Here is a 72,089-nt window from a genome sequence, read left to right on the forward strand (position 1 = left end):
CCCCTCCCTTCCTGGAGGAACCACACTCAAGCTCTGGTCCAGTTTCTCCTCTCAGCCTTTGGCTCCAGACCAGCCCTTGCCCTTTCCTGTGGCTAGTATGGCCTGGCATGGCCCCTTCTTTGGGGGGCCTTTTAATAACAAATGATCTTCATCCTCAAGCAATCTTAAAATCCATGCTTCAAAACAAAACATCCAGCCTGTCTTGAGGAAAAGTGGGGCCTGATCAGAGGGGCACCTGCAATATCATGGATCTCTAGAGGGGAAGATCAAGGAAAACAAGGGAAAACAAGCAGAGGTTAATGACCGGGCTGAAGGCCCATCTCCTGTTACGCCTCACCACACAGACCAGCTCCTTCTGCCAACGCCTCGCCTCTGTAAAGGGCAGAGCCACCCACCCAGCCGCACAAGGCAAAACCTCAAGGAGCTTGTTTCGTTACCTTTCCCCCATCCCACATTTAATCTATCATGAAATGTGGCGCTCCTGCCTCCAAATGCGGCCCGATCGTGTGTCTGCCCCTGGCCTTTTCTGCCACTCTCATGACAAGTTATACTACAGCAGCCTCCTGTCCCCCTGGGAGAAGTCTGTTCTCCCCATGACAGCCATGGTGATCCCTTAAAAGTACAAATCAGAGCACACCATTCCTCTGCCTAAAACTTTCTTTCCAGTAGCTTTCCAGAATAAACATTGGCCCACGAGGCCCTCCACCATCTGGCTCCTTCCTGTCCCTTCTGGGTCAGACTTTACCGAAAACATCCCTTCCCCTGAGATGCTGCTATGGTGAGTCGGGGGGCCCCTGCCATGGTGCCCCCTCATTCTTTCGTGTGCACCCTGTTTTCTGTTCCCTGTGGCCCTGATCATTGTGACTTTCTTGCTTCCTTATTCACTGACCAGCTGTTTCCTCAAATCAGCGTAAAGTCCACACGAGAGTCCCTTCCCTCAACTGATGCTGCTTCTCCAGCGCCTGGTACATTGGTTCCTTATGGATACTCAATAAATGCTTATTGACCGAATCTAAGAAAACACTGATGAACAATCTGCAAAAAAAAATGCATTTGCATTTTGGGGCTGCATTAACAGAAACTGGGACTCGACCAGACTTAGATAATGAGGGGTCCAGGGAAGGGATGGATTCCGGGTGTAGGATGATCAGGGCTCTGGCTCAATTTCTTTGTGGTGATCTCAGCCCTGCCTTCTGTGAGGTATTGGATTTATCCCCAGTCGAGCCACTCTCTAGGGCACAGTGTGGCTTCCAGGAGCAAGCGGGGAGAGAGAGGCTCTGCTCACCCTTCTCATGCAGTGAGAGAGAAGGAGACACCGCCGCCAGCTCATCCGCCCAGTTTAAGATGTTTCCTTCAGTCTGACCGGGCACCCATAGGCCTTGTGCAGTTCGCTGAGGCCTGGACTCCTGATCAATTTCTGGCAACCATGACCACGCTTGGTCAACTAGGATCACCCAGGCCTAGTTCTGGGGATGGGTGGGGACTGCTTCCCATGAATAAGCAGGCTTCATCGGGGAGGGGTGAATACTTTAACAAAACAGGAGCCTCCTTACAGAGGAGGGACCAGGAATGAGTGCAGGGAAGGCGGCCTACAAGATTGTTTCCATTTTACAGATGAGGGAGCCCTGCCCAGAGGGGTTAGATTTTGTGCCAGACTCACAGAGCTCATGTGCAGGGAAACCTAGACTTGAAGCTGGACCTCTGAGACGCCAGGGCTGTCAGTGACCAGGCTCTGAGCCTTCCCAGCCTGCTTAGGTGCCAGGACAAGAATGTGTTCAGTGTTCTCCCCTCCCCAGGACACAGAAGCACCAGGACCACCCTAGTGATACAGCTGCAGGGGGAACCCTGACCCGGCCATCCCCCTGTCCAGCCCCTGCTTCTCCATCATTCCTGCGGGGTTTTTGAGCCCTCCCCTGTCCTGGAGGTTTGGCCTACGTCCCCAGGCTCCAGGGAGCCAGTCCAGACTGGGGAATGGTCCCACCTCCACTTTCCTAGCCTGTAGTCCTCCCAGGTGGGAGTCATCTCTTAGCTCTCCACCCCTTGCCTTCCTTGGACTGTCACTTCTCTAAGGCGGGACCTACTGGGATCATTCCCAGCCTCTCTGCTCACCACCCTGCTCCTCGAACCTTCTGTTGCAGCCCTACTTCTCTCCCCACCACAACCGGGCACGGCTGTTCCCTCTCTCTGGCCGCACCGTTCTTCTTTCTCTTCCCAGGGCTCACTTCTTCTTCCTCATCTCTCTTGTCTGAATTTGTGACCCTGGAAAGATACCTCCCTGGGCTCCAGTTTTCTCACATGAAAAAGCAGAGGTAACCATCGAATTTTTGTGGAAATTAGATGAGAAGAATGCATGTCACATGTTTAGAGCTCTGTTTGGCACAGAGTAAGTGTTCATGAAAAGTTTGCTATTTTGTTTATTATTATCCACGTCATCTTTTAGGTTTAAATCTGCACATCCCTTCCCCTAGGAAGCTCTCTCTGAATATCTCTCCCATGTGAAATCTACTTGCTCTGCTCTGCGCCCCCACCCAGCCCGTGTTATAGGAGCCCATAACTTGTAACACCAAGGTAACCATTTACTCCCCTCATCCCTGGGAGCAGAGATGACAGTGCCTGCCTGGTTTACCCCTGTCTCCTCAGTGCCCAGCACACTGCCTGCCACACTGTTGCAAATCAATAGACACTTGCTAGTAAAGCAAATGAATGAATGAGCAGGGTAGCAATAACTCTCTGCACAACCGAGACATTGGGCCACCAGTAGTTCTTGACTAGTGGTGACAAGACTTTTTATATGCTCTGAGAACGTCTTTCTTTCCCTCCCCGCCCTCCTCTCTTGTTCTTGACCCCTGGTGAACACCCGCCTGGCGTTCAGCATTCAAGGTCTGATTAGCGCTTTCCCTTCTCCCCAGCCTGCCTTTCAGAACACATGCTTCTCCCTCCCAATCAGTCCCCTCTGCTGCCACATCTGGAGCTTCATCAAAGGACTCTGATTTCCCTCCTGCTGCCCAAACCCGTCAGACACACTCTGGCTGCCAACTGGGGCTGACCTTCCCTTGCCCCCCGCCCTGCGTCTAGGCCCTGCCTGGCAGGGAAGCCAGCCCCCCACCCCCAGTCCTTCCCGGGACCACGTGCGCCATTCCCACAAACGTAGATAATCCACACAGGCAGATGGGAATCCATGCAAAGATAATCCACAACCAGTGGAGGATCCAGAAGTCATTTCTATTTGGCTTTGAAGTGCATTGAATAAACTTATTTTTCCCCTACTACAGATTTAACTTCTTAATCCTCTTTTACTTTAGCTAATATTGAAATGAGTGTGCTTGCCCAATGCACACACTGGGAAGAGCAGGGGGTGACCTGAAGATGCTTCTAACAATTAAGAGGAGTAGCTTCCGATTTGAAGTTGGTCAATGCAAGGAGCTGGGCCTTGATCGGATCCGGGGACCTGGGGTGCACCAACCCATATGCAAAGCCTGCAGAGGCCAATGAAGGTCATCGGTCAGGACCCTGCCCTGCTGTCTGCCACCAGAGCCCCTCTGGTCCGTGCAGCCCTGCCTGTGGGAAAACAAGACGCTTCCATCCACCACACACACACACACACACACACACACACACACAGAGCCAGCTTTTCCTGGAGGGAGGGGTAGAAAGTAATGTTTTGCCCAGTAAAAAAAATAAAAAGTTGAAATCATGTCTCATTTACTCAGCAGAAGTTCTTGGATCCCCCCTCCCCTGCATTGCACCCCCTACCCCACCAATCCCCGTCAATGGCAGAATTCCCTGCACTCCTGCAAGGAGAAGAAGCCCCCCCCGCATCCTCCCTCTCCCTGGCCACTGGGCACAGCCCCCCTTGCCGGTTAGGAGTGGATTTGGAGGCCAAGTTCATCCCTGCGTAGCCGCCTCACCCGGAGCATGTCACTCAACCTTGCTGAACCTCCACGTTGTCTGAAAGAAGAATGCTAATGCCTGGTATGTCACAGGTGCCTGCAGGGAAACGCAGATGACTATGGTGCCTCTGGAGTCCCCTGCGTTACTGTCTTAGCTGCCCGGCACCGTGATGGCAGCTGATGTTAGCTGAGCACTTAGTTCATACCGGGCCCCATTCGCAGAGCTTTGCATAAATTAACTCATTGCATCCTTAAACGACCTTATAACCGGAGCGATATTCTCAGCAGGCCTGGGTCCCCTAGAGCCAGGATTGGAACCTGTGTTGGACACTGCACTATACAGCCATTCCCTCAGGCCCAGGGTGTAGGGAGGACACAGGAGAGACAGATAGGAAGCCACCTGCTAGGAAGGAAACCAGCTGTGCCTTTCAGAAATGAAAACAGCCAGGCTGCGTAGGCCAGCCAGGGATGTACGGCATGAACACGGTGACTCTGGAGACCCCAATAATCCCAGGGAACGAGGCAATGTCCCAACTCTAGACAGGCATGGCATCTCAGCCTCCCCTTTATTCTGTCTCCGTCTGCCTTGGACATTCCTTTAGTCATTTGACAAACCGTCATTGGAGTTCTACTGTGTGCCCAGCCCTGTGGAGGCCCTGGGCACTGTTAGGTACCCGTGACTATCACCTATCTCCCTCCCCACCGAAAAAATATCAGAAAGTCCCCACTTAGGCAACCAACACTCCCAGAACGGCCACTTGGACTTCCCTGACTCCAGCCTCTAGCTCTGAGCAAAACCGGGGGTGTTGGAGGGTATAGGCACAAGGCTCCTTGGTGGGAACAGCCCCTCCCTGGCCACACTGCAGTGCCCTTCTGAGAAGGAAGGTGCCGCAGATCAGGGCCGGGACTGTGCTGCAGAGCACAGCTGGGGAGGCCTCCTGGCGTTTGAGAGTTTAGTGCACAGTAAATCCTGTCTCTGCAGGAGCCCTAGATGTCCCTCTTCAAAGTCATTCTTGACAAATAAGGGTCAAAGCCTCTTTTTCCAGCAGATGATTCTTCTCTCCTGATAACTCTGTTCCTCTTCAAATCCCCTGTCAAACAAGATAATGAAGAGGAGAGTTCTTTCAGGACAAGAAAAGCAGAAGACGTGGATTTTAACATTTGAATATGCCACTGGGTAATTTAGTGCATGACCTTGAGCAAAGTCCCGTTGGGGCCTCAGTTTCCTCCTCTGTGAAATCAGTGAGCCGTGCCTTGCTTCTCTCATCGCTGGGCCAGGGTGGACAGTGCTAAAAAGGCCATTCATTCCCTCAACTAGTTTATTTATCAGGGTATAGCCATATAGCAGGTGGTACCCTAGGCACTGGGGAGACAGAAATTTACAAGAGAGAGAAGTTCTCTGGCTCCATAGAACTTGCAGTCCCTTTACCTCGAATCATTGAGTCTAGGTAGGGTCTCAGAGTCCTTTTGAACACATCATTCAAGGTAGCATGAGAGATGAACTCCCTATCAGTCTAGGTTCTCAGGGCTCTCCAGAGAAACAGGATATGTGAGGTTGGCCATTTAAGTTGAAGAACTCATCCTAGGAAAAGCACTACATACCGCATTGCTGAACATCACTATGGTCACCTTCCAAGTACTCTTCTTGGCCATCTGATGACTGGAGTGACATTCCACAATGAAGCATGTAGCACTTTTTCTAGGATGAGTTTGCAAACTTCATTGTCCAACTTTGTATTCATGTATATAAACTAATTAGTTTAAACAGAGAGGGAGAGATGGACTTTTAAGAAATTAGCACATGAAATTGTGGGGGCTGGCAAGTCTGTTTCAGGGCAATGAAATCTCAGGCAGGATTTCTATGTTATGATCTTGAGTCTTGAGCATAAACTTTTAGTTTTGTTCTTAAGATCTTCAACTCATCGGACCAGGCCCATCCACAATTACCCCATTATTGAGGGTAATTTTTACTTAAAGTCAACAGATTGTTGATGCTTATCACATCTATAAAATGTATTCATAACAACACATAGACTAGCGTCTGACCAAACAACTGGGCACCACAGCCCAGCTGAGCTGATGCATACAATTTAACCATCACAAGCCCTATTTCCCATTGCTAGGAATAATAGCTAAGCAAACATTCTGCACTGAAAATCTAGGACTCAAAACTTTCAACCCTTATGGTTCTTGCAGAGAGCACCTTCCCCTGGTCCTCTTCTGTCTCTACAAGAGAAGTTAGGAAAGCATGTTTCTGAGAGGTCAATTTAGACAATCATCTCTACAGAACCCTCCAAGATGCTTTATTAAAATTGTCTGTTATTATCAACCAAGAATACTTTATTCTTGTTTAACCCAGAACTTAGCAATGTACATCCCTGAGGATTCTCACCAGAAATTTTCCAGGTTGGTGAAGTTTCTGGCACTGTTCCTGACCTTTCTGTGTTGGCATGTGACTTATGCCGACCTGAAACACTGAGGACAAGGACATTTAGAAAGCATAAGCTTTTAGCATGGATCAGACCATGTGCTATGAACTTGTATTAGTCAGGAATAGCCTAGTGACAAATCAACCCAGAATCTCAGGGACTGACCACAATAGTTTGTTTATTTTTCTGATGCTATATATCCAGTTCCAATTGACAAATGGCTATGATCCACTCAGTCTCTCAGATAGGTAGAGATGTCATCATTTTGTGACACTGCTCTCCCAACTTCTGGAGTTTTTGTGTATGGGTAAGGGGGAGTGTGAAGAATTCACATAGGCTTTTAAATGCCTTGGCCTGGAAGTGGCACATGTTACATCTGCTCACATCTCATTGGCTAGAATTACTCATCTGACCCCCCCACCTGACTGCAAAGGGAGCTGGGAAATGTAGACACCTGTATGCCCAGGAAGAAGAGAACCAGATTTGCCGAGCATAAACCCTCCCTATCACAGTATGCGTTAATCTGTCAGCATTGCCTGTTATGATGCCTAACCTCGCTGCAACACTGTAGGAGATATTATACCTATTTAATAGATTAGGCATCTGAGGACCTCACTTATGATCCAAATGCAGGAGCTGTGGTGTAGGGAATTTTCAAAGACTATTTTTGACAGCCCCACGATTGTTCATAAATTACTTCTTGGTTATTACCTGCGTGCTGCACCAGTAATTCTCCATGTGGGTACTGTGACACACCAGAAGGGTTCCCCAAGGCATTGGTCATTACCTAAAGGCAGAGTACAAAAAATTGGCAAATTTTTTGCTATGTTAAAAAAAAAAATAGGAATTAGAATGAATTCAAGGTTAACCCAAGAATGGCAACAGTTTCTGAGTGTGTGCAGATGGGAAGGGTATAAGAATAGGAACGAAGACCCACGGGTATATTTACCCTTGGAAATTTGCATCTCCCCAGGCAGAAGGTGGGAAGCACTGCACTTGGCAACTGAGTTTTCCTCTCGTTTTTTCTGTGACCATTTGAGGGGAGACAGCAGCAGTCACCCCACTGGACGACCTGGGGTTTTCTGGCCACACCCAGGACGGAGCAGTGTGGAGCAGAACGAGGAGCAGGAACCCAACGTGCAGGCTGATCTTTGTCGGAACCCACAGATCTGACGCTGTGACCTAGCCACTAACCTCCTGAGCCTTGGTTCCCTCCACCGTCAAATGGGGTGAACAGTGCCTCCCTCCCAGAGAGCTGCGGGAACTAAAAGGGAAAATGCATCGGAAGCTCCCGGCTGACACTGGGCTGTCTCTTTACCCTCCTTTTCTCTGTCTAATGGACATTTGGGACAAGGCCCAGATGTGTTGGTGTGTGTCACAGAGGGAGCTGCTATACCCGCCTGCACCTGTATTGTGGGGGGAGGAGTGGATGTTGAAAATGCTGCATTGAGGGGAGGGGGGAGGTCAGATGGAGGGAGGGTGAATGGCGGGATCACACCTATGGTGCATATTGCAAGGGTACATGTCAGATCTGTTAAGTATAAGGTATAAATGTCTTAACACAAGAACTATGTAAATGAGGTGAGGGATATATTAACCAGTATGATGTAAGCATTCCAAATTGTATATGAAATCAGCACATTGTACCCCATAAATGTATTAATATATACATGATCTATCTCTGTATGATTTAATAAAAAAATAAAATGGTGATCACAATTTTAAAAAATAAAATAAAATGCTGCATTGAAAAAAAATGGAAGTGGCTCGGTACCTATAGCTCAGCGGCTAGGGCGCTAGCCACATACGCTGGAGCTGGAGGGTTCAAATCCAGCCCGGGCCTGCTAAACAACAATGACAACTACAACAACAACAAAATAGCCGGGCATTGTGGTAGGTGCCTGTAGTCCCAGCTACTTGGGAGGCTGAGGCAAGAGAATCACTTAAGCCCAACAGTTTGAGGTTGCTCTGAGCTGTGACGCCACGGCACTCTACCCAGGGCGACATAGTGAGATTCTGTCCAAAAAAAGAAAAAAAAAAAATGGAAGTGAGTTAAATATTCAAGTACAGGAGCTTGCTTAAATAAACTCATTCAGATTGATGAAGATTATGCTGCCAAATGTTTACAGGGAACTTTAAGTAGCAAAGGAAATGTTTATGGTACAATTTTGAGAAGGAAAAAAATAAAACACAATATGGTATATACAAAATGGTATCAACTATGCAAAAACACAGTTCTACGGTGTAGAAAAAAAATCTAGAAAAATATACTCCCAACTGCAGTATGGGCCTTCAGATAAGGCATTATTCTTTTCTTTACAAGTTGCATTTAATTGCGTGTTTAGTTTTTGTTACAATTTCAATTTTTCCTTCACATTTAATATCATATTTAAAATAGAATAAATTATAATGTGAACATGTCTGTTTTAAGTAACATGAATGCAGAATTCCCCAGGTACCAGCCGTACCTGTATGTCAAAGATTGTGTGTGATTGGGACAAGCCGAGTTTGGCATAGAATGAGACACAGCAAGCACTTTGGGGAGGGCACAGCTGAACTTGAATCCTGCCCTACTCCTTTCTAGCTGTGTGACCTTGTGCAAGTCATCTAAATTCTGGGGGCTTTGGGTGCTCACAGGCCAAGTGGGGATGAGAATTCTCACTTCACAGTGGACCTCCATGAGGCACCGGGCAAAATCCTCGGCACAAAGTCAATGGCTATTATAGCAGGGGCTCAACATATGTGAATGCTTTTCCTTCCTTAAGTTCCATGGGCATTTCTGTGGTGCCACCCACTGCAGAGCAGAGATTATATACTCAGGATGCCTAGAGCAGAAGGTGGCCGCCCACCTTCCCCCATCATGACACTGGCAAATGCTGCCGAGGGCCTCTTGCCCCTGATCGAGGGGCAGGATCTCACTCACCAGCTCAGCAGCTCCCATGTGTCTTCACTTCCCCCTAACCTGGGCCCCTGTATCATGTGTGCGTCCCCCAAACCCAAGGCTCCCGAAACTTGTCTGCAACTCTCTGTGCAAGTCACAAACTGTTGCTGTCGACAGCTTCCTCTTCAAAGGGACCCTGAGTTAAGGAGCAGCTCCTTCCTTTGCTGAAAGCCTTTGAAGTCCAGGCCCTGGTACACAGAGTGATTAGGCCAGATGACCTTGACAGGTCCCTTTCAACCCAAGGGTCTGAGATTCTCTTCTGCTCTTTCATCACCTTCTCTGAGAGGTGAAGCGGCTGAGCTGGGCTTCATGCAAGCTGTGGCCGTGGCCTGGGGTGCCCACCTCCCTCCTTTTGGTCTCCTGTGTGTCCTCCAAGCTCCACACAAGCTACAAAGACCTTTTCTGGAAGCCCTCTCTGGCCTCAACACTCTCCTTCCAGACTAGGCTGGAGCTCTCTGCCCCAAATCTATTCCATATTCTTCCCAGCAGTTATAAGTGCTTTGCAAATGATCATGACCTCTCTAGAAGTTGAGTTCCTTGAGGGCGTGGACTGGGTCTTGTTCATCTTCATACTCCTGCACCCAAGGCTGAATTGGGCATAAAGTTCAAGAGATGTTTGCTGAATTAATCAAGCTCACTTTCCCTCCCACCTGGAGCTAATATCTCACTGATGAGGCTTATTTGCGTCTCTCTTAGAAGGGCCAGACTCAGAGCCATCCTGAGCGTATAATCTCTGCTCTAGGCATCCTGCTAAACCTTTCATTTCCCAAAAGTGCCCTCCGAGATAGGTATTGTTACCCTTGTTTTATAGATGAGGAAACTGAGGCTAGGAGGGCTTAAAGGACTTATCAAGCAGCGGCAGAGTGGAGACTCAACCCCAGCTGTGCCCCTAAGACTGGGCTTTTCAACATTCCTCTCTGTCACCTCCCAGTCAGAGGGTTGAAGGCTCTATCCAAGGATTTCTTAATGATTTCCCTTTGAAGCCACACTATGCACTAAAAATGTATCCGTTTTTTAACAACTTTATTGAGGCATAATTGACATAGCATAAAAATTTTCCATTTCAAGTGGGCAATTCAGTGATTTTTAGTAAATTTTACAGAGTTATTGACATTTTTTCGTGGCACACCTAAGATCCTCTCACAGCACACCAGCCTGCTCCTCCCCCCCCCCCCACATTGGTTGAAAATCTCTGATCTAGAGTTTCCAGTGAGTACCTTAAGATTCCTCTGTCTCTGTCATCTCTGCTGCAGAGCAGTGATAATTAATACGCTCTTGCAGGGGGCCTTGGTGGATAGTGATTTCAATAATGCAATGCAGTATCAGGCACATAGTAGGTATTCATCTTCTCTTTGCTCAGCAAATATCTGTTCCACCCAGTGTTAAGCTGAGCACTACCACTGGAGCTGACATAGACCAAGGGGACAAAACGAGCAGCCATGCCCATGCTCTCATGGCACTCACCTCCTAGAGTGGGAAATAGACAATATACAAATAAGAAAATAAATGTATAATACAGCATCCTAGAGTGATGAGTAAAACATACGGCAAGATGAAGGAACAAAGTGTGGCCAGAGGTGGCATGGAACCTTCTAGAATATAATGATTAAAATATATTAGTTAAAATAAAGATATTTTTGAACATAACTAATGTCCAAAACAACAGGGGCTTACACAAGATAAAAATTTCATCTTTCTCAATCATCACCAGGGCTGGATGAATGGCTCCACTCCTTAAAGTCAATCAGGCACCCAGGTTCATTCTATATTGTGGCTCTGCCTCCCCTGGAGCATAGCCCTCCTCCACACCATCTACAGTGATTTATCACCTCATCCATGCTGTACACTGCACACCACAAGAGGTCAGGGGGAGGGACACACATCCTTCTTTAGGGAATGCCTGGAAGTTGCTCACATACCTTCCCCTGACATTCTATTGTCCAGGGCTTGGTCACATGGTCACACCACCTAGCTGCAAGGGAGGCTGAGAAATACATGCTTTATTCCCGTGGCCAGCCAGGCATCCATCTAAAACTAAAGGGTTCATTCACCTGGAGTTAAGGGGGAGAAGATACTGGAGGGTATCAACTGTTTCTGCCATGGATGGTCAGAGAAGATTCCTCAGAGAAGGAAAAAGATGAGCAAAAGTCCAAATGAAATAAAGCAGGGAGCCATGCAAGGTTCCAAGGGAAGAGTATGTTCCATGGCAGAGGCCACTGGTTCTAATGCTCCTGAGTCGGGAACAAGTGTGTAGGCTGTTGGAGGGAAAGCCAGGTTCAGCGGGGTCCCCAGAAGGCTGGGCTAGTGCTGCAGTGCTGGTTGAAACTGTGCTGCTGCCTGCTCTGGTCCAAGCATTGCAATCTCTCTCCCGCCTCTGCCTGGACATACGCGTGCACGCACACACCATCCCCTCTTCATCTCACACTGGGAGCCCGGCAGGGAGTTCAACATGTCAGGCTAAAATAGCTACAACTCTATCGTCTTCAAAGGCACAGTATACTTTTCCATTAGTGGCGTACGGACATCCAGAACTGCTTTTTGCACAGCGGGAGATTCTCTGCAAGCCCTCGGTTTAGCCTGCAGCTCTTGGTCCTGTCAGCAGTCCCACCCAGAGAGAGGAAGCAGATTCCTCAACCCTGCTGATGGGGCCTTGGGCCCACAGGAGCCACTTCCCAGGCTCCATCACACTGCATGGAGCCATGCACACTAGAGATTTACAATAAATGCTCCTGGGGGTTCAGTGAATCCTTCCAGGATACTCTCTTTGCCTGATGGTCTGCTCCCTGGCTGGAGGCCCCTCTTCCTTCAGGGATCATATAGCCTGGTGGTTGAGACCCAGGGCCCCAGAAACAGACTGCCTGTGTTCAAACCTCCCAGCTGACCATGTAGTAATTTTGTGTCACTGCAAAAAGGGTCATTCCATAAGCTTCGAATTTTTCATCTGTATCCTGCTGAGCATAGAGACACTTAGCACAAGGGGTTTGGATAAGAATTAAGTGCTTGATAGAAGGGCACCAGTCCCGTATGCCAGAGGTGGTGGGTTCAAACCCAGCCCCGGCCAAAAACCACAAAAAAAAAAAAGAATTAAGTGCTTGGATTGGGCCTGGCACATACATTGAGTGCTGGATGATAGTATCATCACACGGGAGGACTTTCTTTGAAGGTTGATCCTGACAGCACCTCTCTCCATGGGAACCAGATGGGGTTTGTGTTAATGTCTCCCTTTATCCATCATTCTCCTTTAGAGTTCATCGTGACCTATTTAAAGTTTGGTTTGCCTTCTATCCTCAGCTTTTCCCACACTCCCTCTCTCTTTCTACTCTCCAGCCGCTCTGGCTCTCCTTTCTGCACAAGTTCGACTCCTACCACAGGGCCTTTGCATCACCCTCTAAGAGGGAGAACTCTCTGTCTCAGAATAAGACATCTCACATACTTACGGTGTACACATGTCAAAATCTGCCTTGTATTTGGTGTTTGGTGCTAAATACCCACATCTGACTTGTATCTGCTTGTGCACTCCTCCTGAGAACTCTATGAGACAGACATAGCTATTCCTGGCTGGAGTGAATGCTGTGGTGTGCTGTCCAGGTTAGATCATCCCTACAGGGCCAAGGCCTTCATCTCCCAGCTGTTGGGAATGTCGCTAGCTCACAGCTGAGTCCCCTCCCAGATTCCCCATTAGCGTACATAGGCCCTACCCTAAGGGTTATGCCTCCTCCTCCAGAAAGGCCAGCTCAAATGAGTAGTGTGATCCAGGACACAGGCCTCATTTTGAGACAACCCTGCAGGGCCATCCTGGCTTCACAGCCCCCAGGGACGTGGTCAGAGGCAGAGTCACAGTTCAGCTCTTCCTCCTGGCCTGTCTCCTTCTTTCACTCCCCATGGGGCTTCATCCAAAAAGCATTTTCCAAAAAACTCAGTTGCTTTTCAAAGGAATCCAATCTAACATCTTGATGGCTCGTGAAATTTAAGAATTAGTAATTATGTCTCGTGGCACAAACTGGGATAAAGCGGCAGTGCCAGGATTTGAACCCAGGCCATCTGACCCCCAAGGGTGAACTCCAAGGCACTGCACCAAGGGCCTGCCTCCTTCCTGCCCTCCACTCATACCATCCAAGAAGCCCACCTTCAGGGCACCGCCCCCAGGTATATAAATAGCCAGCGCAGGCTGGGCTCCTCCTAGACTGTGAGCTGCACAAAACCTGGGCTGAGACCCATTTTATTCAGATGTTGCAGGACCAAGGAGTCCATCCACCTGCCGTCCAAGCCAATCAATGAAGAAGCAGATGAAAGATCAACAGTTTCACTTTTATTTACAGAAAAGCCAGCAATTCTGGAGAACAGGGAGGGGATCTTCAAGAACTGCTCTGGCCCGGCCTTTCTCTTTGTTACTTTTTATTCTCACAGTAAAAGTAAACAACAGCAATGTTCTTACTCATCATAGTACAGATTAAACAGATTCCCCCTCATTGGTTAGAAGGCTACACAGTATCTTCCCATCTTAAAGTGATCATATCTTCAAAACATTTTTACTCTAGACTAAATTTATGGTTAATCAACACTTCACTGGATGCACAGAGTGCCCTGGGTCCTTGACCGGTACCGTAGAGTCCAGTTCCCCAACTTATCTCTGACAGTGGCCTTGGAAGTGAACAAATAATCTCTAAAGGTCAGCACGCAGGCTCCTCCTGCCTTGTTATGGCCTGACCAGCAGCACCCTGCAGGAAATGGTCATTTAGGTTAACAGTGGCTGGAGACACAGGCATTATCTCTTGTACCCAGCATGTGTCACTCAATAAATATTTATTGAACAAAAAAATAACTGAATGAGTGTCTCTCCTTCTCTGCTACATATGGGGTCTGCAAAGTGTCCAGCAACAGAAGTCACTGATGCATTCTCACATTGAAACGGACCCCTCTTTCCACCAAGTTCCCCAGCGTGCTTCCTCTTACACCCACTCACACCTGAGTGTGACTCCCCTTCCCCAGCACCCATGTATGTTCACACTTCCACACCTTGTTCATTCTGTTCCCTCTTCCTACAGCACCCTGTGCCTGCACCATCTGCTGAGAAAGTGGGCACATCCTTCAAGGCCTGGGATGAGCTAACTCTCAGCCCTCCCCTACCGGCAGATTTTGGGTTCTCTCCTATGGCTGTGCCTGACGGAATAGTAGCACAACTTCTTCTATTTCTAAGCTTCCCAGGGCGGGAGTGATATCGTGTTCATTTCTCCACCCTCAACCTGGAAGCCTGGTGCCCTGGACTCCCAGAGGATGGCTGAGGGGCAGGAGATGAGCAGGTGATTGAATAATAATGCTGGCTCACCCTCTGAGCAGCACTTTCAATTCTGTATGAACACAGAATTCTCAGGAGGCAAGTTCCATTATTAATCCCACTTTGCAGAAGGCAAAACAGAAACGCAGAGGTGTGCCTCTGTGGCAGGTGCACTTTCAAGGTATGAACACATAGCCTTCTCAGGAGGTGAGTTCTCCTATTAATCCCACTTTACAGAAGGCAAAACAGAGGTGCAGAAGTGTCAAGCCACTTCTCTATGAATGAAAGAAAAATTCCGCAGATCTGAGGGTCTGCTGTGAGAGTGGGTTGCCATCCTGAATGCCCTACAACCTGAAGAAGAGTTGGGGCACATTACTTATTGTTCCTCATCCTCACTGCTCAGAATTGCCAGCCCGAGGGCCTGCCTTTGTTTGCCAATAGGCAAATCCCAAGCGGCTCGTCCTTGGGCAAGGATTTAGAGTGGCTGAAAGGATAGGGGAAGGACTCCCAGCAAACATGGCCCTTTTAGGAAGCCCAGGCAGCAGGTCATGTTCTGACCTAGTAGAGGCACTAAGGCTGACAAAACTCACTGGAGCATCCCCCCACCCCTACCCCCAGGATTATTTATAGGCCCAGGTGGTCAGGGACGTGGCCATGCAGGCCAGGTTTTCAGAATCTAAGCAGCTTCCAGGGAATCTATCTTTTCCACTGAATAACATGGGACAAATAGGGACCAGAGCTTGAGAAGTGAATAAGGACAGAGGATTCAGCAATAGAACCATCAAGTTTCTGCTTCCCTAGGAAAAAGTGAGCCTGGGACAAAGGGCCAGAGTGAGCCAGGAGAAACGCAATGCGGACAGCTTCTTCTGACTCCTCACTGGACCCTCAGGCCCCTTGGGACACCTCCCTCACCCCTTTCGTGCCAGGCCCAGAGGTGGGCTCCTCCCCAGAGTGGGTGCCATGTGACAGGACCAGTCATGGAGAGTCTGGGGTCCCAGCTTGGGCATAAATTCCTCTACAGTCACTTTTTTCCCACACCCTGGATGAGTTTCCCATTGCTATTATTCCAAATTTAGATAATTACCAAATTACCAAAGGTAAGTGGCTTAACACAACTCAGACTTACTTCTTTACAGTTCTGAAGATCAGACATCTGGCATGCATATCCCTAGCCTAGGATCAAGGTGTCAGCAGGGCTGAGTTCCACTCAGGAGGCTCTAGGAGAGAAGGAAGCTATTTCCTTGCATTTTTCTATCTTTGAGGCTGCCAGCATTCCTTGGCTGGTGGCCCCATCCTCTGTCTTCAGAGCCAGCAATAGCCAGCCAAGTCTATCTCACTCAGACACTGACTTTTTTTCCTCCCACTTCCGCTTTTAGGGACCATTAGGACCATGTCGAGCCCACAGGGTGGTCCAGGGTAATATTCCTATTTTAAGGTCAGCTAATCAGCAACCATTAATCCCTGTGCAGTCTTAATTCCCTCTTACCTTGTAGCCTAACATAGCCCAAGGCTCCAGGCATTATGTGGACATCTTGGGGAGGGGGGGCATTACTCTACTACAGCACGCCCCACCCCAGATCCAGTCATTATTTTGGATACAGTTCTGTGTGTCAGGGTCTTTCACACTAGGCTGTCTCATTTCTTCTGCCCAACAGGGTATCAAGCAGGATCACATGTGATTTTCAGGGATCCTGGGCACTTTTGCCTTCATTCATTAAAAAAATGTATTAAAAGTAATATATTGTGACTGCAGTAGGATAGACACAAATATCATGATTTTAAATTTCTGATTTTAAAAAGAAATTAAGACATTTCATAGGTCCCTAAAAGTGTCACAGGCCCTCAGTACTGTGACTGATGTTGGTCCTGGGAAGGGGCAATGTGGCCAGCCTGGAGGCACATGTCCAACAAGAGGCAGAGCCAAGGTCACTTCCGTGGCCCCCGACTCCAGGACAGGGCTCACCTCACCAACCTCCTGCCACTCCTTCAGCAGCCAAACGTGGCAGAAACAGACTCAGAGCAATGAGGACACCAGGGACATTTGGCTCAGAGCTCTTATTTTACAGATGAGGATCTGAGTGCCCAGAGAGAGAGTGTTGCATCTCAGAGACACACAGCATGTCAGTGCTGTAGTCAGGAAGAGGACCTGGTCTCCTGATGTCTACCTAGGACTCTTCCCTGACCCCCTCTTGCTTTCAAGTGCCAACCCCTTTGACCTGGGACAGGTCCTGGCTCCTCCTCCTGCCCTGCACACACACACGTGCACACTCACGCCTCCCTGTCATCATACACACAGCATCAATTTGAGCATGGGTGACTGCTGCGTTGACTGTTTTCCATGTCTGACCTGGTTAGGATCTACCCAGTGTATTCACTCATTTTATAGACAGGGAAACAAAGGCTGGAACAGGAATGTTCTGCCCAAAAGCCACTTGGCAGATTGCAAGGACAGTCAGAGCTCAGCCCAGTTCTTGGGCCCCCTCATCCTGTGCTCTTTGCTCTGCTGGGCCCTCCTCCACCCAGCCGTTCTCTGTGGCTGATCACAGGTATCACACACCAGCCCACAGAGGCCGAAGAAGACCATGTCACTGGAAGGTTCTGAGAGAGCTGTTTCCACGTCCAGACTTGGCCCAGTGTCTTGCCTCCCGCTCAGACCTGGAGCAAGAAAAACCGGTTCCAGGAGGCTGCCCTGGGGCTGCTGCAGCATCTGCAGGTCCAGTCCTGACTTTAACTCTGCCTCAGGGAGGGGCAGTGGTGGGTGCCCAGGCTGGTGGTCACTGGGCCAAGCCTGGGGTTGGCCTCCTGCCCTGCAGAGGGGTGGAGGCCTCCCCAAGACACTTCTGGTTTCACTCCATGCATTCAGCCCATCCGAGCCTCAGCTTCCCCACCCAGGAATGATAATAGTGTCTGTCAGGCCTGTGGTTGTTGTTCAGGACTAAATGAGGTGCTTGGCATGGTACACAGTGAGAGCTAAATAAATGTGGGTTATGACTTTCATTGTCAGAATTAATAATGATGGGTTGCAGCACAGCAGTGCTTTTCAACCTTTTTTTATCTCACAGTACACTTGAACGTATAGTTAAACTTCCACGGCACACTTAGGATCAACAAATGATGTTAGTCAAAAAAAAGAATATACTTACCGTACTACAAACTTCTTGGGAAAATAATTTAATGAACAATCCTAAACATTTTCACGGTACACCTACGACCCTCTCATGACACACCAGTTGAAATCACTGCTGTACAAGAAGTTGCCAACTCCCCAAGATGGGGACAGTGGAGGTTGCAGACCATCATGCGTCCCCTCTTAGTGTCAGCAAGATGGATCTGGAGTGAGACCAGCTTCAAATCCCAGCTCTGCCACCTCTGAGCCGAGGACTTGGACAGTGTCACTTTCCTCTTGGGCCTCAGTTTCCCCTTTATGAGACATCCCTGAGGGCTTCTAACTGTTCAGTTACTGGGAAGGGGGCAGCAGCGGAGGGGAAGGTCGAGTTGACAGGCACATGGGAAGTGAAGCCAGCTCGGTGGGTGCAGGGTCTCGGAGCTGACTGTCCAGTGCCCAGAGCCACAGCACTAACTGATCTGGGGGCCGTGGCCTCTGCTCTCACCAGGAGTAGGAGAGGATTGGGTCAAGGGCTCTCTGAGGTCCCTCTCAGCTTGAGGAGCTCTGACTACTGGAAAGGCCAGCTGGACGTCCAGACACCGCACCTGCTGGGCTCCGCCCTGGAAGTTTTTTTTTATTATTAAATCATAGCTGTGTACATTAATGTGATCATGGGGCACCATACCCTGGTTTCATAGACCGTCTGACACATTTTCATCACACTGGTTAACATAGCCTTCCTGGCATTTTCTTAGTTATTGTGCTAATAACCCTGGAAGTCTTATGCTTCCTCCCCCTTCAGGATCTCAGACCAGGATGGAAATGGAAACATAGTCCCTCCAAAGATGGAGGGTAATCTTCATCCCATTCACCCACCGCCAACTAGACAGATGCGAAATAAAAACCATCTGAGGAACAGCCCCAGCACCTTGCGGCACGGAGCCCGGAATACAGAGCCAGGCCGTGATCTGTGTATGATGCGACTTGGGGGAATTAGAACTCAGAACACGGAACACAGGAAAGAACTGTGCTCCCGCAGCACGGGAGATGAAAAACGGGGGCACAAGGACAAGGAAACTCCCAGCTAAGTCCATCCTCCCACCTCAGCCGCACTCTCCAAACTGGAATCGTCACTTCTCTTGCTTTCTCCCACTTCTTGGCGACTACTGCTGAGGGGACCAGAATGTTCCAATCTAAGGAAGTCCTTCCTGGACTCCTATCTCCCCCCTGCTTGCTTCAAGCCCTATAATTCACTTGGTCTGCAGGCCATTCTGCCCATCTGGAAATTTGTGGCCACTTCGACATCTCATAGCCTTTCAAGTGTTTGGAATCCTCCCTGCAAAGGACAATGCATATGGCTTCAAGTTCAGAGCCTTGGCACCAACAGACTCTATTCTGAAGGTCTTTTCCCCAAAGCTCTAGCTCTTTCCTCTGTGTTTCCTTACCACCCCCAGCATGAGCCATCCTGATTTGCTCTGATGCTGTCCCCCTGTGCTTGAGTTCTGGAGGCCTAGGGTACGTCTAATAGAGCAGAGGGAAGGGCACCTCTGCGGATCGGAGGCTGAGCCTGCTAGCTGAGCCAGTTTGAGCCTCTTTGAACCACAGAGTTCCTGAATGGGAACAATTCCTTCTGCTCAGTGGATTGTATATTAGTTGAGGAAATTGACACGAGGTTCTGCAACCAGCAAACCCTGAAATCTCAATGACTTAACCCTACACCATTTATTTATGGTCACAATTGCTCCTGGGCTAGGGGGCCCTGGTCCATCTGGGGCACGTGACCTCCAAAGTCACCATAACCGGGAAGGAGGGGAGGACGCAACACAATGGTTCTTGACTTCCTGGATGCAGAAGTCACTTTGTCGCTTCTGATTGCCTGTCTTGGGCCATAACTCAACCAACGGTCACCTGCCTCCAACTGCAGGAGACTCTGGGAAATGTGGTTTTACTGGATGCCAAGGAAGAGCAAACGGAGCTGGAATTTGGGGAACATGCAGCCTGTCTGTGCCAAATCCCAGCTGAGTACCCGGCGCACAGCAGATGTCTGATGAAGCTGCTAGTTCTCCATTTGTTTTTCTACACCCAGGACCAGGCCCCTGGGGGATCTGACCCCTCAACAGAGGCCACCAGGAACACCAGGCGCTGCCCTGCGGCTGCAGCCCCAGCCTCCCTCCTTCACTCCAGTCCTGGCTGGGGCTCCTCTCCCCCCCACCTCTTGCACCTGGGCAGCTGTGTCTTTTCAGAGCATTAACTTGCAGTCGGCTGGAGCAGCTCTAATAGGCCTGTGAGGCCCTTGGCTGCACTGTGTTAGCTCCATTTAGCAGCTCAGGGCGGTGGAACACAAACCCGCCCGGCCTCTCTGGAGCTGGCACCAGCTCTCTGGTCTCAGGGAGACAAGAGTTAGACTGGTTCTCAGAGCCGCTGAGGCTCCTCACCCAGCAAAGCACACCCACTGTCTTCCAAGGCCTCCCCGGCTAGCGTGGGAAGTGAGCCGGGAGCCACAGCCAGCGCCATGCCTCTCTGGGGTCCCCTCATCCCTGAGGGTGGACAGCAGAGGATTGCTCCTTTTCTCCCTGTTGGGAGTCTCTTGAAAACAGCACAAGATGTAGGAGCCCAGGGGTAGTGCCTGTGGCTCAACGGAGTAGGGCGCTGGCCCCATATGCCAGAGTTAGCGGGTTCAAACCCAGCCCTGGCCAAAAACTGCAAAATATATATATATATATATATAAGCCCAAAGAAGAGGGTGGTTCTCAACACACCTTACCTCATTCCATCCACACAGCAGCTTGTAGAGAAGTCAATCTTATTGCCCCATTTTTTTTTTTTTTTTTGTAGAGACAGAGTCTCACTTTATGGCCCTCGGTAGAGTGCCGTGGCCTCACACAGCTCACAGCAACCTCCAACTCCTGGGCTTAAGCGATTCTCTTGCCTCAGCCTCCCGAGTAGCTGGGACTACAGGCGCCCGCCACAACGCCCGGCTATTTTTTTGTTGCAGTTTGGCCGGGGCCGGGCTTGAACCCACCACCCTCGGTATATGCGGCCGGCGCCCTACCGACTGAGCCACAGGCGCCGCCCCTTATTGCCCCATTTTAAAGATGAAGTAATTGAGACTCAGAGACATAAATCAGTGCTTTCTAAGCTTATTTGGCCAGACAACCCCTTTTTAGCGTGGAGTAAACCCAAAGCGCACACTACAGAGCAAGCCCCCTTGGCTGGATTGTCTCACCTACAAGCGGATCTGACTCACTCTTCCCAGGAGATCTGTATGTGCCTTCTCTAGCTCAGGGGTTCTTAACAGGCATGCTGAGGGCCTGAGGACTTCTACAATTTGCATGTGAATATTACTTGGATGTGCATTTCCCCAGCAAGGGCCCACACCTGCCAGTAGAGCAGTGGTTCTCAACCTTCCTAATGCCGCGACCCTTTAATACAGTTCTTCATGTTGTGATGACCCCCGACCACAAAATTATTTTCGTTGCTACTTCCTAACTGTAATTGTGCTACTGTTATGAATCGTAATGTAAATATCTGATATGCAGGATGTATTTAGGAGATTCCTGTGAAAGGGTCGTTCGAACCCCAAAGGGGTCACGACCCACAGGTTGAGAACCGCTGCAGTAGAGCCTCAGAAGGGCCTAGGACCCAGCACAAATGAAGAACCTCTATGAACAAGGCCCAGTTTTGATCCAGGGTTTCGCAAAAGCGAGCAGTGTGACAGCTTTGGGAAAGGGCTCCATGAGCTGGAGAAATGGCCTGTGTGGAGGCAGGGACAAGGGGGCAGTAGATGGACAAGCTTGGCTGGAGCAGAACGGCTATTTGGGAACAGTGACAAATGAGGCTGGGGCATCAAGGAGACCTCAGAGAACAGGCCGAAGCATTTAGATTTCATTGGGGAGACCACAGGGAGCCACAGGACATCCTGGAGCCAGCAAGTGTCAGTGTGGGAACCAAGGTTGCAGAAAAGGCAGGCAAGAGTGGAGAGGAGAAACAAGCTCTGAGGTCGAGACTCCCAGGACAACTGGGTCCAGGGGGGCCCTGCCGCTGGAAGGGCACAAACAGGCCTGGCAACCGTGGGGAAGCTGGCAAAGGAGGAGAGAGCAGCGATACCGGGGGAGAAACAGGGTTAGCTCTGCAGGTTCCTTGTTTAAATCCCAGGCTGCAGGTTCCTCACTCTGACTCTGAGCAAGAAACTTAACCTTTCTTCTGTGCCTGGGTTTCTTCCTCATAAAACAGGGATAACCACGCTTGCTTGGTAAGGCTGTGAAAATTCACTTAAATGAGAAAATGCATTGGAAGCCCTTAGCCCAGGGCAAGGTGCACCTGTCACCGCTAAACAATGGTGGGTTCTGTTACGACCCATTAATTCATCCCATAAAACACTTATCCAATCCCTGCTAGACACTCGGTCACAATAGCCCCATGAGAAGGATGTCATCTTATTTGTTTGAGAGGAAACTGAAACCCAAGAAGTTTTCAGTATCAGTAGTGAAGTGACATCTATTAAAGTTAATGTCGGAGCTCACATATCAAGAGGTCAGTGACAAAGGTCTCTCTGACCCAGGTGGAAGAAAACACCTTGATGATATCTGAGATCACACAGTTGATTTATTCTTGGTATTGTGGTGGGCGGGATGCTGGTCTTGCTGTTTCTAGGGCCTCACAAACTGTAACATGCATGAGGATCGCCTTGGGATCAGGTTAACATGAGGAGTCTGATTTTTTGAGGCTGGGGTGGAGCCCAAGACCCTGAATGTGAACCAGTTCCTAGGCAATGTTTTTTTATTTTTTGAATAGCAAGACTTTCTAAAGAATGGCTTTGAGGTAAAACAGAATTAGCAAGAGACTGAGCCTCAGTTTCCTCATCTATGAAATGGATAAATCTTACCAAGCATGGAGGGCTGTAATGCAAATTACAGGAGACAGTTTCTGCAGCCCTGACAGTGCACAGGCTGGGTGCCCAGTAAATACTGGCTCTTATTAATATTATCACTACTACTATCAGCTCTAAGCCCTCTGTGAAAATCTATCTCCGTGCGCAGGCAGGGGTTCATTGCCACATAACCAAACCTCAGGGTGCGTCCTTTGCTTCAACTCCTTCCACCCCAGGAGAAAAAAATCCAGATGCATTCTGCCATCTCAAACGGCACCCATGAATCGTTTCACATTCAATTTCCCCACCCAATGCACAGGCACGTATCACATGCCATTATTCCATTTCCTAATGGTCTGTGTGGTGGCAATTGTAAGTAGGACATTTCTTCATGCCCTTGGCATTCCCAAGTTTTTGAAATTCCCTTTCCAGCCCAGATTCCCTTTCTGGCAGCTACAGTAGGTCTCGCCTCACCCCCTTCAAAATCCTGGCGTCATGTGCCCCTGGTCTCTGCGCACCTAGAACATAAAGGGACAATAGTAACACGTCCCTTTGGAGAATAACACTGGTCCTCCCTTCGATTCTATGAAGGTGAACTTAGGCAGCAGGGAAGGCTGGAAGAGTACAGGGTTCAAGGTCAAAGAGAATACTGTTTTTAGCCCCCTGCTACACTATACAAGCTGTGAGCCCTTAGATGAAGAAGTTGCCTGGCTTCCTGGAAGCCCCAAGGACTGACACCTGGCCGTACGAAGTGGCAGAATCAAAGTTTCTGGCAAAGGGCTGTGCCCTTATTAACCATGAAAGCTATTTGTCGAGGTCCTATAGATGGATGGCCCAGTGGGATGCCCTGGAATGACCTAGCACCTGTGTTTCAGTAGGTGGCATTCCCCATGGAGGGCCCACCACTGCCAGTGTGGCCTCCCTTTTGTAGGCTCAGACTCCTGATGGAGTTGGCCTCAGAAGAGCAGTAACTCCTTTGCCAGCGTCACCCTATATAGGACAAAACAGGGAACAGGGGAGGCAGAGCCGGGGGAGATAGTCAATGTACTCACTGCCTGGTAGTGCCTGGCACTGACCCACTGGAGTAGTGTAGACTTTGGAGGACCTTTGCAAGGCCAAGTATTGACTAGTAGTCCAGGAGTGGTGGGGAGATCTGAGGGAGTCCTAGAGAAATGGCAGCGGGCTGGTGAGGTTAGGGCAATGGCTATTTACCAACCAGAATGGAAATACTTCAGCATTTTAACAGCCAATGTGAACAGGGCAGGATGCAGCCCCAGGGTTCTGAGCATAGCAGAGCCCAACATACATCCCTGGGTTGGAGGAGCAGGAATTCATCCTTGACCATCCCATCCAATCCCCAGACCCTGCCAGACACCGGACACGGTGTTCTATTTTGAGCTGGACTGGATCCCCTCTACAAGCCTCAGTCTCCCCAGTGGTCAAACTGGGATCCATTTATCTCTGCATTTTCTTGTACTTAGTAGATCCACAACCTCATTCCCAACTCTGTGTGTGTACATGTGTGTGTACTTGTACATGCATACGTGGGTACACAGGTGTGTGCACGTGGATGCATGTGGATGCAAAAACACACACATCCCCATGTCCCTCTCTGCACACACCCCTCCCTTCCCGAGGGGCCCACACCCACCTCCTCCCAGCCTCTTGCCTCTACTCAAGGCCTCACCTGCCACACCCACCCCGTGGCATCAGTCCTCACCTTGAAAGCATGGCCCCTATGGGCTGAGCAGACCAAGGCGGAGCCCTGCTGGGATGGAATGCAAAGAGAATCACACGAAGATGGCCCTGTTTGTTTGCATGGCACGCATTTGTCTCTGACTGTTTTATCCACCCCCTGAGCCAAGCGAAGAGTTCTCAATTTATCCTGCCTGCACAGAGAGACCAGATTGGCAGCGTGCACGCACATTCACAGAAGCCCAAGATAGACTTCCAATTATCTTTTAATTTCACTCCTGTCTTTATTTGTTCATTTCACTTCTTCCAAACAGGGACGTAAAAAAAAAAAAAAAAAAGCTGTAATTTATGGAGTTTGAAGTTAACTAGCAGGAGTGTCGTGTTCACCTGCTTGATAAAATGAGACCTTGGGGTAGAGACAAAACTTTACCTCCCAATTGCCCTACAAGGAAGATGGACGCCCCCATTCAGGGGCCCTGAAGTCCCTGCTCCTTTCTGTCCTTCGGCCTCTCTGTTTTAACTATATTTTCTTATTTTCTGTATCCTTGATGAACTACCAGCTGGGGATTCTCTGATGGGAGAGACCGCCCCTCCTGAGGTTAGCTATTTCCTGAGATAGCACATGACTGACCCAGGAGGGACCTCTCTCATGCAAACCCACCCACGCAGAGCCACATCCACCCCCCTGTCCCCATCCAACTCTCAGGGGCTCTTACCCTCTGGGCCAATATTCCCTGCCCTTATTGCTCCGGGCCCCAGGTGTCAAACAACCAAAGGCAGCCCAGAGTCTGCTCAAATTCTTCAAATTTGCCAATCCGAAACCTGCTTACCCTGCTTCTCTCATTCCTTCTTGCAAAAACCTCAGTCAAGACTCTTGCCCTCCTCACCCCCTCAGCAGCCGTCCCACCGCGGCCTTGCCAGATGTGGCCTGTCTCCTCCTTCTGGTAGCTGTGAATAACAAACTGCCTTCCCAACGGTGTCCATCTCCTGGTCAGTTGGGCTCACCATACCTGAATGATGAAACCTACAGTTGAACACCATCTCTTAGGCGGCTGTGTTTGCTGAGAACTGGAACGGAGTGAAGACAGCAGGAAGCCTCAGCAGGAAGGTGTCCTCTGCGCCCAGCTGTTTCACAAGCTTTTACTTCTGCCCGCAGATAAGGAAGGTCTTGGGAAATACCAAGCCAGGGTTCGAATCAGGGGCAGCTGACCCCACACCCTGGCCCTGCACCCAGCCCCAAGTTCCCATCTGCAGGCTCTCCATGCTCTGCTGTGGTTCCCACAGCCCCTGCAGCTCCCAGCCTTACTATCTTCCCCATTCCTGCCACACCAAGAGCTCCCTCCACTCTCTCTCATCCCAGCCTGGTTCAGGAACTTCTGCCTCATCTTCCCATGGAAACCTTCACAAACCAGCATCATCACCGCCCACTACCTCCTTGCCCAACATCTTCCCCCACTAGACCAGCCTCCAGGGGCAGAGGGGCCATGGCTGTCTCCTTAGTCTACCTCCCTATAACCAACATACAGTCTGCCTTTATCAATACCCAATTCTAAACACTTCTTACGAAATCCTCTTTCCTGATCTCGATTCTGATAAACCACCTCATTAAGTTCTTCTTTGGGATACACTGTGGCTTGATCGTATCTTAGGCATATGCCCATCTTCTGGGTAAGGGACACACATTTCCCTGGGGTCAGAACTGTACCTGCTGCTTCCAGTGATCCTGTCACCTCCCACCTCACCCCCCAGGGCTGGTTCAGGCACGTCCAGCACCAGGAGCTTTCCAGATGGAAAGACTGATTGTCTGATTTATAGGGTTTAAGCTGGAGCCACAGGGAGAGGGCTCCAGGGCACAACTGAGCCTTTATTAAAAGGCTCAAGACTGTGTTCACTTGGTGGCATCTGAGAGGACAATGCCAGATCACATCTCACCAAGGGGACATGTCACATGTCCAAGAGTATAGGAGCCACAAAGCTGCCACTACTACTGGAATAGTAGCCTGGCAACTGGGAGACCCCTTGTCACTCCTGATGAAGCATTTTTTAACCCTGGACACGCCATTTTCATCACCCTTAATACCTTGTCCTCTCCTTCCCAGGGGAAGATGATAGGCTATGCAGCTAGAGAGGCAAAAATCAAGACAGGCCATGCTCAGCCCATTGGCATTGTCCCGCTGAGCCTTAATTTGTCACCGGTAGAATATCCACCTGTCCAGATTACTGGAAGAGTAAGTAATGTTACTGATGCAAAGCACTCAGAACTACATTCCCATTCTCTGGGACTCACCTTGATTATTTAGGAAGCAAGTGCTCACCTCCTACCCTAAGGGTGAAGAGGAATTTTCAGGAGATCAGTAGAAAAGCTAACTTATTTTTCATTCCTAGACCCATGGAAATCTCCTGAGGTGAGTTACAAATGGAGGTGTCCCAGGACCCACCCCCAAACCTACAGAATCAGGACATTTGCAACAGGTGGAGCTTAGAAATATGCCTCCCTAATACGCGTCCGTAGTGGTGCTTGTGCCCATTGGACTGACAGTCTTCTGACCGTGATGGGAAGAAAGGGAGCCCAAGAGTTCCCTCTTGCCAGCCACCAGTGGGACTGTGTACGAAGGCAAACCTGTTGGATGAAGTCACGTCTGTAAAACTCCAGTCTGCAAACAAGAATTTGATGTGACCTTGGAAGTCCGATTCCAACTACCATCAAATGGGGATAACAACCGTGTCTCTCCCCAGAGGGGCTGTGCACATTAGATGAGACTTATCCAAAGTGCCCCCCACCTCGATGCACTTAGCATAAAGGCACAGTCCGTGCTGGCTGTTGTCCCAATTTCGCAGGTCCCCAAATAGACAGTAGGGTCCACCGTGGAACCAGCAACAGCCTCCGTCCTCAGGAAGCAGATTCTGGGAATGACGCACTTTGTGATGGGGCAGCTGTGATGAAGGCTGAGAGAAGAGTATTTTTGACCAAGAGACCCAAAAAGGGGAAAGGTGATCTCAGAAGGATGGAGACACTTGGGAAAAAGTATATTTGCTCCTTCCCTTGATCCTCTCACCTCCCACCTCACCCCCCAAGGCTGGTTACTTAATTCTTGGACCCAATTCTCACAGGCTGGCAGGGTGTGGACAAGGACAGATGAGGGAGGCCTTGCCTGCCAGGAAGTCGGCCTGAGCCCAGAAAGCTGGGCAGCAGTCAGGGGACAAACTCGGAAGGGTACACCAAGGCTGGTGTGCGGAGGACTGTGAATGCCAGTGTAGGAGTCAGATTTTCTCCTGTCGTCGAAGAGTTCAGAGCCAAATTCCTGTCATTCATGTGTCTCCTCTGGCCCAGAGTGGTTTTTATGTTCATTTTTCAATTAGATGACAACATTTCAAAGTTAAGAGTGATCCCAACACTCCCCAGACCCTAAACTTCTCTGTGACTGTGGGATGATCAGGACATGCTGGGCCACCCACTCGGCACCTTCAGCTGGGAGGCCCTCGCTTGTTCACTGCACCTGTCCAGACCCCACAGGCAAGCACGAGACCCCTTTGTTGACCTTTGGGGACTCGTGGAGAGCTCTTGATTAGGGAAGGGGTAGAATTAGGTCTGTACCTTGGATGATTAATACTAGTGATGAGGAAGAGGGATTAGGGGAGGAAGAAGAGAGAAAAGAGAAGAACTGATAGCCCCTGAGCTTTCACAGCGGAGGCTCTGCCCAGCACTTCACATCCAGTGGCCCAGTCACCCATTTTGTTGATGGGGTGCGGATGCTGTTGTCCCCAATATTTCAGGTGAGGAAACAGAAGCACAGAGAACTGAAAAAGGTAAAGTCAATTGCCTGAGGTCACACAGTTGGTAAGTGGCAGAACTAGGAAGTCTGGACCCAGGACCCACAGCACTGGGTGACAAGGTGGAGGGACTTGGGAGATGTGGGTCTCCGCTCAGCCTCTCCCCATAGGAGGTTGTCCAAGCTGTAAGGGAGAAGATGTTTCCCACATCTACCCCTGATCTGGGTGCTAATGCAAGATGTTTTCCAAAACTGCTCTCAGGAAGTTCAGTTTCTTTTAGTAAACTTGTCAGGCAGGGAAAGAGGACAGAGGCAGTCAAGACCAGGTCAGATGGCTTGGCTGCGGTCCTTGGCTCCAGCCTGTTATGTTCCTTGCTTGACCAGTTAAATGTAGATCTGACTCTGGGGACCCACAGACCACAGCCCCAGGCTCCACCTGCCCATCACCTGCCACACCCAAGCCTCCCCGTCCAGTGGATTTGCAAGGGAAAATGAAAGCACAGAATAACCAGCCCCATGCGTTTCCTGGCATTGGGTGACTAGCGAAGAGCTTCCTCCCTCTTTGTGTACCCACTGGACACTCCTCCCACATCCCCCAGCTGCTGGCTGCAGAGCTGGCTCCGGTGGCTGGTCACAAGCTCAGCCCCTGGGCAGACCCTCATCTGCACAGCCAGGGAAAAATCAAAGGAGGCCAGTGGCCAAGATCTGTCAGCCCTTGGCCACCCCCAAAGTCACCTTTGCTCAACTCCTCAGCTGGCCAAAGCCAGCCCAGAACACCCTCCCCTCAGCTCAGCAGGATCCAGGAACCAGCCCCTATTGGGCAATCATTAATTGGATTTTTGACATTCCTCAGCCCCAGGCGGGCTGGAGAAGCATGCTCCCCAGAGGAGCAGAAGCTCAGGACTGGCACTTGGACATGCAGCTGACCGGCAAGGTGCTGCTCTCGGCCGCTGCCCTGCTCCTGCTGACCGCAGCCTACAGACTGTACAAGTCGAGGCCTGCCCCAGCCCCGCAGCAGGGTGAGAAGGCGGAAGCTGAAGCCCAAGAGGAAGCAGAGGGCACGGGACAGCCTGCCGTTCAGGGGGCTTCTCCTGGGGCGCTGCAGAGGGTGCCGAGACGCCGCCGGAGGGTGAGCAAAGGGGCTGGAGCACCTCTGGACTGCAGCTGGGATAATCTGGGAGGCCCCTGCATCCTGGAGTGGGGGGAGCACCGTCTGGACTCAGAGCAGCTGTCTCCTCTCTGCTGCAGCCAGGAAGCCGGGACAGCTCTTGGCGGTAAGCCCAGCCCTCCCCACTGCCCCCATTTGGGCCGTGAACCCAAACTCTTCCCCACTGGACCCACAGTGGACGGCAGCTGTGTAGGTGGTGAGCCTGCCCCATGGCAGGGCATTGGACCCCCTGAGCAGCCATGGCCCGGGCGGCTGGGACCTGCCCACCAGCTGTGCACAGCCACTGAGGAGGGGAACAGTAACATGAACGAGAGCTGGGTCTTCACCCGTGTGACGGGGGTCAGCAGGGCAGAGGTGGGGGCTCTCCAGGCTGCCTCAGATGTCGGCCTGTCCTTGCATCAGCAGGAGGGGGCCACCAATGCCGCCTACACCTTCTCGTCCGTGGCTCGAGTCCGGATGGAAGAGAACTTCATCCAGAAGGTGGAGGGGGTCTGGCCCAGGCTGAAGGGCAAGGTGTATGACTACTATGTGGAATCCACCTCGCAGGCCATCTCCAGGGAGAAGCTGGCCCCCAGGACAGCCCTGGCTGAGGCTCCATCCCCTGGACCACTGCCCAGGCCCTTGGGAACAGGGGCAGCTTCCCCAGGTCAACCCAAAGACTCAGAAGGTGGACCTGACGCAGCTGCCTCCCCCCAGCCTGCGCCGTGTCCCTCCAACCGAGGTTTTAGCCGGAAGGACAGCCTCCTGCAGATAGCAGAGAACCCAGAGCTGCAGCTACAGCCCGGTAGCCCTGGTGGCCTCACTCCACCCTGCCCAGACCAGGGCGGGGAGCCCCACGTGCAGCTGGTGGCTGGAACCAATTTCTTTCATGTCCCGCTCACTCCCGCTTCAGACCCAGATGTCCACCTGGATCTGGGCAATTGCCATGAGGTGCTGACCTTGGCTAAGAGGAAGAACCTGGAGGCCCTGAAGGAGGCCGCCTACAAGGTGATGAGCGACAACTATCTTCAGGTGCTGCGCAGCCCCGAGGTCTACGGGGGCCTGAGCGGGGCCGAGAGGGAGCTGATCCTCCAGCGACGCCTCAGGGGCCGCAAGTACCTGGTGGTCGCTGACATGTGCCCTCAGGAGGACTCCGGCTGCCTCTGTTGCTATGACGATGAGAGGGATGCCTGGCACCCGCTGTCCCAGCTGCCCCCCGAGGCTGTGTCCCGGGGCTGTGCCATCTGTAGTCTCTTCAATTACCTCTTCGTGGTGTCCGGCTGCCGCGAGTCCGGGCGCCAGCCCTCCAATCGCGTCTTCTGCTACAACCCGCTGACGGGGATCTGGAGCGAAGTGTGCCCGCTGAACCAGGCCCGGCCGCACTGCCGGCTGGTGGCCCTGGACGGGCACCTGTACGCCATCGGGGGCGAGTGTCTCAACACGGTGGAGCGTTACGACCCTCGCCTGGACCGCTGGGCCTTTGCCCCGCCGCTCCCCAACGACACGTTCGCGCTGGCTCACACGGCCACGGCGTGCGCCGATGAGATCTTTGTCACCGGCGGCACGCTTCGCTATCTGCTGCTGCGCTTCTCCGCCCAGGAGCAGCGCTGGCGGGCCGGCCCCACCGGGGGCAGCAAGGATCGCACGGCGGAGATGGTGGCGGTCAACGGTTTTCTCTACCGCTTTGACCTCAACCGCAGCCTGGGCATCGGCGTGTACCGCTGCAGCGCCAGCACCCGGCTCTGGTACGAGTGCGCCACGTACCGGACGCCCTACCCGGACGCCTTCCAGTGCGCCGCGGTGGACAACCTCATCTACTGCGTAGGGCGCCAGGGCACACTCTGCTTCCTGGCCGACTATATCTCACCCAGGTTTGTGTCCAAGGAGCTGCAGAGCTTCCCCACCCCGCAGGGCACCCTCCTGCCTGCCGTCCTGACCTTGCCCACCCGCGATCTGCCCCACACCAGGGTCTAGCAGCCCCTCATGCAGAGCTGGGAAGTGGCGAGCGCCAGCCTTGCCTGTTGCTCTGTGGGTCATTTCTGGGCAGTCAGGCAGACCCAGAATTTGGCCATCAAGAGGCAAATTCTAATCCTACATCCTCTGCTGGGTAAGTGGCCGCTGGTGTGTGGTTCTTAGATGAGTCTTTATCCTCTGCGGGCTGCAGGGCCCACTGCAGGAAAGAGAGCTGGGGACCATTGTTCCCGGGCCGAAAGCATCCGCGTCTGCAGGGAGGACCCCACCTCACTCCAACTCGGAATTCTTGGGGGAATTTACCAAACACTCAGAGATATGATCTTATTACAGCCACGGTTCCAAGTGCCAGTTGACTGCCAGCAGCCCCTCAAACGGGTCCCTCTGGAGAGAGGCCAGCCTCTAGGCCTCCGGTACCCTTTCACAAACACTAAGCTACTGGGCCCCACCCCTATGGTTCCCAGAAGCACCTGGGCCACACAGGTGGGAAAGACGCAGGGAGGAGACCTGGGCAGGACCAGGAAGGAACCTGGCCGGACGGAGAGGTGAGCAGGACAGGTGAAGCCCCATGGGAATTCTCAGCAGCAGAGTAAATTTACCAAAGTCCACTTTACTTTTCTCATCACGGGAAGGAAGAGAAAATCCAGGATAAGAGGTGTTCTTGTAGAGTCTACTAAGGATGCAGCTGAAATCTCAGGAAAGGCTGTGAACCGAGCTCCTGCTCCTGTTACTGCTCACTGACCACTGTGCCCCTTCCCTGGGTCTCAGAATGCTTCCCGGCATCTCAGCCCTCCTGTCTGGAAGCAGGAGCAGCCACTACCAGCCACCAGGGCAGGTGAGAGATGACAGCCCTCCCTGTGCCATCTGGTCATCTGGTCTGCCTCATCAGACAGGAGAGGACCCGGGAAGGACAGGCCCATGACAGAGCTGAGGAACCAGGAAATTCTAGTGGCACATCCTGAGACTGGACCTCCTATCACATTAGGCTTAGTAAATTCTGGAATGGAGAAGACCCCAAACCTCAGGAAGGTGCCTGTTCTTCTGGGAGGGAAAGGAGAGAGACTGGTCCGGTCTGTCACCGTAGCTCTTGTCCCATCTTTGAGGCAGATGCAGATACAGATAGAAAAGAGTGATGCCAGGGGAGAAGGGAGGTACACGGTGGGAGAGGGGCGGTGCATCGTGGGAGAAGGGAGGTACATCGTGAGAGAAGGGAGGTACACGGTGGGAGAAGGGAGGTGCATCGTGGGAGAAGGGAGGTACATCGTGGGAGAAGGGAGGTGCACCATGGCAGGGCCTGACAAGGGAAAAAATAAGGATGCCTTGGATCTCAGAGTTCCTATCTGGAAAATGGGAAGAACAATTCCTGGCTTTGCCCACCTTGGGGATAAATGACAGCCTGCAGAGGAAGCTCTTCCCAAGTTGCAGGTGGGGCCAGACCGAGCGTGGGGCTCAGGCTTCTGGGCTCAGGCTGTGGGGTTGGTTGGAAGAATCAGGACTAGAACAAAGGATGAGAAGCAGGTTGGTGTGGAGATGTGAGGACAGCATGTTCTGGACCACAAGGCCACCAAGGCCTGGGAAGATGAGGCAGCTAAGCTTAGCCCTAAATTGGAGACTGGGAAGGGAAAGTCAGCTGGGACCATAGCTGGTCCCTGGGGAGAGTGACCCCCTCTCCCCAGCCAAAGCCGCATTCCAGCTCAGTGTCAACACTTAGGCATGAACCTCCAAGGGATCCATGGGGTGAGGAGGCTGACTTTGGTGACAAGACTCACAGGAGGCATCGGCATTGTGAACTCAGACTGGGGGAAGGGTTCACTTGAGAGGAGACTCCCCTATCTGGGAGCTGGGGGCAGGCAGAGCCAGCCCTAGACCCCAAGGGCAGGCCTGTGGTGAGGACCCAGGCAAAAGACAAGATCACACCCAGACTGGGTAAAGTAAAAGAAAGCTTCCAAGCCTAGGAGGGACAAACGATCACTATGGAAAACCTATTCCAAAGCCTACCACATACCTGTGGCAGGGTCAAGGGAAATGATTCCAACAATAAGGCATCAAAGTTTGTTTCTGACCCCAATCGATGGTGGGAGTGGTCTTCATAATGAGAGGGAGAGCTGAGGTCTGGGGCTGGGCTGAGATGAGAAGGACACAGTACATCTAACCTACCTCCCTATAGCCTCAACAGCAACATCACTGATCAATCCCTGCATCTTGTCTGGGTGAGAACCTTACTTCAGCCTCTTGGCTGTCTGAACAGTGTTGTGGGCAGTAACTGCCAATGTATTAGAGCAGGTGTGTGCCTCCTCATGGCCTGGGGCTCTAGAACAGGATTTCAGGAAAGGAATAGTTAAGGCCATTGCAGTGAAGCCAGGTAGTTTGGGGCCTGCAAAGACCCCTGAGGGCATGGTGGTCAAGGTTTGTTCATTCACTTGTGAAATAAACATGTACAGAATGTTTGGGTGGGAGCAGGCATGTTCTAAGTGCTAAAGATACAGCAGACCCCTGCCTTAGTGGAGCTCACCTTCTAGGGGAGGCAAATGGACAATTTTTTAAAAGCAAACACATAATAAAATAAATCGAAGCTATGCTGATACATTCTAAGGAGCCAGTGGGTCTGGAAATGCGGAGAAAGGGTTGTTCTTTTAAATCATGTGATCAGGCCTCCTCCATGAGATGACATTGAACTAGGGGCCTGAATGCAAAGCTGGGAGGTGCACAGACCAGGACAGGCTCAGAGAATGGGCAGGTGAGCCCCAATTCTGGGAGGGCTTTGCCAGGCATCCTCCCAGGAGCATCATCTCAGCACAGGAAGAAAGTCAGGGCCCAGCTATTCTGGTTTAGCCTTTGGCATGAGGGAAAGAATTCAGTCACACCAACATTTATGAAAAGAGACTCCTTGGAAGGGAACAAGTAACATTCCCCAGGAGAGAAGCAGAGTCTGCACACATAGGGATGAGAGCCATCATTGTTACCAATGTGTCAGACACCAACACAGGTGTGCAGCAGGGTACCAGCCTGCTGGCATGGCTTCATGGGGGCAGAGTCTAGGACTCTCTCGCTAACTTGTTCAGTAGCCTGGGGTCTGCTGACCTCCTGCCCTTCACCTCAAAGTGGCTTCAGTGTCACTTGGCTTCCCATGAGTCATCTGTGCTACGTTTCCAAGACAAGTTCTTTCTTCTTTAGAAATAATAATAACAACAATAATTAAATTGGGGTTGCTTTCCACTTTAAGCCAACCAGGCCACTCCAGAAAGAAAATGAAAAATAGAGAAAAGTATAAAAAAAACTCCCCCACTCCGCCTCCTGAAGACACCACCTACTGTGGCACACCTCCCTCTGGTCTTTTCCTTCTGTGTGTAGTTTTTGTTTGGCTTGATTTTTGCCTAGGTGTGATTATGCTAAATGTGCCTTTCACTTCTTTTTTTCTTACTTAGCATGTTCTAATAAGCTTTTTCCCGTGTTATTACAAACCCTCGGTAAACATCCTTCCGATTGTTGCACAATATTCCATCGAGGGAATGTACCGAGGTTTATTTAAACATTTCCCTCCTCCTGTTGGGCCTGTAGATTTTTTTTTTCCTGTTCATTTCTTTTTCTATGATAAATAAAACATCCTTTGTTTTCTCGCTCCTCTCTGTCTGGGGCCTCCATCAATATTTACAAGAAAAGTCCAGTCTAGGTTTTGTCTGGAGTAGCAGCATTGTTGAGACAAGCATGGAAACCACAGCATTTGCCTAGGGCTGGGTCGTGGACTGGAGGACACAGATGGACCTTGGAAACACCCATTGAGAGAGGCAAGGCTGCTGGAAGGAACATCCCAGGGGCCCTTCCCCATGGAATACCTGGCCAGGTGAGACAGAGAGCTCCTTTCACTGGGTCCCTACTCTTCTGGTGCCAGGTACCAAACTATATGCTTTTATACGCTTCTCCTTGCCCATCCTATTTTACAGGTGATTTACGCATCTCCTTTACAATACTATTTGAAACTGAGGCTCAGAGAGTTTAAGGAAATTGGCCTTCATAGAAAAATCCAAAGACCTCCAGTTTCTTTACAAGTGTGCTTGAGGCTGGGCGTGGTGGCTCACACCTGTAATCCTAGCACTCTGGGAGGCTGAGGCAGGTAGATTGCTTGAGCTCAGGAGTTCGAGACCAGCCTGAGCAAGAGTAAGACCTTGTCTCCACTAAAACTAGAAAAATAAGCCAAGCGTTGTGGCAGGCACCTGTTGTCCCAACTACTCAGGGGGTTAAGACAAGAGGATCACTGGAACCGAAAAATGTGAGATTGCTATGAGTTACAATGATGCCGTGGCACTCTACCCAGGCTGATAGAGTGAGACTTGGTCTCAAAACAAAACAAAAATCAGTGTCTTGAACCAGATTCCAGAGCAATACTTTCTCCACTCTCCTAATGTGAGCTGGAGGAGCCAAAGACTCAGCATCAGACCATCTCCTGGGCTGCCCCCAGTCCCATCTTCCCCCAGGCCCATCAGTGATGCTCCATGTTTGAATTCTGAGCTCAAAGCACATTTTCTTAAATTCTCCGACCCTCGCTATCTCTATCTGTATAATGGGTTTGCCACTGCCAGCTTCAAGAGGATGTTGTGAGACCAACAAGACAACACAGATGAAGCACCCAGTCCAGGAACTGCTTCCAAGTGGGGCTCAGAGGAGCAGCCGTCTTCTGCAGGGGGCTTCTCTGAGCCAGTTGGAGGAGGAGAGTCTTCTCAGACCCCCTGCTCCCTTTTCTCAGTATCCTGGTCCTAGAGGAGCAAAGTGGTCTGAGATTTAACCTTCAGCAACCCCTTCTTGTCTCAGAAGGTCTGGAGTCAGGGATGTTCAAGATAGAGCTACTCATATGAGAGTATCCAGCTTTGGAGACTGTGAGCCTCTGCTCTTCTCCAGGGTGGGGAGTTCAGAATTAAAAGGCTGATTTGAGATTCACCAGTCTCAAAACATCAAGCATTTTCCTGGGACATCAGTATTAAGGAACTTCAGAAGCTACTCAGAGACCCCTGGAAACCATAAGGCGCAAGACAGAGGGGGCTTCTTTCTTTTATAGATTGAGAGTAACCTCCACTCAGTAACTGGGAATAAGCTGGTCTATGTCTGGCTGCAAATATTTAGAACCACAGACAGAGGCAGTCAGCACTTCTCACCTTTGTAATCCTTACCTGGAAGGACCCTGTGGTCCCAGAGTTCCCCCTCAGACCCCCTGAAGCTGCGTCTCCAGCCAGGAGCAGCCCCAGGGCAGGTGGGAGGCTGTGGCAGAAGGATGGAGATAAAACAGGAAGGGAGGAGGTATATTGGAGGAGCTGGAGAGCCAGAAGAAAGGAAAGCCTGGAGGAAAGTCTTTACAAACAGCTGGCCTGCAGGTTTTTTGCAAAGTGGGATGTAGGTCAAAAGAAAACAAAAATAAAAAAGTGATCAAGTCTGGGTTGACTCTTGGTGTGCTCAGACGAGGTGAAGGTATTAATTTTATACCAATAATAATAACAGCATTCCCTGAACCAGGCTCTGCAAATCTTTACCATCAATGCCTCACTGAATCCTTACTAGGACATCATTGTCTGACAGATCTTCATGATACAGAGGAGGAAACAGGACACTGCGTGACAACTTACTATTTAATACATATTCTTTTAAATGATTATTAGTATTTATAATATTTACCTTTTATTAATAAAAAACTGAAAAAGAGAACTGTAAGCATTGTTAATACATTTATTGAGCACTCACGAGGCTAATAGGTGTTTTGTTTGTATTGTCTCATGTCCTCAAAACAATCATGGTAAATTGTAAAATTGGCCAAATTCTTTCCTTCTCATCGGTTTCTCCACCCCTTAAATCTGGCCATGTGACTTGCTTTGCCCACTGTGAAGCGGTAAAATTTGGTGTGAGCAGAGGCTTGAAAATTGCTTGGGCTTTGGATTTACTCTCTTGTGGTTCTCAGAAACCCTAAGATAGCTACCATGGGAACAAGCTCTGTCTAGCCTATGGGAGGGTGAAAGAAACAGTACCCAGTAACCCCAGGGACCCCAGGCAATAGCCAGCCAAACCTCCAACTGACCACCAGCTGGCCACCTACAGATTCCTAAAGGAACCCAACCAAGAGCCGCAGAAGAACCACCCAGCTGAACCCAGCCCAAATCACCAAGCTATGCATTCTCTTAGATGCATAAGAGAAAGAGATGGGTGTAGTTTTAAACCACTAAACATTGGGGTGGTTTGCCACACAATAATAGATAAGTGAGAAAACAATCCTGTGAGGTCTTATAGTTAACTAGAGTTTAAGGAAGCAAAGTAGTGTAGGCCAAAGCAGGTGGATAGCTTGTGCTCAGAGCTCAATACCACCCTGAGTAAGAGTGAGAACCCATCTCTACTGAAAATAGAAAAACTACCCAGACATTGTGGCAGGTACCTGTAGTCCCAGATACTCAGGAGGCTGAGGCAAGAGAATCACTTGAGCCCAAGAGTTTGAGGTTCCTGTGAGCTACAATGACACCATGGCACTGTACCCAGGGCTATGGGCACCACACCAGCAAAAAGAGAGACTCTGTCTCAAAAAAAAAAAAAAAAAAAAAAAGTGAAGTAGCTTTCCCAGGGTCACACAACTGTAAGGTAGAGAAGCTGGGACCAGCCTCCCATCTCTACCTGACTCCAAATCCTGGGTTCTTTATCATTCAGCCATATGGGCCTGGCTCTGTTCTAGCCAAATTCAGGCCTTAGGGACTTAACGCTCAGCCTTCTACCATTCCCAGAAGAGCTGGGTCTCGCCCAGGACCCAGGAACCACTGTTTATACAGGGGCAGCTCTGAGCCAGCTCAGAGAAGGAGCTTCACAGAAAGATCAAGAGATCAGCTCCTTGAACAGTAACCACTAGCGCCCATGAAGCACAACCATTCTGCTCCAATATCAGCATTTGCATTCTGTCCAAGAGCCTCCAGGGCTGCTGAGAGGCCCTCTGCCCACGTAGGGGACGGGCTGGCACTGCCTGGACATTTATCGCCCCCTAGAGGAGCCCCCAGCCAATGACTAGCAGGAGTGGGGGTATAAATGCACCAGTTCCCTCAGCCCTGGGGGGATATGACTCTGACGCTCTTGTTCTGCACTGGCTCCCAGGTTTCCCAGAAGGACTGAGTCCCACTTTCCCTGGCAATATCTATTCATCCTGATAATATCCCTTTCATAAAGTCACTTCAGTCCTCCCTACCAGGGCTCCCACTCACTCTTCCTTCCCTTTGTGAGAAGAGGAACACCCTTTTTTCTCCTTGAACCTGTTCCATCTAACTTCTCTAGGACCTCACACTGCAGAGAGCCCTCTCTGACACCAACAATCTCCCTCTGTCTCCTAGATGGTTCTGAGTGCATTCAAATGGGCTCCAGCATCTTCCATCTTAAAGAAAAACCACTTTCACAAGACTTGGTCAGTAGTACAATAAATAAAAACTGTGAATTTGCTTTAGAAGGTTAAAAACCCAGGGCAGATATAATGAATCTTTGTTTGCAATGAGTGTCAGAGTTGATGTTGTTGTTTCGTAGTCTTGAAAACAGTTTATCCTCTAAAGATTTTGATTGTTTCTCCTGCAATCATGTTTATACAATCACATTCAGTGATTTTTACTTTGTAGATTATATGAGGGTCAGTTTGAATGGGGCCTCAATTTGAATCAAAATAAATTCTGAGTGACTTCTTTTAGAAAACAAAAACAAAGCATAAATACCTCCTATTACAGAATCTGATCTGAGGGAACCAAAATCAACTAGCAACCACACCTGGGGGTCAAGTGTTTAACTTCTTGGATTGGAAAGCCCATATGTAATATCTTTTGACCATTTTCTTTCATTTCCTAAACCTGCTATCTCTTCCCTGGACAGCACAATGGGTTGGATAGTCGGGGCAGGAGGCGGGTGACAAATTAGGCAATACCAACCTCTAGGAAACCCAGGCAGGTCAAGTCTGTAATAAGGTTATCTTTTTTTTTTTTTTTTTGCAAAAAGTCTCACCCTGTCATCCTAAGTCAGGTGCTATGGCATCACAGTTCACAGCAACCTCAAACTCCTGGGTTCAAGGGATCCTCCTGCCTCAGCCTCCTGAGGGACTATAGATGCCCTCCAATTAGTTTTTCTATTTTTAGTAGAAATGGGGCCTCACTCTTGCTCAGGCTGGTCTCAAACTCTTTCATTCAGGCAATCCACCTGCCTTAACCTTCCAGAGTCCTGGATCACAGGCACAAGCCACCACACCAGCCCTCTTTTTAAAAACACATTTTTTTATTGTGGTAATACACATAACACAAAGTGTACAATTCAGTGGCAGAAAATAGACTCACAATGTTGTGCATCTAATTGTTTTATCTGCTTACCAAAGATATGCAAATATTTATTATAGACTATGTAATTAGAAAAATACAGAGAAGCCCCAGAAGACAGTAGAAATCACTCCCACCCAGAGATAACCGGTCACTGCTTTGACTTCTTTATTTCCAATCTCTTATGACCAATTTTTAAAAACAAAAATGGGACCTTACTCTATACATATTTTGTTGTAACTGACCTTTCCCCCATCAAAATACCATGACTACCTTTGTGTGCTGAGTTTAAAAAATAGATCACTGGGTTTCTTCTTTATTGTGGTAAAATATACATGTCACAAAATTTACCATTCTATTTTAAGGTCTACATTTCAGTGGCATTAGGGTCATTCTCATTGTCATGTAACCATCATCACCATCCATCTCCAAAACTTTCTCATCATCCCAAACTAAAACTCTGCACCTATCTTTTTTTAAATATTGGAGTGTCATTTTGTTAACTAGGCTACAGTGCCATGGCATCAGCCTAGCTCCTGCAACCTCAAACTCCTGAGCTTAAGAGATCCTCCTGCCTCAGCCTCCTGAGTAGCTGGGTACCACCACCCGCTACAACACCTGGCTAGTTTTTCTATTTTTAGTAGGAGTAGGGATGGGGGTCTCACTTTACTCAGGCTGGTCTTGAACTCCTGAGCTCAAGATCCTCCTGCCTTGGCTTCCCAGACGGCTAGGATTACAGGCGTTGAGACACCACCCTCTGTCTGAGACTCTGCACCTATTAAACAATAGTCGCTGTTCCTCTCTCTTTTCTTCCCCTCCCCATAAGGGAACATTGTCTTTAACTTTGGAAAACATCCTTTACAATGATGGAGAAGTTCTCTGCTCAATGAGCGCAGAAAACTGGAAATAGGCCTTAAGCACAGACATATTGGTTTCCATTCATTCTGGAAAGTTCCGCAAACAACGCAGCACCGAGCTTAGTGGGATGCTTTGGGGCAATAAAACACTCCTTCTCTGGAGATGAATAGCTTCTTTCTCAAAAACCCTGACTTCCCTCCTCATGGCCACGAGGAAAGAAAAAGGGAAAATCATAGTCTCTGTTCTCTCTGCACTTCCTCCAGCCTCACGCTAGATTAATTACTTTTGGTGCTTTCACCAAAAAAAATATAGTTTGGAAACAGCAGAGGTATAAAACATGTTAATGATGGTGTTACATTGTGGGTCCTAATTATGCAATTACGAGCACTTACGGGTGCGTGGAACTGAGCGACTGTAATTACATAGTAATAATCGCTTCAACGTTATTCCGCATTCAAGATAGGGACTGTATTTAAGGAGCATCAAGTTGCAGCTACTGTGGGGAGGAGCCGGAGTGGGGAGGGTTGGAAGACCAGGGCTTGGGGTGTGAAGTGGGCACCAAGGAAAGTTGTCTCTTCAGGAGCAGTGTGAGCCAGACAGGCAGTAACAATGATATTGAGTCAGCACAATTTGACAGTCATGAATTCTGCCCTTCGATCATCAGATGTTCCTTAGACTGCTACTCCCTACAAGGTGCCGGGGTCAAGGTCGTGAATGACTGGGTCAATCATACTAGGGAAGCTAGTTTGTGGATTTTAGGAGGAAGACCGCAGGAGTAAAGTGGCATTGTCATCAGATGATGCTACGAGAGTCAGAGTAACTTGACTCTGACTTGACTTATCCCACTTAATCACCTTGCCAAAGTGGTGTTCGCCATTGTGAATTTATTCCCCCCACCTCTTTCTGTACTCTACCCTTTAGAAGGAAGTTACCACATGCAACCCCCCATTATGGGTAGGGAGTTCTGTTCTTCGTGGGGGGAGGAGGTAATACCTCGATAAACTAGTTGATAATACCTCCATAAACTTCTGTAGAGGAGATTTATCTATTCTTTCCCCATTTATTTACTTACTCAGTCACCTATTTCTATCAGGACAGACTCACAGATATTCACTTCATGCTTTGGATTATATTTTGACATGATTTAGTGCTCAAATTATTCCAGTTTTTCCATTTGATTACTGTGTTCTATTGACATGCAGCATTGTTCGGAGTTTTTTGCGTGCTTCCTTTCTCCCCAGCACTTCAAGATGTTCCAGGCCCATCTTGCATATGCCTTGCCCAGTCCTAAAATCTGTCATTTCTCCAAGGAGCCCTACAGGAGAGAAAGATTTTGGAAACCAAAATCTAGGCAACTTGGTTTTCAGAGGTTTTTGTGCACAAAGGCAGCAGTGTTTGATTTCAGTTTTAAATGTGTCCTTCCGGCTATTGTGAAGAGAATGTACTGGTGAGTGGGCAGAGAGGAAGCCGGGACGCCAACATGGAGAACATGGGGTTTGTCCAGCCAAGGAGAGGCAGTGGCCTAGATTGGGCAGGTTGAGATGAGTCTTTGTAGTGCCCCGCCCGCCTGTGCCCTCAGCCCTTCCAAGACATCTGTCTTTGCCTTAATGATCCTGAATGGATTTCTGTTGCTTACAACCAAGAATCCTACCCAATAGATTAGCAACTCTCACCTTTGACCTCTACACTGGGCTCCCAGAAGTCAGGGTATGAGTGTTTAATTTCACCCTCCCAAGCTGTTGCACGGAGTCTGGCACTTGGGCCATCCTCAGGAAGCACTTATTGAGCTGGATTTGTGCTATTCAATCCATGAACAGTTGGCTGCACAATGGTGCACCCTCAACAGGGCTACGGGGGGCACCAGGGTGACCCATTTAAGAAAATAAACTGTTTTCAAGATCTTCCCTCGCATTTATTTGTATGGAAACAATTAGCGTGCTAATTAAAATTGAGTCTTATTTTCTCATTAAAGTGGGCCCAGCAGGACCTCCAGTTGGCAAGATTTTGTTGGCAAAAAGTTTGAGGCTCTCTAATAGTAGAAAAGAAGGCCGTTTTCATGTCTCATCAAATGCTGATCATTCAGGTGACTGCTAGATCCGGCTGGCCCTCCACAAGACGGGGTGGCATTTGCAAGGTCAGCAAGCACATGTCAACACCTCCATGTCCTGTCTCAAATGAGTGACAATGTAACTCATCTCCCAGCTTGGCCCGGCTGGAGTTTGCCTTGCTCCATAAAGGAAGAGTTTGGTACTCAAATTAATAGTATAAACAAGATTTCAGGAGGGAATGTTTAACCTACTTAAGAGAACACACTGTTTTCAAGCAATTAGTACCATTTGCACACAATGAATGAGCTAATTGCAGATAAGCCTTATTTCTACCGTCAGGAAGGATCCAGCAGACCACGCTTGCCAACACTTTGCCAACGGTTAGTTTATATCCCCACATGTTCTTCAAAGGAATGATATAGCCATTCACTGAAAGCAATCCCCTACATTCAGATTTCTAAGTAATTTTCATTAATTCTCACTAGGCCTTAATTTCAGCATCTATAAAATGGGGGTAATACCTATCTCACAGGGCTGTTGTGAGGACTTAATGAGTAAGTTTATGTCCATAAACGGAAGCCAGATTCACGCTGGCCTTCCCCCAAATTGGCCAAATGAGGAGATAGACTCTGAGCTCAAGCCGCTGCTGGGGACGTGCAGCCGCCATATTCTCAGAATGAGGACAACATGGCCTTGAGTCTGGGCTCTGTTACCAGCGAGCCGGGCAAGTTGGTTCCAAACTTCTCTAAATTTCAAATGTCTTCCTTTGTCAAACGAACTGGATGAATGAGCTTCGCAATTTTAAGCTTAAAAAAAAAACAAAAGAATTCTTTGCTGGCTCATATTCTATTGGGAAGGAAGAACTTCCACCCTCTTAGCTTCAGCGATTGGGAGCTTGAAAACTAAACAAACAAAAGAAAGGTTAATGGGGAAAATGGCACTTTTTTTTTAAATATGTACATGCCTGGCCCCCAACTGTCTATAGAGGGATTCCAGGGATCCCACCTGGAACGCCTCTCTGAAGACCCTTTCAGTCACCGTTTACCTGGGGCCACTTCCCTGACTTTGGTAACCTTGGCACCTCTGATGATTTCAAGCCGGGTATTTTGCAGGATGTCCCTCAATTTGGGTTTGCCTAATTTTCCCTCAAAATCAGATGCAAAGAGTTCACGGGCAAGGGGTGAACCTTGAGGAAGCAGTCAGACACAGAGGCTTGTCCATCTTTTTATGGAAAGGAAGAGGGTAGGAACTGGGGGATGATAAATAGCGGGGAAGTCACTAGAACATACGTGGGGGCGCCTATTGAAGGTAAGGGCCACTGTGGGAAGGTCTGTTTATGCAGCCCCATCCTAGTGTTACTTGAGGTGTCCGTGGTAAGAGTCACTCTTCTCTCCCTGGCAGAGAGATTGGGGGAGGGAAATGTATGCCCTGCTTTTAGGCAAATGAGGAGAGGCCAGAGAGGTCTTCCTGTCTCTGTTGGTTCTCAATTACCTTCAGCTCAAAATAATTCTTATGCCAAAGTGGCACATTCTGAGATGGCATATTCTTACCCCTTCACTTCCAAGTGGACCCACTGTTCTACTGAGTCAAAGGGATCCCACCCAGGGAGTCCTGCAGCCAAGCTTTTTCCATGACTATGGGGTGAGGCCTTGAAGCAATGCCTCAGACCTCTGGGACCACAGATGGAAAAACATCTCTCTCTCCTTCATTCATTCCACCAATGCTCACTGAGCGCCCAGTGCATGCCAGATATTGTTTTAGGACACACCCACCCACACACACAGAGTGAAGCTGGGCATGGTGGTTCCCGCCTCCTAACACTCTTGGGGGCTTGAGTAGGAGGGTTGCTTGAGGCCAGGAGCTCAAGACCAGCCTGAGCAAGAGAAAGACCCTGTCTCTCTAAAAAAACAACAACCAGTGGTCAGGAGAGGCAGGGGAATGCCCTTTGTTCCTTGTGCCACAGAAGATGGGATGAATCTGGGTGGACCTCATAAGATCGGTCAAGATGGGATGAATCAGAACCTTTAAGCTCAGAAGTGGGATACTGGCACTTTGAGTCAGGAGTCTGCCAGCCTCTTCATTTGCCAGCAAATTAATAAACTTAAGGAGAGAGGGGAAGGAAGGAAGGAAGAAAAGAAAGAAAAGAAAAGAAAAGAAAAGAAAAGAAAGAAAGAAAGAAAGAAAGAAAGAAAGAAAGAAAGAAAGAAAGAAAGAAAGAAAGAAAGAAAGAAAGAAAAAAGAATCAGCCAAGCACGATGGTGCAGGAGGCTGAGGCAGAAGACTCATTCAGGGCAGGAGAATCATTTGAGGTTTCAGTAAACTATGATGATGCCACTTCCATCTAGCCTAGGCAACAGAGCAAGAGCAAGACTTTTGGGATACCCCCCAAACAAGAAACCAATGAGCAAATGAAGAAGATGATTTTGCATGCTGAGAAATGCTAGAAAACCAATGACACAGGGTGATATGATAGAGAAATCTGTCTTCACAGGGGTCCCAAGAAGCAGACCCTGAGAAAAGGATTTGAGTGCAAAATAGTTCATGAAGGAGGTGACCCCAAGAAACAGGGATAGGGGAGTATGAAATGAGAAGAGGAAGGGAAGAAACTCAATAGAGGGTATGTTTGGGACTCAGTCCTGATGGGGGACTTGCCGGTGGGGTGCAATGCCGGTGGGGTGAGAGGGTTGGAGTATTCACTCGCCAGCTCCCATCAATCATTGTGTGAGGGATGCTCTTGGACAAGAAGGCAGGAGGCAGTGATTCCCTGGTACTTCTGCCTGCTGCACACAGGCAGTGCCACTCTGACACACAGAGGAGGCTCCCCGGCAGAGTGAATGGAGTACTGCCCGGGGGGTGTATGCAAAGGCTTCAGGTGTCCCTGCACAAAGTGTGGGGCTGGAAGGCACCAGCCTCAGTAGTTTCCTGAATTCTCCACTGGAGTTCTTTCTCCTTGGGGATGAGGTGGAAGGGAGGGAATAACCCCTTGAGGTTATGGCTACTTTCTTTTCTCTTTTTCTTTCTAAGTAATTTCAAGTTCACAGAGAGTTGCAAGAATAACATAAAAGCCTTTTTTTCCCTCGAGTAGATTGGTGACAGCATGCTTCAACACTCCCAAATTCTTTAGTATTTTTTTATTCCCTGAAAATAAGAACATTCTCTCGCATAATACCACCATCCAAATCTGCAAAATAACATCATGCATTACAACCACGACAACTTGCAGACCCCCAACTGTCTCAACATTGTCCTATATGGCAAACTAATCCCATTAGGATCCCACCGGACACTCACCTCTGAAGGTCTTTTTCGTCTTCCTCAACCTGGAGAAGTTTTTGGACTTGGATGGCCTTGACACGTTTGATGACTGTAAGCCAGGTATTATAGAGAACGCCCCTCAATTTAAGTTTGCCTAATGTTTCCCCGCAATTAGATTCAAGTTATGCATTTTGGCAGGAATTATCACAAAAGTACTGCTGTGTTTTTCTCCCTATACCCTATCAGGTGGCATGTGATGTTGAACCTGTCCCATTAATGGTGATGCTGATGGCTTGACTAAGGTGGCATTTGCCAGGTGTCTCCATCTAAAGTTACTCTTTTTCCCTTTGTAATTAACAAGTATTTTGTGGGGAGGTACTCTGGGATGATGTAAGTATCCTACGCTTCATTAAACTTTCACCCACTAGTTTTAACATCCGTGGATATTTCTTGGCAGAATTACTTCTTACTATGATGGTTGCCAAATGGTGATTTTCCTAATTCTGTCATTCCCTCTCCACGTATCAGCCAGCCTTCTTCTGTAATGCCTTTTCTCTTCTCCCTAGTCATTTACTTACTCATTTATATCCAAATGGAGTAGTGGTTAGCATGATTTATGTTGATGCCCCACAGTGGGAGCATGATTTATGTTGATGCCCCACAGTGGGAGCCCCTGTAAGTCAACTTCTATGTAGCTTTTGTGTGTGTGAGTGTGTGTGTGTGTAAAAAGGGAGTCACACAAAAATGCACACAATTCCTTAAAATAAATCTTTTTTTTTTTTTATTGTTTCTGTTTCTCTAGAGAACTCTGGCTGATTCAGACACCATCCAAAGAGTGAAAAGACTGGGTGTCACCTGTCGCTCAAGGAGTAGAGTGCCGGCTCCATATACCGGGGGTGGTGGGTTCAAGCCCAGCCCCTGACCAAAACTGCAAAAGAAAAAAAAAAAAAAAAAAAGAGTGAAAAAACCATCCACAAAGGAAGAGGACGTATTTACAAATCATATATCAGATAAGGGCATACTATCCAGAATACATAAAGAATTCATACAATTCCATAGTATAAAAGAACGAACACCCAACTGAAAAACAGGCAAAGAATTTGAATAGACATTTCACCAAAGGAGGCATCCAGTAGGCACACACACACAAAAGAAGTGCTCACCATGGTGCGTCATTAGTGAAACGCAAATCACAACCACGAGATTCCAACACACACCCACTAGCACGGCTGTGGGTAATCGAGAAGCAGAAAATGACACGCAGAGGCAAGGAGGTAGAAAAACTAGATCTCTCATAAATTGCCGGTGGGAATGTAAAACATGTAGTTGCTACTCTGGGAAATAGTTTGAAAGTTCCCCCAAAAGCTAAATATAGAGTTGCCATATGATCTAGCAATTCCACTTCTAGGTATATTCCTGGGAGGAGCGAAAACATATGCTCACTCAAAAACTTGCGCACGGATGTTCGTAGCAACATTATTCATAATAGCCCAAAAGTGGAAGCAACCCAGATGTCTATCAACTGATAAATGGATAAACAAAATGTGGTGTAGCCATAAAAAGGAATGGAGTACTGATATATGGTACAACATGGATAAACCTTGAAAACATTATGCTAAAAGCTACGCGTACAAGACCACATATTATACGATTCCATTTATATGAAATGTCCAAAGCCGGCAAATCCATACATAGAGAAAGCAGATCAGTGGTTGCCAGGGGAGAAATAGAAGCAGGAAATGAGGAGGGACTGCTAATGTGTGTACAGTTTCTTTCTGGGGCAATGAAAATGTTCTGGAATTAAATAGGGGTGATAGTTAACACATCTCGGCAAAGGTACCCAAAAAACTCACTGAATTGTACATTTAAAAATAGTAAATGTTATGATATGTGACTATCTTAGTTTTTTAAAAGGGCATGATGGAGGCTTATTTTAGCAGGTGGTCATTATTAGTTGCCCATCCCAGGACCCAGTAGTATACCCAGTGATAAGAGAGCCCTCAATTTTTGTCTGAATCCAAGGCCACCTGGAATAGAGCACAATTCTCGTAACTTGTAGCTGGATGAGGCCATGTGGCTAAATTTGGGCCTACAAGAGCCCAACAAGAAGAAATCAGGCCTTTTTTCTGCTCTTCCCCTTTCGTATTTTCTGGAAACTGCTGTGATGTTTGGAATTCAAGCAACTGTCCTAGACTATAAATTGATAACCAGCCGTCAGCAAGACAGAAGGAGGGTTGGTCCCATTGACTGATGAACTGCCATAGACTGCCCACTAGCTACTTTAGACTTACAAGAGAGTGAAATAAACATTGTTCATTATTAAAGAAAAAAAACAAGAAATGACAAGGCTTATTTTGCTCATGCACCTGTAATGTGATCACACAACAGCTCAGACCTGCTCCGGTCAGCGTAAGCTGGGGGTGGCTTGAAGGTTGGAGGCTAGAAACATCCAAAAACTCTGAGTGAACAAGTCTGCCAGATAAAGCTGACTGTTGCCTGGGATCTTAGCTGGGGATGTCAGATGAAACATGTAAGTGTAGCCTAGCCATGTCACCTGGACTTCCTCATAATGTGGGGACTGAGCTTTTACATAGACAGAAGAATCCTTAGGCATAAGTTGTATCACATTTTATGACCCAGCTTCACAAGTTGCACATTTTTAGCCAGACGTGGTGGCTCACACCTGTAGTCTCATTATTCTGGGAGGGTGAGTTGGGAGGATTGCTTGAGACCAGGAGTTACCTGCCTGTGTAACATAGAGAAACCTTATCTTGAGAGAGAGAGTGAGAGAGAGAGGGGGAGAAAAGGAAGAAAGAAAGAAAGAGAGAGAGAGAGAAAACTCATTTTCACTGCATTCTATTCTTATATACAAATCACCTAAGTCTTGGATGTTAGTGTTGCTCAAATCTTGTATATCTGTACTGATTTTTCCATATATTTGTTTTATTGGTTATTGACATAGGAGTTGTATTATCTATTGCTGCAATATAAAAATGATAACAAACTTTGTATCTTAAAACAACATAATTTATTATCTTACAATTCCATGAGTCAGAACAGTTTGACATGGGTCTCGGTGGGCTAACATCAAGGTGTGGCAGGGATTCTTTCTTTTCCCAGAAAGTATCCATTTCCTTGCCCTTCCCAGCCTCTGGAGGCTGCCAGCATTCCTTGGTTTGCAGCCCCTTCCTCCATCATCCCAGTCAACAATGGCAGTTTGAGTTCACTCCCCGTTGTATCACTCTGACCGCCTCTTCCTCCCTCTTCCACTTTTAAGGACCTCTGTGATTATATTAGGCCAACTCAACCCAGACTAATTTCCCCATTTTAACATCAGTTAATTATCAACCTTAATTCCAGCTTCAACCTTAATGCTTTTTTGCTGTGTAAGATAATATATTCACAGATTCTAGGGATTCAGACATGGAAATCTTTGGGGGATCATTATTCTGCCTCCCACAGGAATGTTGAAATCTTCAGGAATGTTGAATATAATCACGTATTCATGTTTCTTCTTGTAGTTCTATCAGTCTGTTCCATGCATTCCAAGTCACATTAGCTATCGCCTAAACATTTAAGATTATAATCTCTGGAGGAATTGACTCCTTTTTCTTTATGAAATATTCCTCTCATATTTCTTCTGAAATCTTTGACTGATATCAACAGTCAAACTCTGGCTTTCTTTTCATTAGTGTTAGTATGACGTTTCTTTTTCATCCTTCAGCTTTTACTCAGGTCTTTATATTTAACATAGTTTTCCTGCATACAGCATTTGATTGGGTCTCACACTTTTATTTTTTATTTTGGATTAATATGAAGGTACAAATGATTAGGTTATATTGCTGGCATTTGTAAAGTCTGAGTTGCAACTGAGTCCTTCACCCAGGAAGTGTGCCATACACCCCTCCATTGTACCCATCAGGTGGGAACTTGCCAAACCCCCTGCCCCTTCTTGAATTGAATTGTGTTTTTCTCCCGTGTGGGCCTGGAGTTGTTGATCTATTGGTTTCAACTTAATAGTGAGTACATGGAATGCTGCTTTTTCATTCTTGAGATACTTCACTAAGGAGAAAGTTCTTCAAATCCATCCAGGTAAATACAAAAGATTCAAAGTCTCCATCTTTTTATGGCTGAATAGTATTCCATGGTATACACATAGCACAGTTTATGAATCCATTCATGGGTTGATGGGGACTTGGGTTGTTTCCACCTCTTTGTGATTGTAAATCGAGCTGCTAAAAATTCGAGTCTTACACTCTTTTTCATTCAAGTTGATAATCTCTGGCTTTTGATAGGTGTCATGAGACCACTACATTCAAAGTAACTAGCAATATGCATATGCCATCTAGCTATTTTTTCCCATTAATTTCATCTGTTATTTATTCCTTCTTTCCTCTTTCCCTGCCTTCTTTTGCACTGATTATTTTTTATGATTTTCTTTTATCTCTACCATTAGCTTATTAACTATACTTTTTATTTAGCTTTTTTTTTTTCAGAGGTTGATCTAGAGTTTACAATATGCATCTTTAACTTGCTGCCATCAAAAAATAATGATACCACTTTCACTTATGGAGCAAAAATCATAAACAGTGTTCTTTTAACCCACTGTCCCATCTTTTGTACAAGTGTAATCACACATTTTACTTCTGCAGATGTTACAAACCCCACCACACATTGCTATTCTTTTTGCTTTAAACAATCAATCATCTTTTATCAACATTGTTAAAATGTCTATACTTCCCAGAGCAATCTACCAATTCAATGCCATCCCTATTAAAATACCAATATCCTATTTTCAAGACTTAAAAGACGTACAAAATGATTCTGTGTTTTGTATGGAACCAGAAAAAAAACCGTATAGCTAAGGCAATTTAATAAAAACAAAGCCGGGGGCATCACCATACCAGATTTTAGGCTGTACTGTAAGGCCATAGTGGTCAAGACAGCATGGTCCTGGCACAAAAATAGAGACATAGACATTTGGAATTGAATAGAAAACCAGGAAAGGAAACCTACAACTCACAACCACCTAATCTTCAATAAACCAAACAAGAATGTACACTGGGGGAAAGATTCCCTATTCAATAAATGGTGCTGGGAGAACTGGATAGCCACATGTAAAAGATTGAAACTAGACCCACACCTTTCCCCACTCACAAAAATTGATTCAAGATGGATAAAGGACTTAAATTTAAGGCATGAAACAATAAAAATCCTCAAAGAAAGCATAGGAAAAAACACTGGATGATATCGGCCTGGGGAAAGACTTCATGAAGAAGACTGCCATGGCAATTGCAACAACAACAAAAATAAACAAATGGGATTTAATTAAACTGAAAAGCTTCTGTACAGCTAAGGAGACAACAACCAAAGCAAACGGACAACCTACCCAATGGGAAAGTATATTTGCATATTTTGAATCAGACAAAAGTTTAATAACTAGGATCTATAGAGAACTTAAATTAATCCACATGAAAAAAGCCAACAATTCCATACATCAATGGGGAAGAGAGATGAATAGAACCTTCTCTAAAGACGACAGATGAATGGCTAGCAAACACATGAGAAAATGCTCATCATGCCTAATTATTAGAGAAATGCAATTTAAAACCACCCTGAGATACCATCTAACCCCAGCAAGAATGGCCCATATCACAAAATCTCAAAACTGCAGATGCTGGCGCAGATGTGGAGAGAAAGGAACACTTCTACACTGCTGGTGGGACTGCAAACTAATACAACCTTTTGGAAAGAAGTATGGAGAAACCCCAAAAATCTCAACCTAGACCTCCCATTTGATCCTGCAATCCCATTACTGGGCATCTATGCAGAAGGAATAAAAGCCTTTTATTATAAAGACACTTGGACTAGACTGTTTACCGCAGCTCAATTTACAATGGCTAAAATGTGGAAACAGTCTAAATGCCCCTCAACCCAGGAATGGATTGGCAAGCTGTGGTCTATGTATGTCATGGAATACTATTCAGCCATTAAAAAATGGATATTTTGCAGCATTTCTATTAACCTGGATGGAGGTGGAACACATTATTCTTAATGAAGCATCACAGGAATGGGACACATGAATCCTATGTATTCAACTTTAATATGAGGACAATTAATGACATGGTGGGGTTTGGGGGAAGGAGAGAGCAGACAGAGAGAGAAGGAGGGAGGGGGTGAGGGAAAGGAAAAGAAAAAAAAGAAAAGAAAATAGCGACTAATTCTCACATAAATTGGATTTACTTTTGATCAAAGTACATTATTTGAACAATAATTTTTAATTCAACTTGTTAATAGGTTGTTTAGGATATTGCATCCTCATTTATAAGTGAAATATGTTTGTAATTTCCCTTTATAATAATATTTTTTTTTCCAATTTTAATATCAGGTATATCCGGATGAAGTAGAATGATTTTGAAGTATTTCTTCTTTTTCTATTGTCTACAAGATTTGGCATGATCTGTTTTTTGAAATTATCTTCTATTTTTATTTATAAATATTAGTTGTCTATTTTTTGAGACTTTGGGGAAAAAAAGAAGTTAACTGATGACCCCATTCCTTTCTCTCCAGGCACTTTTTTTTTTTGCATCATTATTATTATTATTATTGCTCAAAATTTCATTGCCGCAATCATCTGATTTCTTTCCAAATGTATTTATCTTTGTTTGTTATTTATGAAGTTTTTGTTTCTAGTCTTTATCTTAAACATTGCGATTGTTATTAAATTTTTAAGCCTTTTTAATTTTGTGAAGGCAAAAAGTGGAAACTAAATAAACACATGTATATGTATAGAGAAAAAAATACAATAAATACAAAGGTGGCCTAAAAAAAAAAATCAATCATCTTTTAAAGAGATTTTAAAATTATACAAAGATATTATTTTATACTTGTCCACATATTTACTATTTCTGGCACTTTATTCCTTCATGTAGATCTAAATTTGTATCTGGTATTATTTCCCTTCTGCTTGAAAGACTTACTTTTATACTACGTCTGTCTTGTAATTCAAGTCCACTGGTTGATTGATTCTTTTTCTGTCTGAAAAAGTCTTTATTTTGCCTTACTTAAAAAAAAATGTAGGCCAGGTACAGTAGCTCCTGCTTGTAATCCTAGCCCTTTGGAAGGCCAAGGGAGGAAGATAGCTTAAAGTCAGAAGTTTGAGACCAGCCTGAATATAAGTGAGACCTCTTCTCTACAAAAAGAGAGAGAGAGAGAATGGAAGAAAAGAAAGAAAAAGAAAAATCAGCCAGGTGTGATGGCACGTGCCCATAGTCCCAGCTACTTGGGAGGCTGAGGTAGGAGGATCATTGCAGCCCAGGATTTGGAGGTTGCCGTGAGCTACGCTGACACCCCTGCACTCTGTCCCAGGCAATAGAGCAAGACCCTGTTTCCATTAAAACACACACACACATAATTAGCAGGTAGGGTTATAAATGCACAGATTTTTTTTCTTAAATACATTATTTTCTTCAAGATTATGTATTTCTGATGAGCAGTCTACTTTCATGCTGATCTTTCTGCTTTGACTTGTAATGTATCCCTTTTCTCTGGCTGCACTTAATATTTTCTCTTGATCACTGATTTTTTAATGATTGTATCATGATATGACATGTTTATTCTTTGATGGTAAGGGCATTGAGCTTCTTGGATCTGCGGTTTTATAATTTTCATCAAATTTGCAAATGTTCTGGACCTTCTGATTTCTTCGAATTTTTCCCATCTCCTTCCCCACCTTCTGAGACTCCAATCACTCCTATGCTAGATCACTTGATACTGATAACTATCGCCTAGGTCACTGATTCCTTGTATATTATTTTATGTTATTGTTTTGTCTTTTCCTCTATGTACTTTCTTTTAGATGGTTTCTATTGCGATGTTTTCAAATTCACTGATATTTTCTTCTGACGGGTCTAATCCGCTTTTAATCTCATCCTTAGTGTTTTTCATTTCATGTATTATAAGGCTCACCTGTCTTATTTCCCTTCCCCCAGGGAACAATCCTGAGCTGCCCGTTTGCAATGTCTGAAAACCGTTGTTCACGTGTTTTGTCTGACTTTCTAGTTGTCTACAGGTAACTCTTGTCCCTATTTCTCCATTATGGCCACAAGGGGAAACCATATAAGTTTTTAAAATACCAAAGAAATCGACTTCAAGTTGGTAGATGAGGACCCAAGACATGTATTCTGTAAAATCAGTTGACCATTAAACAGACTTCCCTTCACTGCAAGACTTTTGCTTCGTTGAATGGAGTTTCCAAATTTGAGGCCAGAACAGACTGCTCAGACAAAGGCTGACTGCCACCACCCCCGGAAACTCCTGCCTAACCTGAAATTCAACTTCACTTGAACAATACCAAAAAGGTTAAACAAACACTGAAATAATTGCATTTAAAGGGCCACCAAACTAATAATAGCCTTCCTAAGACATGCTCATGGCTCCATTTGCCCTGTTGGGAACAGAGGATCAGGGAAGCCTGGTTTCTACAGAGCAAGGAGAGTTCTACTCGGAAGTCAGCCTGCTTGGTTGTCCATCCAGTTGTGCCACCATAACTGGCCCCTTTGCTCCTCTCTGTGGGGGAATAGTCCAGGCCTCTGCGTGGCCTTGTTGGATGCCACCAGTCTTACCCCGGCAGTATCTATTTATATGACTTCTCCATTTGATGTCAATTTCCTTCTCCTTTTTCAAAGCTCCCCCAAATAAAAGGCATTGATTTCCATCCAGGTTGTTACAAAGGATGCAAAATCTCCATCTTTTTACGGCTGAATAGTATTCCATGGTGTACATATACCACGGTTTATTAATCCATTCATGGGTGGATGGGCATTTGGGGTGTTTTCAGATCTTTGCCATTGTGAACTGGGTGGCCATAAACATTCACGTGCAAATGTCCCCGTGGTAAAATGCCTTTTTTTCATTGGGGCAAATGCCAGGGGGTGGGGGATTGCAGGGTCAAATGGGGGGCCTAATTTCCATTCTTTGCGGAATCTCCACACTGCTTTCCATAGAGGCTGTGCTGGTTTGCAGTCCCACCCACTGGGCATCCGTGTGCCTTTCTTCTCCTAAGTATCATAAGACTGGAAAAACCAGCATCACATGTACTCGATACCAATTTGAAACTGGAAGATTAACAATCACAGAACTGCATGAAAGAAAAGTCTCAATTAAATTCAAGAAGCGCAGAGGGGTTCAGTAGCTTCCCATCCAATAGATACAATGGGTGGGTACACAGCACACTCCCTGGGTGACTCAGCTACAACCCTGACTTTAACCTCTCATGTGTAAATTATATAAACTAACGGTTTGTACCCTCCTATTAGTCTGAAATTTAACAAAGAAAAAAAAGAAAGCCATTTACTTCCTTGTCATTAAAACAGGAGGCAGTGGGAGGAAGGGAAGGAGGTCACACTTAGTCTCAGGGCTGCGGCACTCGGACCAGCTGACCTGGCCCTGCAAGGCCCGTACCTCTGCCGCTGCCTGGACTCAGGCAGGGCCCTAAAACTCTAACGGGAAATAGATCAGCAATGAAATTTCAGCAAGATGAGAATGGCATAGGCCTTAGTCTTTCAAACACTTAACTCCCAGGCTAATCCATAGAGTAGAGGCTTGGGAGTCAGGGAGAATCTGGGATTCAAAGATTCCCAGAGAATCTTGACTTCCCCACTCTCCAGCTCTGTGATATCAGGCGAGTTACCTGTTTCTGAGCCTTAGAGCTTAGCCTTGGACTTATCAGCCCTCCTGATTAAGGCTGCTGTGAGATTAAAAGAGATAGTGCAATTGAAGCTCTTAGCGCAGTGCCTGGGCAGGGGACTAACTTAATGGACACCAGCTGTTAGGGGAGTGGGACCAGCCAGGTCCACACTGGCCAGGAGGCTGCAAGCCTTGTTACTGATGTGCAGGACAGAGTCTGTCACCGAGTTAGGTCCCGGTGGCCTTCTACTTTCAGCCTGTCTCAGCACAGTTCACATAATCAGACAAGTAAATTCAGGTTTCTCATTGGCACCCAGCCCATGAATTTGTTTCTATATGCACTCCCGACATACAACACTTCCTCTGACTGAATAAAAGAGGGAAAGAAAGCGCATCGGGCTGTTTTTCCGCAAGTAACTCTTGCGAGCAAGGAGGGGGAATCTATATCTGAACTGACTTCTATATAGCACAGCCAGCCAGATTTTCCAGACTCAAAATGAAAAAGGAATATTTTTTCTCTTACCTGTTGGAACCAGCCGGCCTGAAGCCTGTATATTTCATAAGGGTCACTACTACACTATACGTTTTATTGGCTTGGGGGATCTGAGTCATAACATTTAATCTTTTGTATCAATATTATTCGCATTACTGTCTGTGTAAATGAAAAATTGTTTTATGGTTCCTGCAGAGATGAGCATTTCAGGTGACCACTGCCCTTCACCATGAGCCGCTGTGGGTTTGTGATACGTCCTCTCACTCCCCAAGAGGCTGATAGGCAAGAAGAAAGTAGACCATGCTGGGTATTGATGGGTTCACAATTCCTGGCCAGAAAAAAAAAAAAAAAGAATGTTTGCACTCAATCTCCCCTTGCAGCCTTGGTCACACTCAGAATAAGAAAGATTTTTGACCATTGGGGACAGAAGAGTGAAAAGTGTTGTCCACCTTCCCCTGAGCTGGGCCACATTATGGGCAATCAAAGGACGATTTGCATGTCATAAGACATCCCCCCCCCTCTCTTGGTCAGCTTCTCACCTGACTGCTTTGGGCCTGGGATTAGAACCATCTGTGACCTAGATATGTTTGCTTGGCAAAAGCAAAAGGGCTCACCTGCTCTATGGAGGTAGTATCAGGTAGTCTAGGAAATGAAATCACGCCCACTTCTATATAGGCTGTAAAATGCTTTTTTCTCTTGAAAGACCACACACTTCCCTGGTTTGTAGAGAATTAGCAAGCAAGACCACCTCCAATTCACAGCACCTGATCCCATTTGGAATTGACCCCTGGGCTCAGACGTCAGCACTAGGGTTGGGTTAAAGACTTAGAAATAATTTGTTATCTTAAAAAGATTCCATGCCACTGGTGCATAAATGATGCTAATTCAATTCCACATACATCGCCTTAAGACCCTTAAACTGCTAGGTATGGTTGGGCAGAGAAAGAGTGTGTGTGTGTTAGGAGGTGAGATACAGGGATAATAAATAAAACACAGTGACTGTCTCCCTGCCCTCAAAAGCTCAACCCTAGAGACTATCGGTGAGCTCCCTTTAAGATGCTCAGCACTGAGCCAATAACTGACCCCAGATTCCTCTCTTTCCCCCAGAGATTCACAAGGCTGGCATCCCCAGAGGGCTTGGTTCCACCTTGTGGGAGTGCAGGAAGCATGAAGGGAAAAGGACACATAATTTGGGGGCATTTGGGGGTGTCATCCACATGCTCTGCCTCCCCCTCCACCGCATCCCTGTGTCACCAGGGCAACCAACACATCACCCACCGCAACCCCCACAGGTACTGCAGCCAGGCAGCCGAAAGGTCAACGCTAATGAAAGATGCTATCTGGAAAACTCATGCCAAGCCAAGCTGACATAATTAGCTGTATTTGTGGTCCCTGAGATTGGCAAGCGAGGATGGAGTGGGAGGGGAATGCGGAGTGGGGTATCCTCTTCCAAAGCCTCAGAACAAAGAGAGCAATGTGGACGGCTTCCAGTTAGCTACAGCAGCTTTCCGAGTGGCTATCTAATTAGTGCCTGCCCAGCCTCTGGAAGACGGCTGCTCATGGCAACTAGAATAGGGACGCTTGGCTTCCCCTGAGCTCCAGCTTGTGGACTTTCAGGATGTCGATGGCTTCAGAATCAGCCTTATTGCCACTATCCCAATACCAGCGGGCATCCTCCCCCCAAAATTGTGTCATTCCCATCATTGGCATTTACAGTGCAACTTAATAAAGATGTTGACGTCCAAATACCCCAGAGCTGCTTAAGAAGATGTGTTAGTTCTCTAAGGTTGACGGAGAGAGGAGAAACATGGATGTGCCGACAAACATCCTCTTTATCTGATTTTCAATTTTCTGATGAGCCATGGTTTGGATGATATAAATCGATTAACCTGGACTAGCCTGGATTCCCTCACCTGTGAAAGAGGGGGACCCATCACACGCTGCCTGGAAGAGAAGCTGACACAGGGTGCACCTTGGTAAACACTGAAGAAATGGTATGTGGCGATGATGACAATTATAACAATGGATGGTGTGAATGGAGACGTGGGTGGGGATAATGACCTCTCCTTAGTGATCTGGTTTCCCAGAGCGGGGAAGGCTCAGCGTCACAGTATAAAGAGGGTCTGTGGGTAGATGAGTCTGTATACTACCCTCACTGCACCATGAGGCACAATAATGATAATTACCATATGGAGAGAGCACTCGGCTGTTTTCAAAGCAGTTGAACACGCGCTGTCTCATTTGTGCCATTCCACTGCTCTGGGAGGAAGTTACTAGCATTACTCCCAGTTTACAGATGAAAAAAGCATGAGCCTCGGAATGTTAAGACCCTTCTCCAAGGCCCCAGCAGTGATGAAATAGCCAAGTCTTGAACTTACCCCCTTGAGACTCCAAATCTGACATTCTTCCTGCAACATGAGTATTGGCCTCCAAGCAGTTCAGGGAAGATGGAGAGAAGCTTAGGCCATAGTTCGTGGTTCCAGCATGGACCTCAGGAGACAGAGAACTGAGACAGAAAGGGAGTGGACCTCTACAGCCAATGACATCTAACACTCACTGCCTCAGCCTACAAGGGAGCTGGGAAGTGGACAGGAGCACAGTAAAAAGTCAGAATTCCAAGCAAAATATGTTGAAAGAAGTTATTTGTGTTGTCTACTGCTGCATAACAAACTTCCCCAAAACTCAGTGGCTCAAAACAAAGGTGGGTTTATTTTCTGCCGTGTTTCTGGAAGCTGACAGATCACAAGTGGGCTGCAGCCACCAGGGTGGGAGAAAAGGGCTCTTCTGAGCAGACATGTCCAAGATGGCTCCCTCAAGGTCGACAAGGCTGTGGGCTGTGATCTCTGCTGGCCAGCCCTGCCCCTCTCCCTCACAGCCTGGGCTTCTCACAGCTGGGTGGCTGGGTTCTGAAAGGGCATATACAAAAATGCACATTGCAAAAAGGAGTGTCTCAGTCTGTTTAGCGTTGCTATAAACAAATACCTAAGGTTGAGTAGTTTCTAAAGAAAAGAGGTTTATTTGGTTCATGATTCTGCTAGCCAGAAGTTTCAAGATTGGGCATGCGGTGAGGGATTTAGGCTGCCTCCATTCATGGCAGAAGAGGAAAGGGGAGCTAGTGCAGAGATCACTTGAAGAGAGAGGAAGCGCGTGCGTGCACGTGTGTGTGTGTGTGTGTGTGTGTGTGTGTGTGTGTGTGTGTGTGTGTGTGTGTGTGTGTAGCCGGGTGGGCAGGTGTCAGGCTCTTTTAAAAACCAGCTTTCTTGGGAATTATTAGGGTGAGAACTCACCCTCTCCCCTGCCCCAGGAATAGAGTGATCTGCCCCCTACCACTTCCCCATTAAGCCCCACTTCCAACACTGGGGGATCAAATTTCAACATGAAATTTGGTGAGGACAAATAAACCACATCCAAACTTCAGCAAGGAGGAAAGAGAAACTGCCAGTTCTCTCTAGGCCTGGCCTCAGATATCCCAGAACATCACATCTTACTACATCCTCTAAATCAAAGCAGTCTGGGACCTGCTCACATTCAAAGAGAAGGCAAATACGTCCCACGTCTTGACATGAGAGGAGGTGCTTGTGCACAGGGATGGGGAAAGTGATCGTGGCCATCTTTGGAAATGAGGTGCCTCAGCAGCTGAGTGTCATCATTTTCAAGCAGGAATTACACTTGGACTTGGGTTTATGGTATTGTCTAGTTAGGGTAATAAAAATAATAATAATTGCAACTTTTGGAGTGGATGCTATGAATCAGATCATTTGCAAGTGTCACCTCTACTGTGACCACAGGTGGGGATTATGGAGAGTAGGTGACTTGGCCAATGTGTCACACCCAGACCCAACAGTCAGAGGAAGAAAAGTGCATCCTTCCTATAAGAGAGATTTTTCCTGGCAATTTTCTCCTCCCTTTCCACAAGAGGTTTCCTCTCACTCCTCCTTGGCTGAAGATTGAATAGCACTTCTATTCTTAAGTGAGTTGCCTTCCTAAGCAAGGTTTTCTTGTGTGGGGTAAGCAGGTTTTTTTCCCATACAAGAGTTGATATTTTTGCACCTGTCTGAGGGAGACCATCTTGGAGGTTCTGACGGACCACCTCACACCCAGCTGTCTTAAGGGATAAAGGTGTTGATCTCTCAGCTCAGACAATCCCTTGGTGGTGGAAGGGTACGTGGAGTAGAGAAATGGCTGCTGAGGAATCAGCCAGAATGACACTGTAGCCAAAAAGCAAGAAAATCAGAACAGAACCTCATCACTTTCCATTTCAGAGCCTATGCCTTTTCTATTACTCTCTTAAACCCTGAGAACAGAAATGTGATGAGAATGGAAGCTCTGGGCTCCTCCCCTTGCTGGTGATGTGGCAACGCCCACCTGGCACTGACATGGAGGTGTTCCCCGTGCCTTTGTCTCCAAAGCTCCCCTCCACCAGGATGGGTGACTGAGAGCAATGCTCACAGCACGTCCACCCAGGAGATAGAAGAAATTGTTCTCCTGCAGGCCAGGAGTTGGAGGGGGCATAGAGTGCACAGAGGTGGGTAGAGGTGGGTGGTCTCTAATGGGCACATAGAACTCTGAATTCCCCTGCTCAGCCCCCAGAACTTGGCCATTCACGGCTTTTCTCTGAAGTATCTGAGTGATGGTTTGTACATAAATGTCGTGCAAGAACCTACCGTCTCCTTTCATCACACCAAATGCATAGTCCCAGCTACTCGGGAGGCTGAGGCAAGAGAATCGCCTAAGCCCAGGAGTTGGAGGTTTCTGTGAGCTGTGATGCCACAGCACTCTACCAAGGGTGATAAAGTGAGACTCTGTCTATAAATAAATAAATAAACCAAATGCAGACCTACCAATCTGAACTCTTGGGAGAGAGACCTCAATTCCAGGCAAGGGCAGTGGATAACCAACAGCCCAACTCTGTGAGTTGGAATAGCCAAGCTGGCCTCTTCACTTAGACAGCTGGTGCCCCTGCACTCCTCTATGTGACTTCTCTCTGTAGAAGGATAGCAGATTTCCTACATGGCTGCTCAGGGCTCACAAAAACAGAAGCTTCCTGGCCTTCACTATTGGCTAAAGTGAGTCAGTGGGCCAGCCCTCATCCAACTTCAGGATGAAATTACACAAGGGCATGAGCACGTGAAGGTGTGGTTCACGGTGACCACCCAAGCAAATGCTAAAAGTTTTGAGCAGATTGAGTTAGCACATTGAATCCAGATTCTCCAGTAGATTCCCCCTGTGGATGGATCCAGGATAAGTCATAAATGTGATATACAATGTTTTTCCTCCCCTGGTCTAACACCTTCCAAGTCTACGCTAACTCATCTTCCCATTTTCTGCTAATGTGAATTAGCAAAAAGTTGTCACTCTTTGGGTGCATAAGATGCTTGTATCTGACTTAAGTGACAGCCGCGGAGGTAGACTGGATCGTGGGAAACATGGCTCCCCTTGCAAGGTGCTCATTCCAGGATTTCCAAACAGGGTAAGGTTCACTGAGTCTGCAGTCACTGAGAATTAAGGATTGCTTACCTCATTAAAAGCCACTAAGAAAGTCTCAATTCCAGGACTGAGTCCCACTATTTTAATGCATGCCCTAGTTCTCACTTAAGAGGCCTACTGAGGCTATGAATTCAACTTGTATTATAGTTCAACAACCTACAGATTCAAGCCGTGCAACTGACTTTCTGCTATGCTAGACCCGTGGGTGACAGAGGTAGGAAATTAGGTTTAAGGCAGCCATGTAACTTCCCTGTTTCTCTATATGACTAGAGTCATGAGTGCAGAACCCTGAACTTATTATTTTCTTTCTTTGAACTCCACAGCACAGGTAGAAGTAGTGAAAATATCGCAGTGTTAACATTCGTCTTTCTTGTTCTAATAGATTGTCATACTTGTTGGCTTGTCCAGACTTGCCTTTAATAGACAGCTGACTCTAAGTCTTACCCTGTCCGCCAATAGGATCCTTGCTGCCTTCAAATCCAACCAGATCAGGAACGAAACACAGATTTCCATTTCCTTGAAAATCTGTAGTCTATAACAAACCAGGATTCAGTTGCAGGTAACACGAAGCACTCTTAATGATCTAGGCAGAAGGGGATCTATCACCAAGTGTTAGAACAGATCCTCAGAGCACAAGAAAAGCAGGGTCTGAGCTAAGTTCAGACTGAAAACCTCCAGTCTCCAGACGCCTCTGTTGTCATCAGAAAAGCTTCCTCTACCATTACCATGGAAACCAACTCATCGGGAAGCTGCCTAACCACACTGTCTCTTGAGAACAGGGATGCCTCCTGCCCTGCTTCCGTCCTCCTTTAATGTGGTTCCAAATCCAGGTCTTGCACAGGAGATTCTGACTGGTGGAAACTAAATCACACCTGAGAGCCTGCCAGTGAGAGTATGGGATATTAATTTTCATCTTTCCACTAAGCATAGAAAAGGTACAGCAAAGGTGTCGTAGAAAAGATAAAAGAGGCGGCACTTGTATAGGGCACTTGCTATGAATGGAATTTGCAAAATGGGTGAGTTCTGGGTGAGTCAGTGAATGCGTGGTGAATGAATGAAAAAGTTAAGAACATTACAGCATATTTCTACAGACTTTACAAATACTGTAAGCACTGTATACTTTGGGTAAATTATTTCAAATTTTTCTTTTAAATTTTAAAATTTTTAAATTTTCTTTCCTCAATAATAAATGAATCTCAGCTTCCTATAACTTTTCTCCTTTACAAACTATTTAATTTTTTAAGCTTTTTGATTCATCAAAACACTTGGCTTACATTGTCAAATGAGAGTATGTCTATTATAGAATGCTTTGACTCTGAGGTTCAGTATGGAGTCATCAGTTAACTTCTTATTTTTTTAAGTCTCAAAAATTGCATTATTATTATTATTGCTTAATATTTCAAGGTAGCAATTGTCTGATTCCTTTTCTGAATGTATTTATGTTCGTTTGTTCTTTACCAGGTTTTTGTTTCTAGTCCTTATTTTAAACATTGTTATTGTTATTAAAAAAAAGAAAATAGTGACTAATTCTCACATAAATTGGATTTAATTTTGACCAAAGTACATTACTTAAACATTAATTTTTAATTCAACTTGTTAATATGTTGTTTGGGATATTGCATCCTCATTTATAAGTGAAATACGTTTGTAATTTCCCCTTTATAATAATATATTCTCTCCAATTTTAATATCAGGTGTACCCAGATCAAGTAGAATGATTTTGAAGTATTTCTTCTTTTTCTATTGTCTGTAAGATTTGGCATGATCTGTTTTTTGAAATTATCTTTTACTTTTATTTATAAATATTAGTTGTCTATTTTTTGAGACTTAAAAAAAAATAAGAAAAAGAAGTTAACTGATGAACTCCATACTGAATCTCAGAGTCAAAGCATTCTATAAAAGACATACTCTTATTTAACAATATGAATGTTACTTTCTTTGCATTATTATTATTATTGTTTAATATTTCTTTTTTTTTTTCTTTCTTTTTTTTTTTTTTTTTTTTTGATCTTTTTTTTTTTTTATTGTTGGGGATTCATTGAGGGTACAATAAGCCAGGTTACACTGATTGCAATTGTTAGGTAAAGTCCCTCTTGCAATCATGTCTTGCCCCCATAAAGTGTGACACACACCAAGGCCCCACCCACCTCCCTCCTTCCCTCTTTCTGTTTCCCCCCCCATAACCATAATTGTCATTAATTGTCCTCATATCAAAATTGAGTACATAGGATTCATGCTTCTCCATTCTTGTGATGCTTTACTAAGAATAATATCTTCCACGTCCATCCAGGTTAATACGAAGGATGTAAAGTCTCCATTTTTTTTAATGGCTGAATAGTATTCCATGGTATACATATACCACAGCTTGTTAATCCATTCCTGGGTTGGTGGGCATTTAGGCTGTTTCCACATTTTGGCGACTGTAAATTGAGCTGCAATAAACAGTCTAGTACAAGTGTCCTTATGATAAAAGGATTTCTTTCCTTCTGGGTAGATGCCCAGTAATGGGATTGCAGGATCAAATGGGAGGTCTAGCTTGAGTGCTTTGAGGATTCTCCATACTTCCTTCCAGAAAGGTTGTACTAGTTTGCAGTCCCACCAGCAGTGTAAAAGTGTTCCCTTCTCTCCACATCCACGCCAGCATCTGCAGTTTTGAGATTTTGTGATGTGGGCCATTCTCACTGGGGTTAGATGATATCTCAGGGTTGTTTTGATTTGCATTTCTCTAATATATAGAGATGATGAACATTTTTTCATGTGTTTGTTAGCCATTCGTCTGTCCTCTTTAGAGAAAGTTCTATTCATGTCTCTTGCCCATTGATATAAGGGATTGTTGGCTTTTTTCATGTGGATTAATTTGAGTTCTCTATAGATCCTAGTTATCAAGCTTTTGTCTGATTGAAAATATGCAAATATCCTTTCCCATTGTGTAGGTTGTCTCTTTGCTTTGGTTATTGTCTCCTTAGCTGTACAGAAGCTTTTCAGTTTAATGAAGTCCCATTTGTTTATTTTTGTTGTTGTTGCAATTGCCATGGCAGTCTTCTTCATGAAGTCTTTCCCCAGGCCAATATCTTCCAGTGTTTTTCCTATGCTTTCTTGGAGGGTTTTTATTGTTTCATGCCTTAAGTTTAAGTCCTTTATCCACCTTGAATCAATTTTTGTGAGTGGGGAAAGGTGTGGGTCCAGTTTCAGTCTTTTACATGTAAACATCCAGTTCTCCCAACACCATTTATTGAATAGGGAGTCTTTCCCCCAGGGTATGTTCTTGTTTGGTTTATCAAAGATTAGGTGGTTGTAAGATGTTAGTTTCATTTCTTGGTTTTCCATTCGATTCCAAGTGTCTATGTCTCTGTTTTTGTGCCAGTACCATGCTGTCTTGAGCACTATGGCTTTGTAGTACAGACTAAAATCTGGTATGCTGATGCCCCCAGCTTTATTTTTATTACAGAGAACTGCCTTAGCTATACGGGGTTTTTTCCAGTTCCATACAAAACGCAGAATCATTTTTTCCAAATCTTGAAAGTATGATGTTGGTATTTTGATAGGAATGGCATTGAATAGGTAGATTGCTTTGGGAAGTATGGACATTTTAACAATGTTGATTCTTCCCATCCATGAGCATGGTATGTTCTTCCATTTGTTAATATCCTCTGCTATTTCCTTTCTGAGGATTTCATAGTTTTCTTTATACAGGTCCTTCACCTCCTTCGTTAGGTATATTCCTAGGTATTTGATTTTCTTTGAGACTATGGTGAAGGGAGTTGTGTCCTTAATTAGCTTCTCATCTTGACTGTTATTGGTGTACACAAAGGCTACTGACTTGTGGACATTGATTTTATATCCTGAAACATTACTGTATTTTTTGATGACTTCTAGGAGTCTTGTGGTTGAGTCTTTGGGGTTCTCTAAGTATAAGATCATGTCGTCAGCAAAGAGGGAGAGTTTGACCTCCTCTGCTCCCATTTGGATTCCCTTTATTTCCTTGTCTTGCCTAATTGTATTGGCTAGAACTTCCAGCACTATGTTGAATAGTAAAGGTGACAGAGGACAACCTTGTCTGGTTCCAGTTCTAAGAGGAAAAGCTTTCAGTTTTACTCCATTCAGTAAAATATTGGCTGTGGGTTTGTCATAGATAGCTTCAATCAGTTTTAGAAATGTGCCACCTATGCCTATACTCTTCAGAGTTCTAATTAGAAAAGGATGCTGGATTTTATCAAATGCTTTTTCTGCATCTATTGAGAGGATCATGTGATCTTTATTTTTGCCTCTGTTAATATGGTGGATAACGTTTATAGACTTGCGTATGTTAAACCAGCCTTGCATCCCTGGGATGAAGCCTACTTGATCATGATGAATGACTTTTTTGATGATAAGCTGTAATCTATTGGCTAGGATTTTGTTGAGAATTTTTGCGTCTATGTTCATGAGTGAGATTGGTCTGAAATTCTCCTTTTTGTTTGGGTCTTTTCCTGGTTTTGGTATCAGGGTGATGTTTGCTTCATAGAATGTGTTGGGGAAGATTCCTTCTTCCTCAATTTTTTGGAATAATTTCTGCAGTACAGGAATAAGCTCTTCCTTGAAGGTTTGATAGAATTCTGGAGTGAAGCCATCTGGACCAGGGCATTTTTTGGTTGGAAGATTTTTTATTGTTTCTTTGATCTCAGTGCTTGAAATTGGTCTGTTCAGGAGCTCTATTTCTTCCTGGCTGAGTCTAGGGAGAGGGTGTGATTCCAAATATTGATCCATTTCTTTCACATTGTCAAATTTCTGGGCATAGAGTTTCTGGTAGTATTCAGAGATGATCTCTTGTATCTCTGTGGGATCAGTTGTTATTTCCCCTTTATCATTTCTGATTGAGGTTACTAGAGATTTTACTTTTCTATTCCTTGTTAGTCTGGCCAATGGTTTATCTATTTTATTTATTTTTTCAAAAAACCAACTCCTTGTTTCATTAATTTTCTGAATGATTCTTTTGTTTTCAATTTCATTGATCTCTGATTTGATTTTGGATATTTCTTTTCTTCTACTGAGTTTAGGCTTAGATTGTTCTTCTTTTTCCAATTCCATAAGATCTCTTGTGAGATTGTTGATGTGCTCTCTTTCAGTTTTTCGAATGTAGGCATCTAAAGCGATGAATTTTCCTCTCAAAACTGCTTTTGCAGTATCCCACAGGTTTTGGTAGCTTGTGTCTTCATTGTTGTTATGCTCAAGGAAGTTAATGATTTCCTGTTTTATTTCTTCCTTCACCCATCTGTTATTCAACAGAAGATTGTTTAATTTCCATGCCTTTGGGTGGGGTCGAGCATTTTTGTTAGAGTTGAGTTCCACCTTTAGTGCCTTATGGTCTGAGAAGATACAAGGTAAAATTTCAATTCTTTTGATTCTGTTGATATTTGTTTTGTGTCCCAGGATATGATCAATTTTGGAGAATGTTCCATGGGGTGATGAGAAGAATGTATATTCTTTATCTTTGGGGTGGAGTGTTCTATATGCGTCTATCAAGCACAGTTGTTCTAGAGTCTCATTTAAGTCTTTTATATCCTTGTTTAATTTCTGTTTAGAGGATCTGTCCAGCTCTGTAAGAGGAGTGTTAAAGTCCCCTGTTATGATGGTATTATCAGATATCATATTGCTCAGACTGAGTAAGGTCTGCTTCAAGAATCTGGGAGCATTTAAATTGGGTGCATAAATATTTAGAATGGAAATGTCTTCTTGTTGTATTTTTCCCTTGACTGATATAAAGTGACCATCTTTGTCTTTTTTGACTTTAGTTGCTTTAAATCCACATGTGTCTGAAAATAAGATTGCAACTCCTCTTTTCTTCTGAATTCCATTTGCCTGAAAAATTGTCTTCCAACCCTTGACTCGGAGCTTTAATTTGTCTTTTGAAGCCAGGTGTGTTTCTTGCAGACAGCAAATGGATGGCTTGTGTTTTTTAATCCAGTCAACCAATCTATGTCTCTTCAGTGGGGAATTCAAGCCATTAACATTTATTGAGATAATTGACAAGTGTGGTAGTATTCTATTCATCTTATTTTGTGAGAGTCCATTGCTTAGTTTTATCTTTTGCATCAGTGTGGAGGTTTGGTTCTGTCCTTTAATTTCTGAGTTCTTACTTTGCTGCTGATCCATTGTGGTGGTCAGTGTGCAGAACAGGTTGAAGTATTTCCTGTAGAGCTGGTCTTGTTGTGGCGAATTTCCTCAATGTTTGTATATCCGTAAATGATTTGATTTCTCCGTCAATTTTGAAGCTTAGCTTAGCAGGGTACAGAATTCTGGGCTGAAAATTGTTCTGTTTAAGTAGATTAAAGGTAGATGACCATTGTCTTCTTGCTTGGAAAGTTTCATTAGAGAAGTCTGCGGTCACTCTGATGGATTTGCCCCTGTAGGTCAACTGGCGCTTACTCCTGGCAGCTTGCAGAATCTTTTCTTTTGTCTTGACTTTGGACAGGTTCATCACAATGTGTCTTGGAGAAGCTCGGTTAGAGTTGAGGCGACCTGGGGTCCGATATCCCTCTGAAAGCAGTGTGTCAGAATCTTTGGTGATATTTGGGAAATTTTCTTTTATAATATTCTCTAGTATGGCTTCCATTCCTCTGGGGCATTCTTCTTCCCCTTCTGGAATTCCTATAACTCGTATGTTGGAACGCTTCATAAAGTCCCATAATTCTGACAGTGAACGTTCTGCTTTCTCTCTCTTCTTTTCTGCCTCTTTTACTATCTGAGTTATCTCAAAAACTTTGTCTTCTACCTCTGAAATTCTTTCTTCTGCATGGTCTAACCTGTTGCTGATACTTTCCATTGCATCTTTAAGTTCCCTGATTGACTGTTTCATTTCCTTCAGCTCTGCTATATCCTTTTTATATTCTTCATATCGTTCATCTCTTATTTGATTCTGTTTTTGAATTTCCTTTTGGTTATTTTCCACTTTATTAACAGTTTCCTTCATTGTTTCCATCATTTCCTTCATTGTTTTCAACATGTGTATTCTAAATTCCCTTTCTGTCATTCCTAACATTTCTGTATAGGTGGAATCCTCTGCAGTAGCTACCTCATGGTCCCTTGGCGGGGTAGTTCTGGACTGGTTCTTCATGTTGCCTGGAGTTTTCTGCTGATTCTTCCTCATGGGTGATTTCTTTTATCTGTTTACTTGCCCTAATTTTCCTTTCAATTCCTCTTGCTCTTTAAGTTCTTGTGCCTGTGGACTAAGGGTTACAGGACCAGAAGGGTGAGAAGGTTTAAGAGCAAAAAAGCGATGAAAGAAATGAGGACCGAGTGATAAGAAAAAAAAAAAATGAAAAAAAAGAAAAATAGAGAAAGGAGAGTGGTTGGGTGAAAGGAATATTGACAAAAAGAAGAGAGGCACAGAAAGAGGAAGACAGAGCAATATAGGTGTACAGTAGGGTACTTTGATACAACCTTAAAAAAAAAAAAAAACACCTTCTGGGGGTGCCAAGTGGGGTGGTTCCCTTGAGGTCAGCAGCTCTTTGCTAACCTGATCAGACACAGTACCCCACCTCCACCAAGTAGAGAGGAAAGACAAAAATGCTATAAATCAAACCAAAACAAGCAAACAGAAAACTTTACGGGATAAAATTGGCTGGAAAAACCAAATAATAGTGGTAGAAACACTAACAAAAATGAAGTTCTGATTATTGAAATAGGCAGCAATGGGAAATTATAATTAAACTAGAAAAATTGAGAAAGAAAAAGGATCTGTATGGAAAAGGTTGAACTTAAAAAACAAAACAACAATCTAGAACGTCAAAATAAACAAAAAAAACAACCAAACCAAAAAAAAAACCAAACAAACAAACAAAAAAAAACACACACGCAACCAAAAACAAAGCAGTATGTATATGGAATTGAATATTGTCTGGGCAACACGTGGTCTTCTGGGGTATGAGATGTTAATCACAGTTCTGATACGACTGGAGGCTGCTAGTTTCTCGAACCCCAGCAGGTAGACACCCTAAATCTCTCTTCAGCCCACTTAAAAGGCACTTTGAACTTGTTCACTTACTGAGCAGAAGCTTTCTCAGGGAAGTGCTTGTTGCTGGAGTCACTGCTGAAGTGGCTATCCACTTACCCTGTGTGTCAAAACTGGTCTCCCTCTGCCCCCGAGGGTTAGGGCTGCAAGGCGGCTCAGACCCCGCCCTTAGGCTACTTGGTCGCTGGGTTACCAGCTCCCACCCAATTCCAGCTCTGCGACCCTGAGGGCGGAGCTTGCCAGGGCAGATCGCTCACAATGTCTGCCTGTGACCCAGAGCCAAACTCTATTAGCTCCGTCTGGCTCAGCGGCTCAGACTGGGGCCCTAGACAAAGGCCAAAGTTCTCCGCACTCCCGCTCAGGCTCTCCCCAAGGCAGTTCAGCTGAGTGCCAAGTCCAAAGACACCAAAACAGTTCACAGGTAAGGCCTTTCTGGTTTGCAGTCTCGCTGCTACTGAACTTACAGTTGCGGGCGGGTTTAGGCGGATTGAACACACGCGACCACTTGCCGTTTTCCACTGTTTTAGTCCTCCTCTTGGGGTCCAGAAGTCTCTCGCTGACTCCCTGTATCCTCTCAGGGGTGATGATAGGCAGATCCCACCAGCCAGAGATGCCTGGAGTCCTATATCCCCAGACTCACGGTGCCCAGATGCAAGGAAGCTGTTACTCGGCTGCCATCTTGCTCCTCCTCTTCCTCTATTGTTTAATATTTCAATGCAGCAATTCTCTGATTTCTTTCTGAATGTATTTATGTTCGTTCACTCTTTACAAGGATTTTGTTTCTAGTCCTTATCTTAAACATTTATATCATTCTTAAATTTTAAGCCTCTTTAATAAAAAAATAATAATAATAAAAGGAATTTTGGTAGTTTAAAAAAACACTTGGCTTAAAACACAAACACATTGTACACATATTTTTCTTTGTTATTTCTTATTCTATAAGTTTTCTTAATTTTTTCTATTTTTAATCTGTTTGGTTTTTTTTTTATTTTTATTTTTTTACTTTTTAAACTTGTTGTTGTGAAAAACTAAGACAAACACACACATTAGCCGAGGCCTCCACAGGATCAGGAGCATCGACATCGTGGTCTTCAGTCTCCACCTCTTGTCCCACTGAAAGGTCTTCAGGGACAGTAATACGCGTGGAACTGTCCTCTCTTATGATGACAACGCCTTGTTTTAGAATGCTGCCCAAATGGCCTGCCTGAGGCTGTGTTCAGTGAACTTTTCTTTTTATATAAGAAAGAATACATTCACGTGTATACTTCCTTACCCTTCCCCCGCTAGACTATATTTGTGTTCTGTCATTCGTATGAGTGTGTAAGTGCTTATATATTGGTTTCACAGTAGTATTAAGTACATTGGATATTTTTTTCCATTCTTGAGGTACTTTACTAAGCAGAATGTGTTCCAACTCCATTTAGGTAAACATAAACGATATAAATTCTCCATCTTTTCTATAGCTGAATAGTATCCCATGGTATACATATACCACAGTTTGTTAATCCACTCATAGGTTGATGGCCATCTGGGTTGCTTCCACGACTTGGCAATTACGAATCCGGCTGCAATAAACATTCTGGTGCAAATGTCTTTGTGGTAAAATGATTTTTGTTCTTCTGGGTAGTAATGGGATTGCAGGATCAAATGGAATGTCAACTTTTAGTTCTCTGAGGATTCTCCATACTTCTTTCCATAAAGGTTGTATTAGTTTGCAGTCCCACCAATAGTGTAGAGAAATGTTCCCTTCTCTCCACATCTATGCCAGCATTTGCAGTTTTGGGACTTTATAATGGGGGCTCATTTTATTGGGGTTAGGTGATATCTTAAAGTACATTGTAAAGTAACAATAAAAGGTATAGTATAGTAAATACATAAACCAGTAAGATAATCGTTTATTATCATTACCAAATACTAGGTACTGTACATCACTGAATATGCCATATTTTAGTATAACTGAGTGTAGGTGGTTGTTTATACCAGCATCACCATGAACACAGGAGGAATGCCTTGTGTTATAATCTTACAATGGCTACACTTGGCAACAGAAAATTTTCAGCTCTGTTATAATTTTCTGGGGGCATCATTGCAGCTGTAGTCCATTGACTAAAATATTATTACATGGTGCATGACTATACTATCTAAATTAAGTTGGTATTAACCTGAACAACGAGACTGTTTGAATTTAAGATTCAATTGCTAATTGTAACACCCAGGGCACTATTGAGAAAATTACTAAAAATATATACAATGAAAGAAACAACAAAGGAATTAAAATGGCATGCTAGAAAATATCTCCTTACTGAAGAAAGATGGCGGCCAAGTAACAGCTTCCTTGCAACTGGCACAGTGAGTCTAGAGAGAGAAGACTCCAGGTATCTCCAGCTGGTGGGCTCTGCCCAGAAACATCCCTTTGCGGACACGGGGAGTCAGCATGAGACTTCTGGACCCCATGAGGAGGACAAAAGCAGTGGAGATCTGGCAAGTGTTTGTGTGTGTTCATTCAGTCTAATCCCGCTGACAGCTGTAAATACAGCAGCAGTGAGATTGCAAACTGGCAAGGCCTTACCTGTGAGCCGTTTTGGGTATTTTTGGGAATTGGCACTCAGTTGAACTACCTTGGGAGAACTTGGGCAAGAGTGTAGAGGACTTTAAGTGTTGTCTAGGGCCCCAGACTGAGCCACTGAGCCAGATGGAGCTAATAGTATTTGGCTGTGGGCCGTGCAGAGCCATTGTGGGAGAACCGCCCAGCAAGCTCGACCCTCAGGGTCACAGAGCAAGAATTGGGTGGAGGAAGTAATCTAGTGTCTGAGCAGTCTAAGGATGGGGACTGAGATGCCTTACAGTCTTAGCCCTCAGGGGCATAGAGTGAGACCA

At 46.3% G+C, this 72,089-nt stretch overlaps 1 protein-coding gene across 1 annotated transcript; it reads left to right on the forward strand.

Annotated features, from left to right (window-relative positions):
* The first annotated feature begins 28,813 nt into the window (after positions 1 to 28,813).
* Positions 28,814 to 31,599, forward strand: KLHDC7A (kelch domain containing 7A). The gene has a single exon (XM_053577170.1). The coding sequence runs from the start codon at positions 28,851 to 28,853 to the stop codon at positions 31,095 to 31,097; it is 2,247 nt and encodes a 748-aa protein (XP_053433145.1). The 5' UTR covers positions 28,814 to 28,850; the 3' UTR covers positions 31,098 to 31,599.
* The last annotated feature ends 40,490 nt before the right edge of the window (positions 31,600 to 72,089 follow it).

Source organism: Nycticebus coucang, chromosome 22 (assembly GCF_027406575.1).
Source record: "Nycticebus coucang isolate mNycCou1 chromosome 22, mNycCou1.pri, whole genome shotgun sequence".
NCBI lineage: Eukaryota > Metazoa > Chordata > Mammalia > Primates > Lorisidae > Nycticebus > Nycticebus coucang.

Bases quoted from the DNA above. Each gene is read 5' to 3' on its own strand.
- KLHDC7A (XM_053577170.1), top strand. From the start codon at position 28,851: ATGCTCCCCAGAGGAGCAGAAGCTCAGGACTGGCACTTGGACATGCAG.